This window comes from Gigantopelta aegis, chromosome 4 (assembly GCF_016097555.1).
Source record: "Gigantopelta aegis isolate Gae_Host chromosome 4, Gae_host_genome, whole genome shotgun sequence".
In the NCBI taxonomy this organism is placed as follows: Eukaryota; Metazoa; Mollusca; class Gastropoda; order Neomphalida; family Peltospiridae; genus Gigantopelta; species Gigantopelta aegis.
In genome coordinates this window covers 106,169,025-106,241,113 of record NC_054702.1, presented here as the reverse complement: position 1 = coordinate 106,241,113, position 72,089 = coordinate 106,169,025, and the positions used below count along the sequence as shown (strand labels likewise).

The following is a 72,089-nucleotide window of genomic DNA, read 5'->3' as shown; positions in this document are numbered from 1 at the left end:
TTGTGTTTTGACAGTTTCCCAAACGCCGTTGAAAATATTGTGAAATTCAAACACATTAACCCCGTCTATCTAAACCCATTTTAAAAGAATTTTCGAATAAATCTTTCAGAGGTATTGTCCACGCAACAATAACATTAAAAGTTTTCATTAAAACAGACATGTACCGGAGATGCAATACGTGATTGTATTGCACCCATCGACGTTGGAATGGGTCTACACGCGTTATTTTACCAATAGAAAGTGTCATATGGTGTGTATTTCGATTAAAAAATGACCCACTGCCATCTGCACACCACACATTGAATACAGCTGCACTTGGTGACGCGGGGAAGGTCATTAAAAGCGTTATTTTGCACACACAGGGTGTCATATTGTGCGCAACATCCAACAAGAGAAGCAACAAGAGCCGTCTTGCGTTACATACCGGTGACGTGACCTTCGTCTCGACGTCATCGAGGCCTTGGCGGCAGTTTGCACACAAACCGACCGACTGCCACAGCACTGAGGCTGCTGCTTGAAAACAGCGGCCCCACGTGTCGACCGCGGCCTGATGTGTCGACTTGTCGTCGTCAGTTACACTGGTTACAGCCCCGTTCGTTAGTGCGCTTCACGGGCTGTGAAACCTGTCCATCGATTGGCGATGCACTCTGTAATAAAACATGATTTATTTAGCACTTGCTTCAGTTTTACAACATAACCGGAGACGCATGTGTTCGCTTGATCTTAGTCATTTAAGAATAATTTTTGGTACAAAATTATGGATTTAAAAACAAATGATATCGTTGCCGTTAAAAATATTGTCATTAGATGTTGATTGTCAACCTGACGTTTCAATAAACCTTTTGTACAATGTAGTATATATTAATATTAATTAGGTAAAACCTAAATGCAAGTTCAAGAATAAAATAAATAACATATATATTTCATCAATAGAAAATTGTAGGAGTGTGGCACAGATGACGCTTGTTGTGGTTGACGAGACAAGTACTGGAATGTTAAGGTGGACAGAAATGAAATGGAACTCAAAAGGATTGAATGGAATACCAGTAATAATAAAACTTTAAAAAACTAAATTATGCTTTTTTGTTCTTTTTTATTGTAAAAAAAAACAACTATTAATACTTTCATTTGTTTATTTAAGAGGATCCGGTAGCTTTGGATCGTACCCAATAGCCGATGTGTAGTTTTGTGCTGGGCTGTCGTTAAACATTCATTGATTCATTGATTCATTGATTGATTCATTCATTGATTCATTCAATCATTAATTAATTAATTCATTCATTCATTCATTCATTCATTAACTCAGACCTAATTATAACATATTCAATAAAAGAAAAATACTTCACAAAATATAACCAATATTAGCTCAGAAATGTACAATTAAAAAATTAGAAAACAAAATTAAAAGGAAGAGGGAAACGTATGTGATTCGACTGATTATTAATTGTAATTTGCGACCTGGCAAGTAATCGTGATTTCACTTCATTCTTATTTCATAATGTAATATATCGTATGTATGTATTTATAAAACAAACCGCCACAGTAAGTGTTGTCTTAGGGCTGCTTCAGAGGAAGCAGAGAACTTATTATTTCACGTCTGGTCGGTTATATTACAATTTCATTATACGTCCCACTTCTCTCGTGCGATCAGTTCAAAACCAATCCTTGATAGACAAATAACTTCAAACTTAAATTAAATAATATTTGAATGGTACACGTGAATAACCTGTGATGTCACATTTTTAGTAGGGTGCTACTTTTTAATTTTAACGTTTACAATTTGTGGAATATTTACGCCTAAGAAAGCATAATTTACCATCTACTTTTAATGGCCTACCATAATTATTGGTTTTTAATTTAATGTGTCATTGTTACCTTGACATACCCGATGGTGATTATAATGACTATCTGTTTAGACGTCATAAGTTGGACCCTTCATTTTACCGAGTTATTTAATTTTTTAATTCTAGCATATTTTGATGGAAAGCATATTTTGTTGCATAGAGTATCTATACAAAGGGATTGGGCCCAAGTTAGCCAACATATGGATTCCTCTCGTAGTTACGACTTTCACCGATGTGGCAAGACCGGAAAGGAAAGTAAGGAACTGTTTAACAGTTTGTATTTTCTACTCTGATGACCGAACGTTGATTACTGATTATAAAACTAGTCCGCACCATCAGATATAATTTCAGTGACAGGCGTTTTGATAGTCAAATTGTTGTGATTGTGTGTTACGTGTGTGATCGTATTGGAATATTTTGTTTGTTAGTGACGCCATTTACCATGTACCGGCCTCGGTGGCGTCGTGGTTAAGCCATCGGATTACATGCTGGTAGGTACAGGGTTCGCAGCCCGATACCGGCTCTAAATCAGAGCGAGTTCTTAAGGGCTCAGTGGGTAGGTGTAAGCCCACTACACATCCTCTTCTCTCTCACTAACCACTAAACAACTAACCCACTGTCCTGGACAAACCGCCTAGATAGCTGAGGTATGTGCTCAGGACAGCGTGCTTGAACCTTAATTGGCTATAATCACGAACGTAAGTTGAAATGAAATAAATTTACCGTGTAATGCTGACTGAAGATTGATTGTTTCAAAACACGTACACACAGGAAATGCCATTGACGAGCATGATGAGAAAAATAATCCTCCCATTTTTTCTTAGAGGTCATTAATCAATAATCAAAATATATTTATAAAGAAAACAATAGGTTTATTCTGTTTGTTAACAATAAACAAAACTATTGATAATTCTTCGCATGTATTTTTTTTATTATTAAAATTAAAATTGACTGGACAAATATACTGAACTACAAAGAAACGCGAATAATACACGGGTCTAAAATGTTCAAGACAGTTAATAATTTAAATAGATCATATTTTAACTGACTAATATTAAAGCCGCACACCCTAGTTCCATCCAGCGAAAATAAATTATAATTTGGTTAATCTACAAACCTGTAACACACTTAGATCACGTTTTTATCAAATGGAGTGAAAAAGCAGGTTTTATATCGATAAATACCATGGGAATCCCCATGTCCCAATTGCTTGAAATAATTTTGAAAGTTAGTATTCTGATGTCACCGGTAGATGTCGCTCGAAGCACAACAATGCCTACGTCACGACAAATTTCACAGACTTGGGGTGCGTTCGTTTCACCTCTCCTGGACATGTTCCAACTGTTCTGTCCTGGTTGTATCCCCTCTCCAGATATCGTAAGACTTAGCAAAATTATTGGTTTTAAGGGTTTGTAACGTTTTGTATTGAGACACTTACTTGTCTGAACTTTATTGTTACTGAAAATGTTCACGAAGTGTGAAGAAAAATCTCACAAATGAACAACAACAAATCGGATGTTGATTGCGCGAACCGTGCACGAGAAAACAAACCGAACCAAAATGATAACGGTCACGTGATATACCAACGTCTGTGACATTGAAATGGAAATATCCCCTCTAAAAATAGATTGGACCTCGCTTGCTTAACGGTTTCTTCTCGACAACACGTCTTGTGAAAAAATGCAAAAAATGCATTTCGTGGTTTTACAAACACCAGGATTACCAAAAAGCACTTCAGGTGAATGGAAATGTGTATTCTAAATAATAAAATGTAAGTAAAGTGCAGTTTTATTTGTGAAAAATGGGGTTTAATAGCGAAAAACAACCCCGTAATGGTTAACAAATAGCCGTAACTAGGGTGTGTCCCTTTAAATACACTAAAAAACGTATTTGCGTATCGTTTGTCATTCAGTGTATTTTAAAATGAAATCAATTTTAAGTGCTTACGATATTATTACGAAAGTGAAAACAAATCAAAGTATGTACTGCTATTTTCAATACTAGTCATTCTCTGTCTCTCTCTCTCTCTCTCTCTCTCTCTCTCTCTCTCTCTCTCTCTCTCTCTCTCTCTGTGTGTGTGTGTGTGTGTGTGTGTGTGTGTGTGTTTAACACCATACTTAAACCACTACTTGAAACCCAGCAAACGACCAAACGTTCATCTCTTTCTGTGTTCTTGTTATAAATTAAAGGCTTTATTCTAGAATTATTCAAACCCCTGCTACTGTCACAATAAACGTGAAGTTACCATTGAGCTACGGACTGGCGTGGATAATGGTCCCGTGTTGGAGTGTTGAGTTTGGTTTGTGGTGGCCATTCAGTGAAACACGCCCTCCACGACGTCAAACAGGGCAGCCACTTAACAATATCGCCCCTGTCAGCTTTGTGCTCGCTACAAAAGATGGCTAAAGCTCATTTTGATTTCATGTCCCCCTGGTGATCCACCTCGGCGAGTCCGGCAGTAAACAGATTAATTACGGTAGCTATGTACACTGATGGTTGTACCCCGGCAGTAATGTGTCATGTTTCTCTTGATGACCCCGTGTTCAAAACAAGACAGGGCTGTCTAAAGATGTCCGCCATTGTACCTGGTGCCAGTGTTTAATAGTGGCGCGTGACAGATGTTTAAATATATGTTTATCCTTAATGTCACGTGGATCCAAATATTGTGATGACGTGAAAGTCAAATGTCGCAGTCACTGTTCGACATATCCATTACAAAAAAGAAAAGAAATATATTAACTTCAACTGACTCATATTGAACAAACCCGTAGGAACGATATCTTAAGTGGTGGGAGCACAGCATCTATAGTCTGTCCTAGCCTACACAAATGGTTTTTTGTTTTTGTTTTTTTTTAAATAATTTCAGTTTGGTTTGACGTAAGAAAAAAAGTAAAAGTGTTTTGAAAACCAACAAAACCCCCACTATTTTTGTGTGCAATTTAGAAAACAATCGGCTTAGAAATAATTAACTGGTGGTAAATTCTAAAGGTGTTCCTTGTGGGAAGGACTATAGTGGGTGAGACAATCTAGATTTGTTTGTTTTCAGTGGGGATGAGGTGGGGTCTGTATACCCCTGCTCCGGTTCCTACGAGCCTGTTTCATGTTTATGATCTTTCGCAATATTCGTTCAGGTGGCTATTCAACAAATACGTAACATACGAGGTGTGTGTGTGTGTGTGTGTGAGAGAGAGAGAGAGAGAGAGAGAGAGAGAGAGAGAGAGAGAGAGAGAGAGAGAGAGAGAGACAGAGAGAGAGACAGAGAGAGAGAGAGAGAGAGAGAGAGAGAGAGAGAGAGAGAGAGAGAGAGAGAGAGTTTAACGAGAACGACCCAAGGCCAGGCGATGATCCAGACTTGTATGCTACAAAACCAGATCGGTGAATGTCCATACAAGCGATGTCACCATTATCACAAGACGTTCAATGAACGCATCAAGAACCTGTGCAATGAACGGCAACACACATGCAAGACTGTTTCATAATGTCTAGGTGTTGGTGTCTGTCTAGTCCATAAGCTTACGAGACGGGGGCAGGTGAACAACTGCCCCGTCCCCTAGTGCTGAAGCAAAACCTCAAATTCGGACAAAATTTTAAAGATATTCGGGTAAAATATGCTAACCTGAGACTTTTTTACCATGTATTTCCATCATTCTACCCTAAACAAAATCGTTGTAATTCATGTAAAAATGCGTAGTGGTTCGTTTGCAACTCTATGTATGTAGCTGTTTGGTAGTAATGCTAATATGAACAGGCTACTCCCTCCTCCCCCCCCCCCCCCCCCCCTACAAACATGGGAGCCTATGGTCTAGCCCGAGTACTCTGGTCGTACGACAGCACGACGGACATGTGGACATTTATAGCGCTCTAATTACGGCCAGAGAACACTGTAGGTGCTGACGGGTTTCTTCCTGTAGTGTGTGTATTAGTGACTAATATCAGTGTAATAGTATTTAACGCCAAACATAGGATTGTTGTTGTATTAGAGCGGAAATCTTTGACTACCGTTTGGTCGGCACAGATTGAGCAGGTTTAATCTAGTTTTCTCTAGCCGTAATAAGAGCATCGTAACTGTCCATATGTCCGTCGTGCTCTCTTATGATCAGAGTACTGTGACTAGTGTCTGTCAGGTTTAAATGGATGCAATGTGTTAGCAACCTGTACAATCACAAATAGTTTCACTTACCAATAAATTCAATATAAACCTGCATGGGGATATAAATAAGAGATTGGTGTTTTGTCCGATGTGGTTTTGTCTGTTGGGGTTAGGCTACATCCGTTGGGTGTTTTCTCTGTTTGGGGATTTGTCCTCGCACCATTATTGTTATATTGCGTGAAAATAATGACACGTTAAGCTGTAAAAGAAGCAAACGTATTCACTGGATTTACAAATAATAAAACATATATCTATGTGTTGATAAATATTATGACCTTTGTTCACAAAGAGAACAGTGACAACAAAACCCACATCTGTAGGCCTACAGAACCCACTCACTAGCCACTGTGAGAACAGGAAGTTCCTGGTTACATGACAACTGAATTTAATCACTCTCGTTCTTTGTAGACGCCGTAATTTTTTCAAGCCGGTCGTTCTCAAAGTTAGGGAGGGTAAGCAGCGTTCTTCCGCCCCTCGAAAACTCTCCTATGTCAGCCTGTCAGCGGGAGTGTTTTCTAGGGCGACAGCGGGGGTTTCTCTCACCCTCGATAGGAACTGACTCCAAAACGTCGAGGACCTTTCCCGGACTCTTCATCGGGCCAGTGTTTAACGTCGAGATGCGGCCCGGCTGGCAATTAATGAACTTAGACGTCTTGGAAAGGGGTTGATTTATCAGTTTTATTCAAACTTGTTGAAAAGTTTACAAACCCGCGGCAGATGTGGAAGAGATTGTTTTTACGACCGCTTTCAAAAGTAGTTGGCAAAGGGGGGTTCTTCAGACGGACTTCGCAGCCGCGCTACAAAGGATATCCTCAAGTGATGTTTGTACACATTCTGTGTGGTAACTCGCGAGTTGATGCGGCTATTCACAGCCATAACAAAGGCATTTCAATTCCTATCCACACTCGGTACACAGGGAGGTAAACACTTTTCACTGATCCTGAAATTAACTTTGTAACTATGAGATGAGAACATTTGTCAACAGTTGGCATCTAACGCTGATGAAAAGATCACGACAGGGGTTTGTCAATGAAGGAAAATTGAAAGAATTTATTGTCAACGACAGTGTCAAAACATGCAGTGATTGATAAAAAGTATATATGGCCAGAGTATAAAGTGAGAATTAATAAGGTCATACAATACGCCGAGGTTGTCGTGTTTGGTTGGATTGTAGTGTTTGTGTATTGTGTACTTGTGAAAATATTTATAAACACAACATGGAAAATGGAGGTTGACGTACCGCGATGCTACATAAAATCTGATTGGTTCTTTGTGAAACTATGATGATATTTAATGCAGAACAGCTGCAATTCAACGGAGTTTTAATAAATGAATACCGCCGTCTATTTATGATAAGAAACCACACACACAACAACAACAACATAAAAGCAAACAAACAACCCTACAGAACAACAACAACAAACAAACAACTAATATTTCATTTATTATTCTACTATGTTTTTTATCTGCGTGAAAGAGGGATACTGATTACTTGTATTCTGTGGATTATGGGTTATTGGAACACATTGCATCTTACTGCGAGGCTACAGGGAGCGATGATGCAAATCAGACAGTAGCCTCAGACGATATTTAGCCTTGTTTGGTTTTTGTTTGTTTGTGTGTTGTTGTTTTTGGTATGGCTTGTTTGTGATGTTTTGGGTTTTTTTTATATACATACTGTATAGTTCTCAAATTAACCCTGCTTAAATATAATATTAGCAAACGGTGTCATCAAAATGTATGAATTTCTGCCTTAAAATGCCCCAGAATGCAGTAAAAGACATCGATTTTTGAAAAACAAATTCAGATTGGGAGCATTATCTCGCTTCATCCACATTCGGTGGATCCCTTGCTGCGACAGCGGGTTTCCTCTCTTAGTATCTGTGTGGTCCTTAACCAATGTCTGACGCCATATAACCATAAATAAATTGGGTTGAGTGCGTCGTTAAATAAAACACTTCCTTCCGGTGGAGTCAAAATGGACCTTGCCAGTAACTGCGTGCTTCCTACGAGCCTCCGATGTAATCATAATACTATTTAAAACGGCACTTATGATCAGACGTACATTGTGTTCACAATACTTACATGAGCTTGTCTAACAAATTAATACTTACAACGTTTATAACTTACTTTAACATACTTTAATGAATTTCCTTTATATGAAACTTTGTTTTTGAAATGAAGCTGCAAGTTTACAAACTAAACTAAAAAAACCCAGTATTAGCATAATCTAAGCAAGTGGAAATATAAATACCTAAACACGAAAATATTTGTTTTGGAAATGATTCCATTATTTTACAAATGTAAATTTATGTACCTGTAACTGTTATTTAAGTACTGTAAAGTTATTATATTAAAATATCAGCTAATTTACAAATGTATCTTTTATTTTAAAAATGTAACTGTTAATTGATTTGAAACATATTTTATGGCAGGCGATAAATACACACATGCGTATATACAAAAAGGATTCGACACAACTGTTATCCAGCTGTTTACAAACTCAACTATCATTTTACAAGTCTAACACTCATTTTACAAACGTAACCCTTATTTTATAAATAAAACTGAAATTACAATATCTGCATTATCTAAGCACCTCAAAAGTCAACGCCAGGGTGTATAAACATAAAACACCAAGTGTGCGTGTGTGCACACCCGCCGTACTTCTGTCAGTTAACACACCGCTGCCACCAACTCACACAGACTCCCAACAGACATTGATTGTAGCACAGTGTATATGATTAAAAATACCAGCACGTGTCGTTTAAATAAGTTTACAGTATTCGTTCAGTACGACCAACAGCGTTTTTGCGTGACTGAACAAACAAACACCATATGGATACAAACACTATCGCCACCGGAAGTAAGCGGTAACACGAAACTTGGGGATGGAATTACAGATTGGTACATTACTTTACATACGTTTAGAGGATTATGTTTGATATTTTCAATTACACGCCTTAGTCTGTAAGCTAAAACACGATTTGATTCTGTAATATTCTAGGTTAATCCCGTGTGGCTTCCTGGGGGTGTTCTCCAGATCCCCCACATTATCTTGTTACATGTTGTCAAAGTTCTGTAAAAACCCTGATCTCAGTGACGCCTTACTTTCTGCATCTAGTCACTGTGTGTATATGTTTATATTATTTGTAATTGCATTTGGCCTCTAGAAGGCGTAATATAGAATACATTCTTCTTCTCCTCCTCCTCGTTCTTCTCCTCCTCCTCGTTCTTCTCCTCGTCCTCTCCTTGTCCTCATTCTTCTCCTCGTCCTCTCCTCGTCCTCGTTCTTCTCCTCGTCCTCGTTCTTTTCCTCCTCCTTCTTCTCCTTCTCTTCCTTCTTCTCCTCCTCTTTCTCCTTCTTCTCCTTCTTCTGTATATTTCATACCGAGAGTGAAACAGAGCTGAGTTCAATGAGAAAATGTTCGCTAGACTGGTTTAGGTGAGTCTCGCTAACTAAATGGCCACATCTGAAACAATCAAATCTTTCACTAGCGTTAGCGTCGTTCGCTGTCGCTGAACGCAGACAAACAATATTCAAAGAAACAAGCAGTCAGTCAGGCAGGCAGGCAGGTAGGTTACCGCTGTTTGGTGTCAAACGTACGGTTATTTCACCACTTTCACCACTAGAGTTACAAGAGGGTAAGGTCGCTGCCACATCACAAGCGACTCTGTTTGAGTCGACAAGGAATCCCACAGTCAGGAAAGCACACTTGGTATATTTGATATGTCAGTGGTGGAGCATTGGTTAGAGTGGCCTCCGCGAGTGCTGTTCCTCATCGTGGTGGAGGGATGGCAACATTCTTATGGGTTTCCTTGAATACAGCACATGATCAGTATCTCTTAGATATTTTAAACACAAGTTATATAAGCATCTGCGATAATGCTTTCAAATATGTGTTTCTTTTTGTTTTTGGCTTTTCGAAGATGTTATTTTTTGGTATGTTGTGTTAATAGTTTGCAGCTGTTTACTTTAACATATGTTTTTTGTTTTGTTTTGATAATTCAGTTCAATATTGATTTGTTTACCACATTTGTATACAGTGTTTTCATGATATGACCATAGCGTTTATTGTTGCCTTTTTGCAGATTTAATTTGTGTGTGTTAAATGTTAATATGCTTGATTGTGTCTGTGTTCTCCCTACAAAACATCACACCTCATCCTTTAGTGCGCTATACCTGCCCCATTAGTATACAGCGAAATGCTTCATAAACACAATTATAATATGTACAAAATAGTAGAATCTATGGTAATAAAACTGGTAATAAATGAACGAGTTCAAAATATATAAAGACTAGAATATTTGATACCCAACGAATGCTACCAGTTGTGGTATTCCTTGGACACTAAATACAAATGAGTGTGTGGCATTCATCGAATGTTTATTGAAAGTGAACTACATGCAGCTGATTATTGTCCATAGTAGAATGACCATCGGACAAAAGGAAGGGAACAATACCCTGTTTTTTCTATTCAAAATAAACCTGGACACATTATAGTATTTTTCTGTAATTACCACAACTTTAACCAGATCGTGCTCCTAAAATTAGGGATATACCTCGTATCCACCAGGATTAACATTATGTTCTTCTGCTCGTGCAGCGTTGCATATTTTGTCTGCTAATTTTTGCCTTGTTTGTGTAAATATATGAAATTAACTTCTATTTTCTAACTAATCAACCAATATGTGTAATTATTGTCACGATTCCTGCAAATGTGCCGCCCGCGAGGTATTCTAACAAGTAAATTACTTTGGTAATCAGTGAGTGAAAAGCATGCATGTAATTATAATTAAAGAACAAACACAGATGCTGCCCTGTTAACAAATTAAGCACAATAATACCAACAGACATCAACTACAGGTCAGCTTCTCTTGATTTTCTTAATTTAAACATTCTATTGACGTAGTCGGAAGTGGGAGATCACATATTTCCCCAATGATTAAAATTAGCTCTACTGGGTCTACCAGTAGATCTAACAGCATTGCGTGGACTCCTATGTCCAGGTGACATTTCATCTATAAATAACAATTTAAATATCGACCAATTACACTTCGCCTTTTATAGCGTTATTCGGGAGCATACAAATTCTAAATATATCGGGCGAGACTATTTATGCAATAGGCGAACTTGTTGGTCTATTTCAACATTGAAAAAACAGGGGGAAAAGTGCAGTGATAATCTCTGGATTGTATACTAGTATAAACAGATTTCATGGCTATACCATCACGGTTTTTTCTTCGTCTTTAAACGAATCGTATATACATTTTTATATTGCAATTAGTTTCCGGAATACTTCGTAATTCACCCGAATCATTTCGTATACCCTCGGCATAATCCCGAATGTTTTTAAATTCTTTTCAAATCACTGGCATGATTTTGCAAGTAAGGTTTTGATTGATCGAATGAAAGGTCAACTGGACATGAGCTCCAACGGGCTGCTGTTAGATCCACATGTAATAGTGAAGCTAATTTTAATTAGATTGATATTTCCCCCACCACCACTACAGTACGAGTATATATTAACTTGTTTTACATTCCTAACAGAACTTGCTAAGATGGGGTTTATTTTGGGTGTCCCCATGCCCCAATATAAGATCATGGCTACGCCAATAAACCATTACCGGGTAGCTTCATTTTCCACATTTGATGAATGTAGCCATGTTTTTCACATTCCAACCACTGCTCCACGACTAGTATATCAAAGTTGTTAATGAACTGATATACATGTGGAAAATAATTAAAGCAGCCCATGTGGCAGCAGATTTCTTCCCTGATTCTTCAAAAGAGTGGTATTAAGCCTATAACAGCCGTTAATTAACAATTGTGTTACACAATAACAAGACAGATGTAACTGAGCATTGCGTCGTAAAACGTTTCGGGACATGTCTAATATAAACTAAAGGAATTTGGGACAGGAAATTAAAAGTTTAGTATTTGACTGAATATTATTTTATTTCAATGCGAGTCTCATTATCATAGCCTAGCTTGGTGAGGTAGTAATATATGTACGATGTCCTAGTGATGTATGTGTATGTTTATTACTTTGAAAACAACGCTGAGCAATACCCGGGATGTTCACCAGAGTAGGATATCACCCAGAAACATGAATGTTGTTGGAGGTTCACACACAATTAGAAATATTCATTAAAGCTAAATATTTGGTAGCCACACAGTGTGTTACTGAATCGGAGTCATGGATCACATGTACAAACAATTAGTGTCTTCTTGAATCCCTGACATCAATACTTTTTATTTCACATGCACATTACCTATTATAGTTTATAGTTGCGAGGTGATACTTGATGGAAATCAACATTTGCCTGTGTTGTCAGAGATACACGCAGGAGTGAAGCAACCGCTGTTTCCAAGTCATGACAAATGTTTTCCTTGCCTTGCTTGGTATATTGTTGATGTCTTATTCCCAATACCCGATATATCTGATCACATTATGTCAGCACTGACACTGAATACCTTTATACACCTTCGGCCTCACGCCCTCTGTGCGTTTTACTCCTTGATGTTCTCCAACCTTGTTCCCGTTCAATCCACATCATTGTCTTTACAACTGCCACTGGTATTTCTTTTAGCTGTTTGTTTCATGTTTCATGTTTGTTTTTTCTTTTCTTTTTTGTTTGTTTTCTCTATTTGTTTCATGTTTTGTTTTTGTGATTGTTTCTTGTATTTGTTTGATGTGTTTATTTCTGGTGTTTGTTTGATGTGTTTGTTTTTGAGTTTGTTTATATGTCTTTCATGTGTTTGCCTCATGTATTTGTTTCATGTTTTTTATTTTGTGTTTGTGTTTATTTCTTGTATTTGTTTCATGTGTTTGTTTCTTGTCTTTATTTAATGTTTTTGTTTTTTAGTTTGTTTATAATATTTCTTTCATGTGTTTGCTTCGTGTGTTTGTTTCTTGTATTTGTTTTATATTTTTGATTTCGTGTTTGTGTTTGTTTCATATGTTTGTTTTTTGTATTTATTTCATGTTTGTTTTTGTGTTTGTTTATACCATTTGCACCATGTGTTTGCTTCTTGTTAATATGTTTCATCTTTTGTGCTTGTTTTTATTATCCATTCGTGTCATGCACCTGCCACGTAACCATTAACTCTTGCTAGGAGCACAGAATGGAATAGAATTGCAGTTTTAGAAAACCAAAAAAACCTAATATCGATCATATTCTAATGTAATTCTTCTGACTTTCTGTTTAAAAAACTCCACCTTGTACTAACTGAAGTAAACAGACTGTACGCTAGAGTAGGTGTTGTGCTAAATGACAAACGACGACATTGCTCTCAAAGTAACATTACCATCAATTTTGATCCATGTATGTGAACAAGCAACCCCAGAGAGACCATTTTGCAGCGGAAGGAAGGCCGTGGTTTGTGTGGCGTCGTCTTCATCAACACACGCAGGTAACCCATGTGTTCCATCCATACCCGCTGTTTTCCCAACATCATTAGTAGAACCGGAACACTCTTCTGTCTCTGGAGGCGGAAACAAACCGAACACGTCCGGCTGCGCTCGGGAACTGGACACGTGCGTTGTTGCTTTTGAACGATGTTTGTATTATTCAAAAGATCGATACCAATTATTTTTCGGTTCGTTGACACACAACAAATATAAGTCAAAGCTTTTGACATAAACTATAGAGACTTTAGATTAATATCGCTCTCTGACTTGCTCGGCTCGACCACGTATCGGTGGTCTGGTGCGTCGTGACAGCACCGAGGCTGTCCGCTGACATAAATCAGAACGACAGCACATTACTGGTATCTGCTGGAAGGAAACTCTGAGGTAGCCAGGCGAAAAACTGATTATATAAATATGCACTGTATATATAACACATTAAACTGTTAGCAGTGATTTTGTATATGAGCCAGTTTTAACTTTTAACATACAACTGGCTCATCTGGAATCACTGGTATTGATATGAAATGATTTTCTTTTGCATCCGTTTTATGGATTCCGCGCCTGCGCTGTGTCGAAGAACGCGCGTATGGAAAACGATCGTTAGGTTAGTCAGGCCGTGGTTAGTAGACTGGGTTTAAGGCTGGTAGGTTCGTGCTATAATACCAGCTTTAACCCACAGTGGACGCACGTGGTGAACGGATTGCTATACGCAATGAATACGTGTACCCACCTCTGGTACCATAAGCGTACGACACAGGGGGCCAGGGGCCAGTAGCCAGGGCTAGGGCAAATCCTCAAGTTAGGGCAGAAAGGATAGAGATATTCGGGCAAAATTAGCTGGCTTGAAACCTTTTCACCATGTATTTCCATCATTCTACACTCACTTTTAGTTGTAATCTATGTGAAAGTGCGTTGTGATTCGTATGCAACCCTATATAACTGTTTGGTAGAAATGCTAACAAAAATAAATGTTGTTACCAACATTCGGGCATTTTCGTTTAATTGGGGCAAAAATCGGCCTACCCCGTAAAACAAATGGGAGCCAGTAAGCCTATGTCTGGTACACGTTTCTCAGAGGGTGTGCGCTGTCCCTGTATGTGGGGAAAATGCATATAAAAGATGGCCTTGCTGTTAAACGGTATTTTAGAACAGCAGTGTAGCGGGTTTCCTCTCACACTAACCCGTAGGCAACTGCTTCAGACAAGCTTAGTTGCGTGACCACCCTGCGGATTAATCCCTCTAGTCACAACAGGAACATACTGAAAAACGTTTTTGGCGCTAACCTTTTTTAATCCACCTAGTATCAAAATGACAAAAGGTCTGCCAACAGTCCGTATAAAGGGGTTTTGGTGATGTACTGAAGAAGTGCAAGCATAATAAAACATGACAGGTTTTTACTTCTTATTCCTCTTTCCTTTGTTTTCTTCCAGTAACGTCATGACAAATATCTAACAGAGCGTCATGATTTGGCGGCAAAGACCTATGATCAGACATTATTAATACCAACTATAGTTTGAGGGGGAGGAGACAATCACATTGTTTTGGTTTCTATAATAGAACAAAAAAAGGTGGTGGTAAAACCTCGCAAAATTAATATGTCAAGAATGTTGAAAGTTTAATACATGTATTTTTAATGAATATGTCAAGAATGTTGAAAGTTTAATACATGTATTTTCAATGAATATGTCAAGAATGTGGAAGTTTAATACATGTGTTTTCAATGAATATGTCAAGAATGTGGAAGTTTAATACATGTATTTTTAATGAATATGTCAAGAATATGGAAGTTTAATACATGTATTTTTAATGAATATGTCAAGAATGTGGAAGTTTAATACATGTATTTTTAATGAATATGTCAAGAATGTTGAAATTTAATACATGTATTTTTAATTGATATTATGATGTTTAGTTTTTTTATGTCTGTAAATGGTGTACGGTTATTCTTTGCGACTACTGAGTTAGCACACTAATGATCACAAATAGTCAAAGAGAACACGTTTATTCAAGCTCGTATTTAAATCTTCAGTGAAGCGTCAATGTTTGGGGGGGGGGGGGGGGGGGGGGGTAATAAGACAGGTAAACGTATTTTTAATTTAAACCATCTTATATACTAGTATCACGCCTCATGTGCTTTTGTTTTTTATTAAAAAAAAAAAAAATTAGTTTGTTTAACAACACCACTGGAGCACATTGATTTATTAATCATCGGCTATTGGATGTCAAACATTTTGTAATTTTTACATGTACTCTTAGAGCAGAAACCCGCTACATTTTCCATTAGTAGCAATGGATCCTTTATATGCACCATCCCACAGACAGGATAGCACATACCTTTGATATACCAGTCGTGGTGCACTGGCTGGAACGAGAAATAACCCAATGGGCTACGTCCCGCCCCTTCATCTTCAAATAATACGACCAGTGCAATTCCCGAAACTATACATGGCTGCACTTATACTCTTGTCAGTTACCAGTAATGAAGTTTTCATGTACAGATTTGCTAACAGACAGGATAGCACATGCCACATATTAATATTTCAGTCGTGGGGAAAAAGTACCCGATGTTTACAGGCGAATTTTAATAAAATATTGTCCAAGCTTAATAAGCGTCGTTCTACACACACCAGGTATAAAATAATGATGGGCACGAAATAAAGACAAAGAGATATTAGATAAAAATATGCATTTTAGAATTAAATTAATTTTCTGTGTTCTTAATTATTTTTATATCAACCAAATTTTATATTTAATCTGAACGATAAATGACCGTAGAGTCGAATGGGCATTTGGTAAAATAGTGGATGAAAGAAAGAAAAGAAAGAAATGTTTTATTTAACGACGCACTCAGCACATTTTATTTACGGTTATATGGCGTCAAACATATACTAGTAGTTAAAGGGACATTCCTGAGTTTGCTGCATTGTAAGATGTTTCCGACTAATACAATATTTCTACAATTAAACTTACATATTAAATATATTTTCTTGTTTAGAATATCAGTGTCTGTATATTCAATGTATTTCTGGTCGTCTTAATATTTGTAAGAAGCCCAAATTGGATTTTGTCTTCAAATAATTTCGTACGTACGAAAAATAAATACTTTAGGAAATAAAATGAAATTTAACCTAGTACAAATATTAGAACGATCAGAAACACGTTTAATATACAGCCACTAATATTTTATGCAGAAAAATATATTTGTAATTACAATCGCTAAAAAGTCTGTTAGTCGATAACATCTTAAAAATTGTAGCAAACTCAGGAATGTCGCTTTAAGGACCACACTGATATTGAGAGAGGAAACCCATTGTCGCCACTTCATGGGCTTCTCTTTTTCGATTAGCAGCAAGGGATCTTTTATATGCACCATCCCACAGACAGGGTAGTACATACCACGGCCTTTGATATGCCAGTCGTGGTGCACTGGTTGGAACAAGAAATAGCCCAATGGGCCCACCGACGGAGATCGATTCTAGACCGATCGCGCATCGAGCGAGCGCTGTACCACTGGGCTACGTCCCGCCCCTAAATAGTGGTTGATGCCATGACTCTTTCTCTAGTGCCCTGTCAATAGGAGGACAGCCACTCTCGAGGAGATCCTTTACGCATACCTTGTTAATGCTTTTAAGAAACTGCCATGTTTTTTTTTAAAGTATATAACTTCAATTCATTTAATAAATATTGATAAAGACTACAATTTGATATTATTTTTATTCTGACATAACATACCTTCATGAATAAACTGCGTATTCCTTTTCAATAATATCACAAATACCATTCTTTACGTTTTTTCAAATCAAGCATTCTTGTCTCGCGTTCATGAAATAAACATTGGGCTATTTCTCGCTCCAGCCAGTGCGCCACGACTGGTATATCAAATGCAGTGGTATGTGCTATCCTGTCTATGGGATGGTGCATACAAAAGATCCCTTGCTACTGAAGCGGATTTCTTCTTAAGACTATATGTCCAAAATTAGCAAATGTTTGACATCCAATAGCCGATGATTAATAAATCAATGTGCTCTAGTGGTGTCCTTAAACAAAACAAACGTCTTTTTTCATGAAATAAAATACATTTATTTTTATGTTGGTGAATTTCAACATAAAGAGCCTGTGAGAAAAAAAATAGCAGTATTTATTACCCATATGGTTAAAAATATCAAAGAGGACGTAACACTTACAGGAACATCAACCAAACGAGCTGAGTGATATAAATTAATATCGATTATGGGTAATTAAACTCGCTAAATCTCGTAACAAGTAAAAAATATTTCACTCGGGATATAAACTTGAAACGAAATGGAAGCTCGTTTAATATCCTATAAATACTTTATATATTTACCTCACCGTGAATTAAAACCAATGAAGGGAGAGATGGTGAAACGAAGTGATAGCCCCCCCCCACCCCGCCCCCCGCCCCCGCCCTTAAACGACGAGGTCTGTAAGCATGTATTCAGGGGTTTCTTAAAACAGCACATGCCTAGCGTGTTTTCTGTTGTACAACGTCTACTGGTACTGAATAAACATGAATTAATTTCTTTATTCACACAGAACATATTTATTTGTGTTTTTGTGAGTCAGGTCAAGGGAATTCGACACCAGCTAGCGATCCAGTTACATTTAATAATACCTCAGTGGGCGATTTGTCGCCGCCGTGGGGGATCCTGGCATCATTATCTTTGTCACCGACATCGTCGCCGTCGTCTAAACCCAGCGAAGAACAATCACAGGATTTAAATCCCGGTGGTGTGTCACAGGAATATATGAATAACTGAAATAAATTAAGTGTGAAAACTTTGTTCTTAAATTTTAATTTTTAATTTTTTTTTTAAGATTTGGAAAAAAAACCCTCCTCAGTGTAACATTGTATGACGGGTGCCACGTGTGCGTGTTGGGTAATTACCTGGTAATAAACTCGTTACATCGCTGCCCGTATCACTTGAAAACTTGTTTCTCCGCCCCCCGACATCTCGGCGGCTAACAAGTTGTTGGCGGAACAATTGACACAGCATACACCAACACAGTCAGCCTGTTTACACCGCGGGTCGATACAGTCCGAGGAAGCTCCGCCCACACAGCTCGCTAAGCCACGCCCTGCTGTGACAGCTAACAAATGGTGTTATCCAATGGAAGAACATTGTCATATAGTACAATGAGGTCAGAATTATGGGAAGGAAGGCATATTTTACGCAAAGTTTGAACATTTGAAACTGCTAAGGGGTTAGATCTGTCGTTGGTAGTGACTTGCTACATGGTGGGTTATCGCCTGATGTTTGTAACTGACCAAAGACTCCATTTAATTTTTTTGTGTATTACAATAAATCGTTCTGTCAGGTGATCTGTCTAAAATACTTTATTACTTTAAAAATAGGTGCAAATACACAAATAGGTCAATTACAAAAATAAATGTATAATTTAATAAAGAATAGTCACGGTATATCTACGGGCAAGTTCTACGAAAGGAGGAAATCAACCACAATAGTTCAATCAATGTACATTACTGTTTGTTTGAAATACTCCAACTGAAAGGTAAGAATACTTTAAGAAATCGTTTGCTTCTTGCTCTGGGAACTTTAAATCTCCGACCAGAGGCTAAACGTATATATCCCTTGTTTAATATTTTCTTTACATATTTTAAGACTCGTAATTTGTAGACTTCCACGAGGGCATCATACATTTGTTCTACTTATGTTGACAATTGTATTTAATTTATTTCTGTTAAAAATTGACAGGAATCCGAACAAACATACACTCAGGAAAAGGTTAAAATTATTTTAATAAAACATTGATAAAGCAATGATCCTAGCTTACCCATACAATAGATTCTATGTTGTTATTTACTGTACATAGCACTAGTCCTGGCAGTCCAGCGTAACTTATTGTGAATAACAGTCTCACGATGGTTATACTCTGTTACGACTTCAAGGGCATTGTCATTGATATATACTGGTGGTAAGTCCGTTGTTTGATTCTAAAATCAATAATCATAATTCGTGTTCTATAGCAGCTAGTTTTCGCCTTTCGGTACACCAATTAATGAAGAGGCTAACATTATTTTTAACACCTTTTTTAGTTTTTACAAATTACTACCCCTTGTGCTGTTCGATAATAAGAAAGCAAATAAAACATTAAATAATATAACTTTAGTCCTGGACAGAAATTTGACTTAAATCTGTTTGCTGATGACAAGGCAATCATTACTCATATTCTTAATATAGCGTTCCAACAAATGCAGCTGTAATATTACAGAGATTTCTGATTTGTTTCCGAAAATCTTTTTGTTATCTTTAGATAACTAACAAGAAGATATATATTCGTATTCATTGTCGGTTATTAGAAACAATACGGTACGCTACTGTAATTAAACGTCAGGAATATTGTTTAATAATTAAAAGTAATAAAAATACAAAAGCCTAAAAACAATAAAAGGTACATCTGGTCAAAAACGCTCGGTTTTTTTTGCTTAGTATATTCACATCTATACATCCAGTGTATTATCGGTGTGATATGTGAAACTGTCTTGATACCATCGTTTGGAGAGTTTTGATGGTGACGGTTTCTTGTGAATATCTTTGAGAACACATCCTGTTGAACTGTCAGTATTTGTGACAATTCACAACACATCATCTGATCATGAACACAGATATTTAATCTTCACATAAGTTGTAAAACAAATATGAGTTGTGGAGTGCCTAGCCAATTTGTAGGTGATTATGTAAATTTTCCACGACTAGACGTGTAGAATTTTGGTTTTGAACAAAGAACTACGGTTTAGACAGAACTAACATACAATTTGATCACAGGACCATATTGGCGTAGCCAGGCTTTTATATTAGGTTCACCCAAACTGGTGGGCCACCCATTTGGGGATGGGTCATCTACACTGTCTATGAGTCCCGGGAAGGGAAAATATCAAAGGTGTGTGTGTGTGGGGGGGGGGGGGGGGATCAGGTTTTATTGTAGGGGGTTATGGCTACACCAGTAAACAGATCGAAGTGCATTTAAATCTACGTTTACTAACATTTTCGTGTACATTATAGTTATTAGTATCGATATTACTTTATTATTATTGCACTAATTATATTCTTGTTAAAAGGTTAAATTTATAACAATATCAATATTCGATTTCTTATAAATTTAACCTTTTAACAAGAATGTAATCAGTGTCTATTTAACTGTTAAATATCTTGTTTAATGAAATGAAATATTCCATACAAATGGGTCTGACTGTCAATACATTTTTTAAACTCTTGCCCATTGAAACGTCCGCTATAGTCGGCTTCAGGCTGCGTACAATTACAGAAAGATATAATAATCTAATAACTAGTGCTTTGTTATGGTTCTCAGCTCGCCCCTCCAGCCGTCACAGTGAAGCTGAACGTAGTCACCGTGGCAGCCAGTACAGACAATTGCTTCCATCCGGGTTCCACTTGTCACAATGGCTGTCTGTGTGCTTCTGCTCTAATGTGTCCATCATGTGTCCGCCCGCCCCAGGTATGGGGTGAGAAGTCAGCTTGGTAACGAAGCTCGATGCGGGCACAGTAAGCCGTAGGTAGCAGCTCGGCCCATGTACGACGGGTGCCAGTCTGACCGGGGAGTCAAGCTTTTCTATAAACGGCAACAGTCCTCAACAGCGTTTGCCGTTCTTATACGTGGGTATTGGGACCGCTGCCTGTATCCGCGGATGCTTAATGATGACGCTATGTTTTGAATACTGGACTCAAACCGTTACTCTATCTTGAATGTGATTTTTTAACAATAGTAAAACTGACAAAAGGGTTGTCGTAAATTTCCAGATACTCTATAATAAACACAAATATATAATTAAAACCCCAACGTTATCCAGTCTCAATATTCTAGAGCAATAAAATATCCAGTATCATTGCTGTATGGTAGAAGGAAAAGTGGGGGGTAGAGAGAGAGAGAGAGAGAGAGAGAGAGAGAGAGAGAGAGAGAGAGAGAGAGAGAGAGAGAGAGAGAGAGAGAGAGAGAGAGAGGGGGGGGGAGGGAGAGGGAAATAGAGAGAGAGAGAGAGAGGGGGGGGGGGGGGTCGAGAGACCGAGAGAGAAACAGAACGAGGCAGGGAGAGATAAAGAGTAAGAGAAAGAGAGAGGGTGTGTGTGAGAAAAGATAGACAATGAGAGGGAGAAGAATGAGAGGGAGACGGAGGGAAATATAGATATAGCAATGATAATAAATATAATATATGACGACCAGCCAGCTAGCCAGTGACACAAACACACAGATATGCTATGCTTATTGCTTTTATTCGCTTGTTACATTTTAATCTCAACCCCACCCGCATCCCCTATCAAACTGAAAATGTCATTAAAATACTCAAAACAATTTATTTAGGACACAGCGTACAGCATAAAATACAGCTGAATGAAGAATGGAAACAGAATTACACTGTAAAATGCATCATTAATACAACACAGTCGTGTGTAATTATTATAACGTGCGTGAAATAACAGGGTACAATTTCAAACGAACAGCTTACGTATGGGACCGAGAGTACGAAAACGACCAAATTTAAAGTATTCTTTTTTTAACAACACAACTATAAGTTGGGTGATTTTTAGAAAACTTTAGAACATTTCCATCAATTAGCAGTACTGACAGTAAAAAAGAAAAACAAAATACAGACAGTAAAAGTTTCACCTGTATTCAGCAGCCACTTGTCTTAAGTAGTCGCTTTTGACTACTCCTTATTGTTGTCGTTTAAGACAGGTTTGACTGTATTGTGTTAATATCATTCTTTTTGTGTATTTAATTGTTTTTAGATTACAAATTTTAAGTCTCCCTCCTGTTAAAAATTTCGCCCTATCAAACGTTTGAGAGAGAAGTGACTTCACTCTATGATTTTATTTATTTATAAAAACAATGGATATTGGATGTCCAACATAAAATAAATAATTTTAATAGTCTTCAGAGAAAACCAATAACGTGTTTCGATTAGTAACATGGGATTTTTTAATGCCATTTCACACAGACAGGACAGCATATACCACTGTATGGTTGGACATTTTCCCCGTGTGCGCCGGTGTTTAGAGAAATACCAAATGATTACAGACGGACGCTAAATGCGATGAAGAAACACAATCAAAGAATGGGATCACCGTCAAAACAACCAAGCTTGAAGCTCAATAACAATAAATATGATGACTTTAATATAATATTAATACTTTGAATCGGCATCAGTTTTTTATAAAAACATTTATTTTTATACTGTCATTAAATTTTGAAATTTGCTATATCTGACTTCTTTACATTTTAAATTTTTAAAAATTATAACCTTAATTAAAGCACTTTTATATTTTATGTTACACCGGCACTGACAATGTGCATGAGCACTTGTGAAATCAAACAGACGTAAAACATTAATCGGAAACCCAAATATAAATTAGCGGCGAGTGTTGATAGTTTGTACTGTCATTATTTTAGTAAGCTCTGAGGGCAATAAAACTTATAGTGACAAATTTTACGATACATTTATGAGATTTTTTTTTAAATGTCTGTGCCTTATTAACACAAAATGACGCTGGCTTTTGTCTTACAATCACAGCTTATGTTTAAAGTATTATTATTCGTGTGCCAGCTGTCTTGTTATTTACATCACGTGAGTGCGGTGCGGAACCGCTGTAATGTAGTACGCTGTACTCGTATTTTATAGGTATATTAACATAAATATGTCACATCAGTACACCTTCTACATTTCGCATTCTTACATTAATGTGGCTGTAAACTAGATTCGGCTGTAAAGTCTGCTGATGGCACCACGCCACCATTTGTTGTGTCGTCACTTGTTGTAGCGGCTTAATATAGTCCGGTTTAGGAAATAGTTCCTCAGTAAAGACAATACAAAATTCAGAAATGATTTTGAAAATATTTTTTTGATGATTACAAGTAGGTTAACCTCTGTAGTATTTCAATAGCCCATTGGTTTACTTAGTATACTTAGTACTAACTGATAATGATAACAACTGTGCAAGTGGAATACTACCACTTTTATAACAGCAATATGAGGCGGTGCTCTGGGTTGAGGGTGGATACCACATAGAATACAGAGACACTAATATTCTAACAATCAAATACATTTAATATGTAATTTTAGTGGCAAACATGTTAAATGGCAGCAAGCACAGGAAAGCTTCTTTAAGGACCGACCTCGAGGGTGTCATGGTTAAGCCATCGGACATAAGGCTGGTATGTACAGGGTTCGCAGCCCACCAAGAGCGAGTTTTGACGACTCAATGTAAGACCACTACACCTCTTCTCTCTCTCTAACTAACCACTAATAACTAACCAACTGTCCTGGACAGACAGCACAGATAGCTGAGGTGTATGCAGCGTGCTTGAACCTTATTTGGATATAAGCACGAAAATAAGTTAAAATGATATGAAATAAAGACAAAAATGTTATGGTTGTTAAAATGACTGGAAGGGCAAATAGTTCTACCACGTCTCTTATCCTCCTAACCTCATGGAAGCTATGGTCCTGAATACCAACATGGTCGTCATGGTAATAAGCAATAAAACCAGTGACAGTGATTACACCAGGGGGAGCTCGACTCTGCTGCTCAGCGGTTCCCACGGGCGGCGCGGCCGTATTGTGTTATAAACAGTGGCTGACACTGGCCGAACGACCCAAACTACTCGCAATTGGAGCAATTTCCGCAATTATACGTCATTACCGAATGGAAATATCACTATCCCCGTTTACTGGGGGTAATGAATATGATGAGAAACAAAAGAGATAACATTTACACTAATCTGAATATTTCCGAGCGGAATTGGACAATTTGGTCCAAGTGTGGTCGGTGAAATCGTAGTTTCAACAAAGCTGTATGATACACAACATCCGCTAACGCACACACACACACATGATAGCAGACCACACAAAAACACTTCTTAATTTATCACTGTAATAGTCACAAATTTGGATATATGCTAAAATGTGTATGTGAGAAAATTACCGTATATATGGTAAATTAACTTGCTAATGGTTGGCTGTATATCATAAATTAATTTGTTGTTTGTTTGTTTGTTTAATTTTATGTTTGCTTTGATCTATTGGGCTTATTTTTGTTTTTGATTTTATTGTTATCACTGTTGTTTATTTAGTTAGGATTTTAATACATGTTTATAATAGGAAATGTAGAAATACACGCATATAGTTTGTTAAGACACCTTTAAGTTTCTCTGAATAATTTCAAGAAAACCAATATAATAATAATAGGTAGTAGTAACCTAATAATAATTTGTGCTGTTGCTGCATTTGTTTTATGCTGTCAAGTACTACTTTTATTTTGTTGTTGGGTTTTATTTTGTTTGGTTGGGTTTGGGTTTTTTGGGGTGGTAGCGGTGTTTTTGTTTTGCTTTGTTTGTTGCTTTTGTATTTATTTTTGTTTATTTTGTTTTGTTTTGTTTTGTTTTGTTTTGTTTGCTTTGCTTTGCTTTGCTATGCTATGCTATGCTATGCTATGCTATGCTATGCTATGCTATGCTATGCTATGCTATGCTATGCTATGCTATGCTATGCTATGCTATGCTATGCTATGTTTTTGTTTTTGTGTTTTTGTTTTTATTTGTGTTTTTGTTTTTATTTGTGTTTTTGTTTTGTTTTAGTAGGTGTGATGGTGGTCAGAACCATTGATATCAAAAGTCCATGAGCCAATTTACAGGTCTATATAGATCAAAGAAATGGTTGGACATTTTCCCCGTGTGCGCCGGTGTTTAGAGAAATACCAAATGATTACAGACAAAACTTCAGAGACTAAAGCAAATAAATATATCAAGAGTAGACCGATAAACATATTAAATACGGAGACTGCCAATTAAGACAGAGCCAGTTTGTAATTAGCCGTTAGTTTACATAATTGCAGGCGTGTGTCAAATCGACTGCTACCGGTCGGTGTTGTTATCTGCGGCGTGTAAACAAGTGTTCAGTGGCTGGCACCTCTCGTTTGTTACCCATTACTTACCGGTAAGGTCTACAAATCGCCGACAGCTGGGGATAATTGTTGAACATCAGCCGCTGGTTTTGTGGGTTTATTCAAATGTGGACGTTTAAATGTCTATACGCTTCGGATAAAATCGGCCTGGATGTACATAATATTGATATATTCACATTCCGCAAATATCAAGTGAACATCAAAACAGGAAAAAAAGTGTTTAAATTGTTCAGCTTCCCGCTGTCACGTTGAATACTAGCAGATTTAACTATTAACAGCTATTTTCATTTCTACTGTAAATTAGTCTAAAGAGAGATAAAAGTCAGTGAAATATGTGCTTATGGATAATTTTAAAACACGTACTACATATTTCAACAACAACAAAACGTATATACTCAAATAATATACGGTAACTAGCAAGTTCCACCAGCTTCCACCGTAAATATTACAACTGTTCTATGCATAATTTACGGTTAGTAATATTTTCTTTAAGTATTTTATCAGTTCTAAATGTTATCAATAAACACATTCACAAAAATGTTCTTAAGAAAGAAATGTTCTATTGAACGACACATTCAAGATATTTTAATTACGGTTATATGGTGTTGGACGTATGGTTAAGGACCACAAAGATAGAGAGAAAACCCGCTTCCGGCACCCCATGGGCTACTCTTTTCGATTAGCAGCAAGGGATATTTTATATACACCATCCCACAGAGAGGACAGTGCATTCCACAGCCTTTGCTGCACCAGATGTGGAACACTGGCTGGAACTAGAACTGGAACTAGTCCAATGGACCCACCGATCGCGATCAATCCTAGATTGACCGTGCATAAGGCGAGCGCTTTACCATTGGGACATAAGGCTGGTAGTTATTGGGTTCACATCATTGTACCGACCTCCACTCAGTGTCCCGGACAGAGAGCCCAGTCGATATAAGCACAAAATAAGTATAAACGAAGAACAGTTCATAAGAAGCCATGTGCTTACTGTAATGAAAACGCTGTTAAAACAGTATGCCACGCCCTCAGTCAGGTGTTTCTACTGTTTCGTCTATCTTGTATGGTACAATACTGTGTCATTTGTGTATTTATTGTTAATAATTCTCTATTTGTATTAATAAGTATCTTCCCTAGTTCCTTTGTAGAGAAACATTGCAGGATGTGGTGTAAGAAGTACTCTTTCAACACATTTGAAATAAGTAAATAAGCAAATAAATAAATAATAACAAATCAAAATGAATAAATAAGTAAATAAGTAAATAAATAAATAAATAAATAGGCATAAATCAATAAATCAATAAATCAATAAATAATAACAAATAAAATACAGATGAATAAATAAATCAATAAATAATAACGAATATACATGTACAAGCAAAAAAAAAATTTATATAAAAAAAAAAAAATAAACAGAAAAAAGAAAAGAAAAAGAAAACCCTTCGTCAAACAGAATAAGACAACTGTGACAGTGGCTGCTCCTTCCGACTAGCAGCAATTAGGATTTTATATCACAGACAGGATAGCACATACCATAGCACATACCACAGCCGTTGATACACCTGTTGTAGAATAATAATTAGATCAGGAAATAACAATGAATCGACCGTGGGGCTTTGATCCACCGACCCACCTCACATCAGGTAAGCATTCCAGACGAGGAATCGAGGACCCCCCCACCCCCCACCCCCCACCCCCCACACACACACCACCACCACCACCACCACCACGTGGCACTACTGAAGTAAATCTTCACACTCGGCCAAAATCGCTTGAGACGTTCGGGCAAAATGAGCTGGCATGTTAACTGTTCATCATTCTTCTCACAATATTAGTTGTAATCCATGTTAAAATTCTACGCCATATAACCGTAATTAAAATATGTTGAGTGCGTCGTTACATAAAAGGGGCGGAACGTAGCCCAGTGGTACAACGCTCGCTCGATGCGCGGTCGGTGTGGGATCGATCCCCGTCAGTGGGCCCATTGGGCTATTTCTCGTTCCAGCCAGTGCACTACAACTGGTATATCAAAGGCCGTGGTATGTACTACCCTGCCTGTGGGATGGTGCATATAAAAGATCCCTTGCTGCTAATCGAAAAGAGTAGCCCATGAAATGGCGACAGCGGGTTTCCTCTTTCAATATCTGTGTGGTCCTTAACCATATGTCTGACGCCATATAACCGTAAATAAAATGTGTTGAGTACGTCGTTAAATAAAATATTTCTTTCGTTACATAAAACATTATTTCCATGTTAAAATAAGTAGCGGTTCGTTTGGAACCCTATATAGCTGTTTAGTATTAATGCAGGTATGAATAAACGTTGTTATCTCGCCTTCATGTAAAATTCTTTAATCTCATTGGTTGTTTGCCGTTGGACAAAGCCCTTATCCCCCTGTGGGCGGAGCCAAATTCCCTTATACCCCGTCTGTAATTTCCAACAGTTTCCAGCCGCCCCAGTTAATGCTAAAGCAATAATTAGATTATAAATAACATTGATAATCAATCAAGTATACATAATTAATTTTATTTTTACTATAAAATACACTATTACAATACTTTTAAAAGCTGCAATGTTGAACTCGGCCACCTAATTACGGTCGTGGTGTTATTGTATTAATGCGCGATTAACAACAGTTTTTTTTTTTTTTTTTTTTTTTTTATATTTTTTTTTTTTTTACAACATATATTTCTGGTAAAAAAAAGTTTTTTTTTTTTTTTTTTTTTATTATTATTATTATTATTTTTTTTTTATTATTAATATCTGTTTCAGAAAATTTCGTATTACAAACATTCGAAGTTAAAAACTCGTTTATCAATGGAACTATTTTTCGTCACTGGCCAGTGGTTTCGTTCGCGTCCGCGTGGTACGGCTCCGTTAATAAATTGTTAACAATTATTGTCTGGCGTTATTTTGATTATTTGGCTATATGGTTTAACATGTCGGCAAGATAAATTCGTTGTAGAAGCATCTCTCGGGGTATATGTCTTTTTATGTACCCTCTGTGTGCTCTTTTACCCCCTCGCCTTCGGCTCGGGGTAAAAGAACATACAGAGGGTACATAAAAAGCCATATACCCCTCGTGATGCTTCTACAACTTATATTATCCAGGTTCGGGCATTTTGTATTAATTCGGACAAGAAACAGCCGCTCTACCCCGACCCCTCTTCGCCACCAATCCCCCAAAACCCAACAACAACAACAACAACTCCCCCCCCCCTCCCAAAAACAAAAAAACAAAAAACCCACAAACAAACCCCAAAACAACAAAACAACAATCATAAAAGAAGAACAACAATAAACATAAAAACCATACGCCTATGTTGAGCAAGTAGAGCTGTCTCTTATGTAAACTGACAGACTGATAGAGACGGGATATAGCTCAGTGGTAGAGCGCTAGCGTGCAGCGTAATGGGGCGTAAGATCGATCGCCGTCCACATCAGGGGCTAGTAACTGGAAGAAATTTGAAGGGGCTATTTTACATACCAATATGTTAGATGTGTAACACGAACCATTCGTAATTTTAAACCTCGCCTAAGTTATTTAAACCTCGCCTAATGTAAACAACTTTGAAACTTTGAAACTTTATTTTGGTACACCCAGGCCGTCAAACGACAGCATACGAGGAATTATTGTACAATGGGTATTCAAACGTGGTAATCTGATAGTCTTCGTTTATAAATATGGCGCTGAAAACTCACGACCGATTTATAAGTGCAGGATCAACAACAATTGTTGCAAGTTAAAATATGTATTAAAATGTCATTCATTTTCCATTTCCCGTTTACAAAGGTTTGAAAACAACCTTGTGAACCGGGCACGCAACTGTGTCACGTTACTGTAGTGCTATTTTGTTTCGTCACATCCAAATTACGTGAACAAAATGCAGTGGCGACAACTTCATTGAATAATAGCACAAAATTGAGGATATTATTCATTAGCAGGTCACGGCGTCTGCGGGGCAGGTTACCGTGTAGGAATATACTCAGATCCGATCGTGAGAAAAATATGGTTTTGCTATGTTTGAGAATTATTTTTATAATATTTTATTTAAATACCGGTTTGGTATAATTGTTACTCCTATATAATATTTATATCATATACGTATAATGGCTGGACCTTGACTTGATAGGAGCATGTAAACCATGTCTGTCCTGTCCGTGTAATGGTATATTTAGTTCTTGCATTCATTTTATACATTATTAAATACATCGATTAATTCGTTCCTTAATTAATTTGAGCGTTAATTTTGCTAATTTATTGCTTCGTCTGTTTTTGTTATTGTTGGTTTAATTAATACATTTTTAATTGATTAATTCCTTGATTACTTGTCTGTTAAGAATCTTCTCTAACAGCTGAATTCAACCATAATACCTTACAGTCACTATACTTAAAGGGACAGACCCTAGTTTTTAAACACTATGACATATTTTCCACTATTAGAGCTATTTCTGATAACTGAAATCAGACATTACTTAGATTTTATTGTTTAGATTATACTTTTCCGTAAATTTGAATTGTTCTGGTCGTTACGGTTTGACTGAAAACATATTTTATTGCATATATATATATATATATATATATATATATATATATATATATATATATATATATATATATATATATATATATATATATATATGCACAGTGAACCCCCCTCAAAACCGGACACCCTCGGGACCAAATAAACTGTCAGGTATAAGAGATATCCGGTTTAGAGGGGTTAAGTTCTGTATGTCCGGTAGTGGGAGAATTCCGGTTTACAGACGGTCCGGTTTTAAGAGGTTTCACTGTATGTATATATATATACATACAGTCTAACCTGTATATAACGATCACTCAGGAACTGGCAAAAATATTAATTATGGACAGGTGACTGTTATATACAGGTAACGGAAAACTGATATTTACTATAAAAGAAACACTGCTAAATTGGAATGTATAAAGTATTAACAGTCGTCATAAAGATATAGAATCTGAGAGAGAAAAATATAATTTTTACTATATAAATTTAATACGTTTTGTTGAAACTCACTCCATTAGACACATCATACAGGTAAAAGATGCAAATACGATTAATGATGCAGTGGAGCATGTACCTGTTTTGTTTCAACTTAAGTAAAACAATAACTTTATTTTGTGACTGGAACAGGCCAATACATGTATATATCTTGCTGGTTATAAAATTGACATTGAAAGAAGTACTGATGAGTGCTTTCAGAGTAATGTCCACAATTACACGAGGGATCCATAGTAAGACCACAACGATATAGATCTGCATTTAAAGTACTACAGGCATGTCTTAATCTGGTATATAAAACATTTTCTTTTCTATTTCCCCATAAATGGAATGAGGGTACTTTGTAAACATCCGGTGCTACTGCTTTTTAAAAAGATGAAATTCGTTTACGATTTCGTATTTTCGCTTTCAGACTATTCCAAAGATCAATTGTTGAATGTATAAATGACATTTTAAAGACATTTGTTCTAGCAAAAGGAATAGATATATCGGTTTGGTTCCTTAGACTACAGTGGACACGTTGTTCAACCCTAGGTGGTACGCTGCTGACTAAGATGTCAGGAGCCATACCATTCATTATTTTGAACAAGTACATAATTTATTTGGCCTTTTAGCGTTCAGATAGTGTAGCCAACCCTGTTTCCAAATATAATCCTGGAGTTTGTAATATCACAAAATGCATATTTATATTTTTAAAAGCGCATGTGCGTCTAGGAAGTAACGGTTATAGAGTCCAGTTTTAATTCATTTTTAAGAGTATTTCACCTGTTCAATTTTTCTTTTATGTTTTTATTTAACGACGCACTCAACACATTTTATTTACAGTTATATGGCGTTAAGGATCACACAGCTATTGAGGGAGGAAATCCGCTGTCGCCACTTCATGGGCTACTCTTTTCGATTAGCAGCAAGGGATCTTTTATATGCAGCATCCCACAGACAGGATAACACATACCACGGCCCTTGATATACCAGTCGTGGTGCACTGGCTGGAACGAGAAATAGCCCAATGGGCCCACCGACGGGGATCGATCCCAGACCGACCGCGCATCAAGCTGAGCTACGTCTTGCCCCTTCACCGTTTCAACGTTACAGACTCTGTTTTCACTCTGTTGTAACTTTATTCAAATAAGTTATAGGTTTGTAGGTTAACTAACTTATAGTGTCCATTTTCACAGTTGAAACTTGGGTCTGCGACTTTATCTCCCTAAAGAATGGAATAATTAAAACGTCAGACAGACAGATAATTTATTAAAGTCTTACCGTATGTACATCACATATATACAAAATAAAACAAACATAAAAATGAATAAGATATTCCATATGGAATTACGAGAGACAGAATGAAATTAAAATAACATAGGTATGTACAATTAGAAATACAATAATAACACTATCATGTTTATACAATGTTTCTACGACTTTGCAAAAAAACTAATAAAAATAAAAATGTTTTTTGTAAAACCCAAACAAAACGAACCACTGTTAGCACATAACAATTTTGATATTTTTGAGTTAATTACATTTATGTTGAATTGATTAATTTGTAGTCATTTGTAATATAACAAATATACGCAAATATATCGCAAATATAACAAATATACACAAATATATCGCATTTGAAACTTCTTAGTTTAAGATAAATAAAATATAAAATTCAAAACCTATTTTCTTTGATACGATTTTTATTACCCCTATGATTAAAAGTTAATAGAGAAGACACATACTAGTAATTTATAGCACCACAACCCTGATAGGTCAGTTGTGACGTCACTGTACCGATAGACTGAATACCGTTGAGTGACAGACGACTGGTGCCAGTCTGCTAAATCCCAGACTTGATGTGCGTGACATCATTATTATAAAACTTAGTTATTAAAAAGCCATCAAGGCCCTGTTAATTCAACATGTCCCAACTATTGTTTAGAGTATCTGAGCAACGTGTTCTAGTAAAGAGTTGCGTAACGTGGCAGTGTATGACATCCTAGTTATTATACTGGCATAATTAAAATATCATTAAAATGCGTTTAAACCAGCGCTGACAACCCCTTTTGTCGTCATATAATATAATTACGATTTGATTTAGTTATTCTTTCCTTTAAAATGTGTATCCATTCATTTGTGTATCAATCTAGAAAATTTTATATCACAATCACGTATAATTCAACAGTATCAATATATTTAAACTTATAAATATCTGACATGTAGTGTTGAATTGCTCAAATGGTTGTAACGCCAATATTCGGGTACATCAGTCAACAAGAAATAACGTTCTGTATGTGTATAAACTCTGGAACGGTATTCCGCCACAATGAAGTTCTATACGTGTTTAAACTCTTGATCAGTACCCTGTCTCAGTGAAGTTCTATATATACATGTATAAACTCTTGAACTGTCTCAGTGAAGATGTGTAAGTATATAAACTACAGAACCGTACCCCGCCACAATGAAGTTCTATACGTGTATAAACTCTTGAACCGTACCCTGTCTTAGTCAAGTTTTGTACGTATATAAACTCTTGAACCGTACCCCATCCGAGTGAAGTTCTGTACGTGCATAAACAGTATCTTGAACCGTACTCTGTCTCAGTCTCAGTGAAGTTCTGTACGTGTATTAACTCTTGAACCGTACCCTGTCTCAGTGAAGTTCTGTGCGTGTATAAACTATTGAACCGTACCCTATCTCATTGAAGTTCTGTGCGTGTATAAACTCTTGAACCGTACCCTGTCTCAGTGAAGTTTTGTGGGTGTATTTACTCTTGAACTGTACCCTGTTTCAGTAGAGGTATGTGCGTGTATAAACTCCCGGAACAGTCCGATCACGTTATATAAACTTCGGAACCGAGCGCGATGTTTTATTATAACTACACTATTTAAAATAAAGACTAATAATAAAAACGCCTTTAATTTGATGAAATAATTATTAATGTCATATCCCAATATAGAAGTAACAATAACACAAATGATATTATTGTAAGTCCTATGCTCAGTGCATGCAGCCTATTAGGGCCTATCAATTAAATATATAAAACTTCTCTTTTTTTAAATAATAATAATAGTAGTAATAATTTTTAAAAATATTAATAAAAATCAAATAGAAACTGTTTTAAATGTTCCAATCATGTATCGGTCCGTTTCCTCTTTTAATTTGCGCAAGGACAGCTATTACTACTTTTGTTTGTAGTTTTGTACCTGGCGGCCATGTCTATGACGTCATGGGGTGACGGTTTAACACGCCCTCTGTGAGAGGTCACTCTGGCAGACCTGTACACGCGTGTTGCACGAGCGACATACTGCCAGCCCTCATCACCGCACGTGCGTACTGCCGCACTGACCACTGGCTCACGATGGCCGGAGGGGGGTCACAAGTCGTAATTATTGGTGTAATTGGGGGTCAGGTCACAAACATTTTCACTGCTTTTGTCTTTCGTTTATTGTCCGCAAAAGCTGGTGGGGATTTAATTGAAGTCGTTTGGCAACAAATTGAAATTATATTCATTGTTAAAGTTAACAAAGAAGACACACATTTAACTGTTTGGAAGACTGGTGGAAATAAAGCGAACGTTTCGCAACTCGGTGTTTTGTCATTAATTTGCCCCACTGTGTCATGTAATTAAGTCCCTGTCAGTAGTTGGGGAACGTGGCGGCCAGCAGTTATAATGGATAAAGATTTGTTTTACCACTGTCACGTATGCTATTTCAAATAGTATTTGTGTGCACACTGATTGCCGACCCGTTGCTGTAACCCTTAACATAAAAAAAGAAAATGATGTTAATAAGATGTGTAAAAAAATAACCCAAAAACCCCCCCAAAACACACCCACCTTTATAAAATTGTGTTACAGTGGGCTTTCAAAATATTGAATAAATATTTTCTTAACTTGCATAATTTATTTATATTTAAAACTAATTGTATCAATTGTATTGTACTGGTAAGTAAGCTATAGATGCTCGGTACTAGGGACTGTGGATCTGTGGTCATATAAGGATCCCACCTTTGTCCCTCGTATTTTAGCTACTGGGCTTACTTGCACTATTGTGCAAAAATAGTCGAAGAAAACATTGCTTAAAGGTGTTTTGTTTTTCATATGTTCTCATTTACTAGTTATTGTTTTGCTTCGGCTTTTTCTTTTTCTCTTTTTTTTTTAAAAATGTGTTGCTGTTATTGGTTTTTTTTGTTGTTGTTGTTGTTGTTGTTTTTTTGTTTTTGTTTTTTTAATTTGTATGCTATTGTAATATTAATACAACAAATTAGTCGCCGTTATCTTTCTAGCATAAATATACATTGCTACAATTTGGTAGTAGCAACCTGTGGGTTTTTTCTCTCAAACTTCAAACTAATTATCGCTATAATCACTTAATAGCCGTAGTTAAAAATATGCTGAGGTGTCTAAACATACCACCTCTAAGTTGTATAATGGCGTTTTCCGGCCAAAATTATTTATTAACTTTTGCCTTGAAATGTAATAGTATACTCTCAACTATATACCTATAAAAAATTAAAACAAAATAATTTAGTTTACTTGTAGAAAAAGGAAATTTCATTTGAAGAGAACACTTCGTAATGAAATGCCAAGCGGATGTTGCCATCAAATTTGCTGTCTTTGAACATCTCATCTATCTCCGACGGCCTTCAAATTTGTGAATTCGTCGATTTCATTGTTCATTGGATTTGTTAGATATCAGTGCCGGATCCAGAAAATGTATTGGGGGGGGGGGGGGGGGGGGGGGGGGGGGGGGGGGGGTATGACGTGAGAACTTTGTGGGAAGTTTGGAGGGGTGTGTGAAAATTAATATATAATAAAATTATAACTGTCGCAATCTAGTCGTACCGAACACGGGTATTTACGCAGCGCAACAAGATTATATAAACATTACAGTTTCGATATTCCTGAGTTATTTATGCAAAGATTATGCATGGGATCGATTAATAAATTTAAAAATATCGAAATATGGCACATAACAACTATGATATTGCACCTTTATATCAAGTGGTGTATTATATGTATTTTTAATATCATTAATTAACACAGGCAGATGATGATAAAATTTAGAACTTCGGGAAAGCCTTTTATTAAATATTATCAGTTTGTATTGGAAATTGTTTGTGTTTGTTTCGCGGTTACTTCTGTTTCATTTACATGTCACATGATATACTATTCACAAACAGGTGCCCGTTACAACAGCACTTTCATATTATGTGTAATACAAAATATTGCCTTCGATTCACACAGAAAATATCTCATAAATATTGTTGTGACCTTTACAATACGAGGGCTTTAATTTTTTTTGTTCAATTGCGTTTTATGGGCGGGTTCGTTGGGCGCCTGTATTGAAACTAAAACTGCAGAAATTGTTTGTAGACACCTGCAAGGGCCATAATTACCGATTAGAGTATTCCACTATCAGATAATTAACCGGCATTTAGAGTTCGCTTTGGGACGCTTAGCAGGGTCTCGTTTTACCCGGCGCAAGAATACAGGTCTAACAACGGCTACAGTCGGGGTTCTATTTCGCGGAGGAGAGGTGGCAATAACCTTTATTGTCTCCCGCATAACATAAACAGGCTGTTATTTATTGGAATATTCATTTGAAGGGATTTAATCGCATAATGCAGACTGAAAATCTACATGACAAACAAGTCGTTTCGTTTTATTGCTGTTAACTGATTACCGACTCCATTGTTAAACATCTGAATATCACCAAATAAAACTCATCAACTTTATAACGGTGAATGCTGGAACTAATATATTATAATAATGTACGTACATACGCATATGTATAGATACATATCTATAGTATCAATAACCATATGTACATGTATTTGGTGTAATTCAAAGGAAGGATAATACAAGTTTAGAATAGTATCATTTTGTTAATTATGTCAATGTGAAGAAAATGTTCAATATTTTCCAAGTGAAAATTACAAACCATTTATTCGTCTTTTATTTATTTTACATGAAAAATATCTTTTCATGCAATATGTCGGTCACGCTGATGTATTGAATAAGCTATCAGACTTACGGCTGGTAGGTACTAGGTTCGTATCCCGGTAACGGCTCCCACAAAAAAGGACACTCAGCCCAGGTGTACTTTGACCTTAATTGGACAGCGTAGTTTGAGACCTTAATTGGATGTAAAGAGAAAAATTAAATTAAAATAATAAATAAATAAATTCAACAATTAAATGGTATTTGGACTAGGTCTAAACTGAACAAAAAAGTTAATTATTCGTTTACTAACCATTGAAGGTTCAAGCACGCCCATCCTGAACAGACCATCCACGTTTCTCTGACGATCAGCCCAAGAGCAGGTATTTAACGAAGTTATTCTCTGGATGACTGACTAATAACACTAATAAACTGGTTGATGCAACTCGTTTTAGTGGCGGTGTAATGAGAGAGGACCTCAGTACAATACTTACATGTGTATACCAGTGAAAGGAGAAACGAAAGACGTGTTTAAAGAGAATGTCCAGATTTTACTGGAATTTATCCATTTAGCTGAGTGTGTTTTTCTCGTTCCAACCATAGGTACTTGATGACAGAATAATAAACCATTTCCCAATGACACTAGTACATGATACGGTGGTTACTGCATTGAGTTAGCCACTGTGATCGAAAGCCTGTTGTAATCCATAAATGTCTACTATTGTTTTTAAAATAAAATAGCAGACCCCCCCCCCCCCCCCCCCCCCCCCCCACCCCCCCCCCCCCCCCCCCCCCCCCCCCCCATCCCACCCCTTAATGTCCGACAAACATTCAGTACTATTTTTGTTTTGTTTTATTTTGTTTTAACAGCACCCTATCCTACCCGTTTTGGTTCGCGTTTTATTCCTGGCTAGGACGAAGTGAGGATTTTACCCCGCACATATTGCGAATTTTAAAACACGAAACTACATGAGAAAAATTTAAAAATAAGTACAAAATTAATTTTACACCTTAATTTGTATCAATGCTTTGTGAAAATTACCTTATGACGTTAATATAATCAGGTATTAAAAACACTTCATCAGGACCATAAAAAGACCATTATTATATACCCAAGTTTGACCAAGTAAGTTTTTTTTAATTACTTTGTATAATATCTACATTTGACATTTTATTGCAACTTTATCAATCAGGTTAGAGATTTAAAAAGTTTAATTAATTATTTTTGAATTATTTGAAGTCTGTTTTCAAATTTATATTTTTGCGTTCAGTGTTGGGAAAACGCTTGCAATAATATAGGCTACGTGTTAGTGGTTGGGACGCTAATTTATGGAAATAAAACAAGCTTTCTGATAATTATTGTAAATATTCATCATATTTTAAATTTCATGATACAATTATTATTATTATCTTTCTTCTTTTTTTTCTATCTCTTTGTATGTAGGCTAGTGCGTGCCTTAGAGGGTTCTTTTGGTATATTGTGATATACTGAGAATAATTAAATTACCCTGTCATCAAGTGTCTATGGTTACAACCAGTCAACCACAACTGGTCAAACCAGCCAGTGCACCTCGACTAGTATATCAAAGGCCGTGGTATATGCCATCTAGCCTGTGGGATGGTGCATATAAAAGATCCCTTGACCTACTGGAAAAAAATAGCGGGTTTCTTTTTTAAGACTATATGTCAAAATTACCAAATGTTTGACATCCAATAGCCAACGATTAATAAATCAATGTGTTCTAGTGGTGTCGTTAAACAAAACAAACTTTAATTGTTAGTCGGAAACATCTTACAATGGCGGCAGACTCAGAACAGTCCCTTTAACAACATAGCCCCAAGTCCAAACTAATTTTGCATGCTAATATCCAATTAAGATTCAAGACTGTCCACCCTGATGCCAAACTACACTATTTACAAAAATAATAAACATAACTTTTAATGGGTTGTCTGAAAAGTTTAAAGCGACTGTCCTCAGTTTGCTGTCATTGTAACATTAAGTTTTACTAGCATACAATTTTTATTAAACTAAAATTACATATTAAACACATTTTCTTGTTATCCTAATGTTTGAATTAGCCTAAAGTGTATTTTACCTACAAAAGGGCGGGACGTAGCTCAGTGGTAAAGCGCTCGCCTTATTCGCGGTTGGACTGGGATCGATTCCCATTGATAGGCTCATTCGGCTAGTTCTCGTTCCAGTTACTGCATCACGACTGGTATATCAAAGACCGTGGTATGTGCTATCCAGTCTGTGGGAAGGTGCATATAAAAGATGCCTTGCTACTAAAGAAAACAAATGTAGCTGGTTTGCTCTCTAAGACAATGTTTGACACCCAATAGCCGATTATTGATAAATCAATGTGATTTTGTAGTGCAGTTAAACAAAACAAACTTCAACTTCATTTTATCTGCAAATTTTGTTTTTATTTTAGAAGTGAAATGAAATTTGAACAATACAAACATTATGACCACCATATGTAGAAATTGATATGCTAAATACTAAACTATATTCAAGATTTAACTTTAGCTGTTAAAAAATTATTTATTATTTAAAAATATGTTACAATGGTTGCAAACTTAGGATAGTATCTTTAAAGTCCGATGGCCCTAAACCGAAGGAACGTTTTTCTGAGCTTGTCAGCGCCTATGGTGACGTGATACTAGGCTTGGTAGTGAGCTATTTGTGTAAGATGAGCACGGTATGGGCAAGTCAGTGAAACCATGGACACAGATCTCGGTAGGCCTTGCTCACTGGAGCCGTTATCTCTCACAGCGGAGTTCGGAGTTCCACCCTGTGTAGGTTTTCTAAATTAATCCAGGAGTGTCAGTCCTACAGGCGGTGCAGGAGGGATAAAACATCCTATTACGGGTCTCCTAGGGGAGTGGTGGTCCTCCCAAGGACGAGCACGTGATAGTGGATCATGAAAACAATCACAATTTTACCTAAAACATCCTTTCGGCTCTGCCTTGTGCATAGATACGATTTTGATAACGGAATACGGTTTCATCATTATAAGATTTAGGATGGACCAGACTCAGTTGTGTAGTGGTTAAGCCATCGGACATAAGGTTGGTAGGGACTGGTTTCGCACCCCGGTACCGATTCTCATTCAGAGTCAGTGTAAAAACTCAATGGGTAGGAAGGAAAGAAGGAAATGTTTTATTTAACGATGCACTCAACACATTTTATTTATGGTTATATGGCGTCGAATCACACAAATATTGAGAGAGGACACCCGCTATCGCCACTTCATGTGCTATTCTTTTCGATTAGCATCAAGGAATATTTTATATGGACCATCCCACAGACAGGATAATACATACCATGGCCTTTGTTACACCAGTTGTGGAGCACTGGCTGGAACAAGAAATAGCCCAATGGGCCCACCGACGGGAATCGATCCTTGATCGACCGCGAATCAGGCAAGTGTGTACCACTGAGCTACGTCCTGCCCCTCAGAAGGCTGGTAGGTACTGGCTTCGCCACCTCATGCAGGCTCCCACCCAGAGCGAGTTTTAACGACTCAATTAAAAGGGTAGGTGTAAGACCACTACACCTTCTTCTTTCTCACTAACAACTAACAACTAACCCACTGATAGCTGAAGCGTGTGCACAGGGCAGCGTGCTTGAACCTTAACTGGATACAAGCACGAAAATAAGTTGAAATGAAAATAATGTTCCCACGAAAAATATGTTTTAAAAAGAAGATTCATTTTGAACTGGGGGAGGGGGGTTTGTTGTGAAATTAGAAAATAATGCTTTGGTTCATCGAGAGAGTTTTATTCTACGTATATTTCAGTCGAGAAATCTGCCATTTCTATAACCCTCGTTAACTCAGTCTTTATACTTAATTTTTAGATATTCTTTTGGAGCAACACAATAACGCAAGGGGAATAACCGCTATATGTAAGATAACTCTTGTATCTTTCAAAATGCCCATGCGGGTATAATGTTTTGACTGATGGACAAAAGTAAAACAATGATTTGTTGAAATGGATGAACCAGGGTGTCCAAGGTGTAAAACTACAAAATACAGCAACCCATCACTGAAGTTACTAGTAAATATTTGTGGCCACCCTTTGTGAGTTTTTCCTTTTAAACTGTTTTTTTAATGTTGTTATTCCTGTTTTCGGACCTCACCTTTATTCAAAACGTTTGTTCAAATTGCTTAAATTCCCAAATTTTAAGTCTACATTTTAGAATGGATTCGTATTTAATTTGTCGTACATAAGCTACCATAAAATTAAACAAAATATGCACTTTAAATATAGTCGTACATACAGGGCCGGATTTAGACCTTTGGCCAAGTTGGGGGCCCAGGGCACTTAAGGTTCGGGAAATGATTTTCCTAATGTGTATAGACTTAGTTACCTAAATCTGGCCAAACATTAGCATACATGTACCATTACAACTGTATCTACCTAAAATATGCCGAAAAAGTTGTAGTGAACTTGCACACATTTAAAAACAAAGAAATGGTCAACCTCAGGATTAGTTTATCAAGATTAATCTCACGTGTAAGCACAAGGTGAGGTTTGTCCTGCCTAGCCATTAAGCCATTAGCACTTCTGAACGGTTCCGATGAATTTTGCTCGGAACGAATTGCGTTCAAAATAACGACTACCATCACATTTCCCAACACTAATCGTATATTGTGATCTATTTCGAGCTCATGGAGACCAAGAAATACTTACTTTGAAACAATCTTCACTTTGAATTAGAGGGGAAAAAGTCCCAACTGTGGGTTTTTTTTTTCACCGAGCGGATTCTAGCAGACAATTACGCTGGAAGACAATTTCAGCAGACACGCATGGCGACGTTCTAAACACCGGACTCATACGCCTTTCTGTTGTTATCTGTATTTCCCACACTTTTAAACACACACTGTTATGCTAATTATTAGTATTCACTTTAACTTAACAATTTTAGTCTTAAAGAGTATCTTCATATTACCGATAAGTATGGGTTTTTTTATTATATATATACCTGTCACACATTATAAAAGGGCCTGCAGATGGATGAAATAAATATTTATATAAAAAAAAAATATACTTATTGGTCAATCGGGTTGTGGTCTTTACGAAACTAGTTGAACACCCCCATCTTAACATAGTACAGAATAATTTTAAAGTGATACTTCAGATGTTAAAAAAGTGCTTAATAAAACTGTTATGTTGTATAAATTATACAGTTATTAGTAGCAATATAAGACTATGAAAATGAGTCTTGGTTGTTATTTTGTTTTTGTGTGGGTTTTTTATATGAAGATACTCTTTAAAACTCTAAAATTGTTAAGTTATAGTGAATACTAATAATTAGCATAACAGTGTGTTTAAAAGTGTGGGAAATACACATAACAATCGATTGGCGTATGAGTCCGGTGTTTAGAACGTTGCCATGCATGTCTGCTGAAATTGTCTGCCAGCATAATTGGCTGCTAGAATAGAATACGTAGTGTTAGGGTTGGGGCCCTAAATCACTACTACAATACATAGCATATATATATATTAGTAGTAACATATACAGGTAATTACATAGACATATCTAGTATGAAGAAATATTCTTTAAACTCCTCTAGGGCACTGACCTAAATTGAAAAGAAAGATAGAGAAGGAAAAAAGAAATAAGAAACGAAAGAAGGAACAGAGTTACTTCATGCATAATTGCGCATATATGACAGTATATTCATAGAGATACCCACATACATAAATGCATACACATATATATTATACATGTACATATATTCAAACATGTACCCACATCTACCAGAAGTATATACGGAAGAGATGAAATTAAAAGTATTATATTTGTTCTAAAATGTAGTCTGAATTTTGTTTTCAAACAAGCTGTTTCCATGTCTAGATTATCTTTAAGTCTCAATAAAATAGTGTTTGCCACGTTGCCCATTCATTATTAAATACATCGTATTTACAAGTTTTTAAAAGAATATACCTTTCAATTTCAAATTTATGTTGCATTATGCCATGCACAGTGTTAATACTTAAACATTTCTTTTGTATTTTCATACTGTATATATAATATTTTATATTAATTACTAACCAGTTTATAAAATTGCTTTTATTATTATTTATCAAACCAAACATTATAATAATTTTATTAAAATGAATTATAGTTCCTTTTCGAATAAATATCCAATCTGTTACTGCTTCCCATAAAGTGTGTACCTTATCGCAATCGAAAAATAAATGTTGTATTGTTTCAGGAAAATTATTACAGAAGTTACTTATATTAGAATCAGTGTAGTTAATCTTGTATAGAAAAGTATTAGTAGCTAATATGTTTTGCAGTAATCTATACTGAAACCATCGAAGGCTAGAATCTTTCACACATCGAAATGGTAAAGCATAATATTTTTCCAGTCAGTTTGTTCAAATAAAAAGCCTTCATTACTATATTTTATCTGTCCTTTTGGCTTTACATACTGAAAGTTTAAAATGTCATACATATCTCTGCACCCTTTTTTACTTTTTAATAATAGTTGCAGTTTTAAAGGGTATATATGATTTTTCACTGTGTTAAAATGATCGTCTTTTAACTGATCTAATTTATATATAAATGATTTGACAGCATTTATTAATGATGCATAGTTGATAAAATTTGTAGTTATAGTATTTTTCAACAAACTGCTCATATATTAAAAAAATTCCATTTTCATCTAATAAATCGTTTATAAAAACCAATATAGGTTTTATACAAAAATGGTTTATGATCTATTAATATTTTACTGTTAAGCCATATATTTGTTCCAAGTATGTCTTCTACATTATTCGGATTTTGTTTTTGTTGTATTTCTGCCCAACTTTCCAGAGTATCTTTCCAAAACATATTTTTTATGTGCAATGTTTTACTAACAATAAAATTATCCCCATATAAGATTAGATCCTTTGTGGATATACCTGTAACTGATTTAAATAGGGTTACCGGGTAAGGGTTATCCATTTTGAGTTTTCTTGAAACAATCTTCGAACCCGTACACATTTTAAAGCTATAAGAAAGTTATCTATATTTATAATTTTTATACCACCATTTTTGTAGTCTTGTGTTATTAATGTTCGTTTTATCTTTTCTGGTTTATTCTCCCAAATAAATTTTAAAAATAATGTATTCAGATGTTTTATTACTTTTTTGTTTGGGTTTGGTAATACCATTAAAAGGTGTGTTAACTTCGGTATTACTAAGGCTTTTAGAACCGTGAGTCGCCCTAAAACAGTTAATTTTCTCACTGACCATATTTTTATTAACTTTTGCATTTCCAATATTTTAGGGTCATAGTTGAGTTCACCGATATGTTCTAACGTGACTGGGAATTTAATTCCATGTAGTTTAAATTCAGTTGCCCCCCAGTCTAGTTTCCATCTAGTATGATGAAAAACATCTTTAGAAAACTTTACTGCCTATCCTGATAGCACTTGATTTTGAATAATTTATTTTTAAGCCTGAAAGTATGAGCATAGTTATCTAGAACTCTTAGTGTACTATGAAGGGACTCTGGTGATCCATCAAGAATGAAACTGGTATCATCCGCATATTGGGATATTAAATATTCTTCTCCATCTATAGTTATACCTTTAATTAATGTACAATTTCTAACAAGAATTGCTAGAATTTCAGCACATATAATAAACGTATGGCGACAATGGGTCCCCTTGTCTGCATCCCCTTTTTCATTTTTCATTTCCTTTAAAAAAGTTAATACTTCAGAATATTTTATTTCTCCTTCTAATTCTTCTGCTTCTTTATCACTTAATTTGTTAAATTTGTAATTACCAATTTTTTTCATTAGATTGTCATTATTTTGCCCAACAGGTGCAGAATAAAGCTTTTGGTAAAATGATTTAGTTTCTTTTAATATTTTTTGTTGGTCATCGATTACCTCTCCATTATCTAATCTTATAGTTGATATTAATTTACTAAAGTAATTTCTAGATTCTAAGTTACAAAAGAACTTTGATGGTTTTTCCCCTTCTATCCATTTTGCCCTTGATCTGATATAGCTACCCTTCAATTTTTCTTTTCTTAGTTCTGTTAGTTCATATTTCTTTTTTTCAACTGCTTCTACGTCAATATTTTTCACTTTCTTCTAATGTTTTAATTTCAGCACAAAGTAGTTTTTCTAATTCATAATTTTTTTTCTTTTTGAATGAGGAAAAAGCTATTGTCTTGCCTCTTATTTTCATCAGTGATGTTTCCAAAAACAGCTGGTCATTTACTATAAATTGTATTTCTTCTATTGGAATCAATTTTAAATTTAAAATTATTATATACAGGTACAGCATATTGATGTTTTGATATGTTCTATTAATTTTTTTATTGTTTTAACATACTCTTTATCTGTTAGAAGTTAATTGTTAAACTTCCACAGTCCAGTACCCATTTTTATTTGATTAAATTTTAAAATTAAAACTACTCCGGCATGATCTGAACGATAACTATTCTCGATTATTACTTTCTTTGCAGCAGGCATTAAATTATTTGCTATAAGAAAAAAATCTAGTCTAGCTTGTTTGAGCGGTGTTTTTTTTTTGCCATGTGTATCTTCGAAGATTTGGATATAATTCTCTAAATGGGTCTTTTAAATCAAACAGTTCCATAATTTCGATGATTTTTTGTTGAGCTTTTGGGTGATTAGCATGTAAATAATATTTTGTATCTAAATGTTGATTTAGTACTAAATTAAAATCTCCACATATAATATATTTATTATTGTCAAAATCTACAATGCATTACAATATAAACTGAAAGAAATCGGGATTGTCTGAATTCAGACCATATAAATTAATTAATGTTATTCTGTCTCCATCTATTGTAATATCTAAAATAAAGAAATTTCCGGAGCCATCTGATTTAGTTTTATGTATGCTATATTCAAAGTTATTATTAAACAAAATAGCTATTCCTCTAGTGTTTGTGGAATACGAGTTGAAAAGGCATTTGTACCCCACTGGGTTTGGATATATGGCTCTAATTCCATCGAAAAATGTGTATCTTGCAAACAATAAATATTAAAGTTCTTGCATTTTATATAATTTAATACGTCTCTTTGAAAGAAAAAAAACCACAGTTGGACTTTTTTCCTCTAATTCTAAGTGAAGATCGTTTCAAAGTAAGTATTTCTTGGTCTCCATGAGCTTGAAATAGATCACAATATACGATTAGTGTGGGAAAACGTGATGGTAGTCGTTATTTTGACCGTAATTTGTTCCGAGCAAAATTCCTCGGAACCGTTCAGAAGTGCTAATGGCTTACCGTATTTGACCGGAAATAAGCCCAGGGGCCCAAGACAATTCATTGTAAGCTTAGCATGGGGTGGGCTTATTCCCAGACAAGGGGCTAGTTTTGTTGAAAAAAACAACAAAACCCCCCAAATAATTAAAATAAATAATAATTAAATGAACTAGGAAGAAAACAAAAAACGTCCAGTAGCACATCTATTAATTAGTGTTCCATTTGTTATTAATAAATAATAATTGTTTATTAATTAAATTGGTTTTTTTACTAGTATCTAATTATCAGAAACACACCTTCTATGTTACAATTACTTACCAGTGCTGTTTATTTACATCCAAAATTTAATGCTGAGAAGACTTAAAACAACAAACTCAATAGCATATACACACGTTTCTGACAGGCAGCCAGCTTAAACTACAAAGAATTGTCAATCTAGGCCATTGTTCTTAGCCAATCAGAATAAGGTATTTGCCTAATTAGCATTAACTGCGGACCCAGTGTGGTGGTAAAAATAGACATTGGTTTTTAGTTCAGACTTGGGTTTGGGTACTTCAAAGAAATGCTGCAGGCATGAAATTGAAAACAATGTTACACACTGTTACTGTTAGACTACTAAATCTCACTGGTGGTAAAATATTGTTACATTTGTGTTTAATTATCTGCAGGAGGTATGACCTTTTAAATGAACTTTGAGCAAACTTGCAGTTTTGTGTTATTTATAAGGTGACAAAGTTGGGGGTGGGCTTATTTACGAATGAGGGCCTAATTTCTTAAATGCTATCAAAACGGAGGGGGGCTTATTCAAAGACATGGGCTAATTTCCGGTCAAATACGGTAATGGCTAGACAGGATAAACCTCGCCTTGTGCTTGCACACGAGGTTAATCTTGGTGAACTACCTCAGGATTAGCATGCTAAAACACATTCACACGCGATGAATCGTGTCGGCTTTTGCTTGACTATTGGACAATTAGTCTGTCTTGCCTACAATGAATTGTGCTTCAGTTGGTTTATAAATGTATTAGAATTTTAATCTTTGTTTGTTTTAATACCTGGACTATTGCTGAACAAAACATAGACATAAATGTGTCATATTATCAATGCGAATAACACAATCTTGCATTTTTCGCATTAATGTTATGTTCACATTTATTTCAGGATCTACAGTATTACCATAACATCCACATACTTGTAATGCGGGCTGGCTTCAAGCTGCCCAGCAAGTGACCATCTTTTACAATTTCATCACTAAAAAAATCAAAATCAGTCTTGCATTATGGCCTGCTCCTGCTATGGCTGCTACTGTTGCCACCACTTTTGCATGATAGCTAAGCTTACAGTTGTACACATTCAGTAGATATAGCTGCTTACTTTTAAAGATAATGAACATCCGGATTAGTGTATTCTGGGCAGAGCTTGAAATAGTGGACTGAACAGAATAGAACTTCACAGTCTGCTAAAAGCCACCAAAATATTGCATGTCATTTTTTAAAGAAAAGAGGTGTGTGTATAATTATCTCATCTATTAATTAGCTTTTATTCTATTAACTTTTAATTTCATATTACTCTAAAATATATGTTAGAGGTCCTAATTTTTCACACACTATTTCAAACCCACACCCAGTCCTGTCGTACGTCAAACAGGACATATTTTGTTCTTTTGGCCTATTGAAAAAAAAATCAACTGGTAATATTTTATTACCTATTTTGAGCCCTGCTGGGTTCCTTACACTCATGATACATATCATCTAGATGGAATTATATCCAACATATGGGATGGGAATGGGAACTGTATTTACGTGCCCATATCCAATGAAGGTTCAGGCACGCCCACCCTGGACTTAGCCTCTGACATTGCCAGTGACCAATTCCGGGGCAGGAGGGTATCCAACATACTTATTCATTTTGTTTCACCTGTTGAAACAGTTACCTAACACTGTTAACAGAAGATCCAGCCATTTTGTTGTGTTGACTTTGTACTTGTTTGTTGTTTTAGGTGTGAGAGTTGTGTTGACTTGCTGTTTGTCAAAGGGTCTGGGAACTGCCCAGAATGTGGCACGACTTTGCGACGTATCAACTTCAGACTTCAGATTTTTGAGGATCCTGTGATAGAAAAAGAGGTGGACATCAGAAAGAGAGTCTTGAGGGAGTAAGAATTAGTTTCAGTCCATTTATAATACGGACCTTAAAAATAACAGGGTTTTTTTCAGACTAATGATATGTCCTTTGTGTGGTTTTAGTGTTTGCACGAACGATTTTCTCCAGTAGTTCAGATACAAATGAAAAGGTTAACCGGCAACGGTAATCAAATGAGAATCTAACATGGGCGATTTTCGTAGCTTTTCTCTAAATTCTTATCATAAATACTAAATTATTATTATTATTTGGTATGCTGTGACTAACTTGAAAGCTGCCATTTACATTTCAGCACACTACCCCATTGATTCTGTTACAGGGGAGTACTTGTTGGTGCCAAACAATAGTCTGAACGAAACGGGGATTTCCCCGAAGCTTTGAGCTTTGAGCTTTGAGCTTCCGGGTCTAAACGGAAAGACCTGAACCTCTGCAAATCCTCAATCGATGCTGCAACTCAGTGTTTCAACATGTTCTAATTTCCACTTCGTTATTTTAAAGTCACTTATTAAACATACTATTTTCTTCGCTGTGTATGTCATATTTTAATAAATTGATTTAGCAAGGGTTGTACTTGTTTTCATTACAATACATGTTTCAGAATTAATGCATATATTTCAACGTAACCACACAGGTGTCAAAAAGTAAATAAATGTACTTCACATATGTTTTTTTTGCTTCCTATTTATTGCACGAGTTTATTGTGCGCAAGAATATTTACCACAAGACCGCGTAGCAGTCGAGTGGTATGTTCTTGCTCACAATAAACATGTGCAATAAATAACAAGTGAAAATAACGTATGTGAGGTTCTATATTTATTACATACCTTCAAAAAATATATATATATCAACAATGTATCTTAAACCGCTGTTCAATGCTCCTTTCATGAGCTCAGATTTAGCGTAATGTACAAAAGTGCCAGACATTATGAATACAGCTCTTAATAACTTGTGATGTCATTTGTAAATCAAAAGCCGATATGATGTAAAAAAAACCGAAAAGGGGATTCCCCAAATAAACATTCCGGTCCAGATTGCACATGTGCGATGCAGAATATTTTATTGCACTGTTTTGATGTCTGTATGTCTCTTATTATTTTATTCCAAAAATAGTTATATTAGCCAAAACACGCCAGTTTACATTTTCTGACGAGCAATTATAGTTTTTGCACGAACGATCCGTCGTTCGTGTCGATATTGGTTTTGCATAACCGACAGACGAACAACAAAATCGTTCATGCCAAATTTTATGCCCTGGCATAGCAAATGTTTTATAATATAGATGTTACATGTATCTTTGGTTTAACTCTTCTTTCTATGGAGTGGCATTAATCATACTGGCACATGTGCATTTAATTATTTATCAGTGTTAAATGATTTACTTTTATTTGCTGCATTTTCATTTTAAAATATCCAGTGTTCGAGATTAACGGTATCCCGATATCCCGGAGATACCTAAATTTAATTTTGGATACCAGACTTCAATAACCCAGTATCCCTCTGGGATACCATATAATGTTGTGGGTTTTTTTAATCCTGCGTTTTTATTTTAACAGTGTTGTCCAAAGTTTGTTACGATGTTATTTATGAATTTCATTTAAGTGGGATACTAAATTCTCAGGTGGGATACCAGATTTTGAAATATTAGTATCCAACTGGGATACTGCCCAAATTTTTTAATCTCGAACTCTGATATCAGTGTAAAAGTTGAACTTGCAATTTAATTTCCAGTCATGGCTAGTGATATTTTTTTAAGTACACGTTTCATGGCAAGTGAATTTAAAAAAAAGTATTTGATGGGTCTCTGACATTGCACATATCTCTTTATTGATTTTATTTGCAACATCATTGTATTAAAGAGGTAAGGTCCAAAAAATAATGTTTTGCTGTATAAAAGTTCATCATTGCAATTATCTTTCGTGGGTGTTAATACGTACACTGCCTTATAAAAGTGAAACTACATTTATCAGCTAGCAATGTTCATGCGATCGATTCAGTCGAAAAAGATAGAAATAAAAGAACAGAACAATGTTATCCCACGTTAGGGGATTTAAAAATATATATAGATAACAATATATATTCTCTTTTGACTATCTGGAAATCTGTATTAAAATAATTTTTATACATTGTACTTTGATAGGTTCACCAAAAGTTTAAGCAAATTCCTGCAATTGACTGACGTATCCATATTTTTGTCCATTTCAATTACATAACAGTTGAGTCAGCTTATTCATCACACCAACCTTTTTGTACCAGATATTGAGGGGCAAACAAAGGGTTTGGTTTATCCACAAAGTCGGCTAATACACAGTGATATACTGTACTTGCCTCACTTTATCATTTAGGCATGATTTTTATTCTCTTTTCTCACCCTTTCTTTGAACATAATAGCAAAAATAGTTGAAACAAAACAAATACCAACTGAAGCTATACACCAGACAGAAATGTGTTTACAGATGGCATGTCTTTTAAAAAGATGTGTTTAATTTTCAGCTTTAACAAGAAAGAAGAAGATTTTGAAGACTTGAGAGCGTACAATGATTACTTGGAGATGGTGGAGACAATTAGTAAGTTTATTTCTTTAACAGTGTTCTTAGAAAGCCTCAAATACAACTCTTTTAATCAATCAATCAATCAACAGGGCTTCTAGATTATGGTAGCCCCACTCCTGTGACTAGTGATATTCAATGTTGGGCTAGTAAATAACTACAATTGCCATGCCCGACGGCTAGTGAAAAAGAAATTGTCGAATGTTGCGGTTAAGTTTATTTTGTAAATGTGAATATGCTGACCCCACTCTAACCCCTTATGTTAGTGTTTTTAAGCTCTATCTCCCTCTTTAGGTGACATATCTGATTATTACTATTATTTAGTATAATTGTATTAACTTAAAATAAAGTAGGACTAGTGAATTTTTAATTGTGGCTATTAAAGTTTTAAAATTACTGATCCCATGGCTAGAGGATTTAAAAACAATTTTAGAAGCCCTGATCAATCATAACTAGTTTAACATGCTCGTATACCACTAGAGCTTCGAACACGCCTATCCCGAGTCCGGCTTCCAATAAGATTGAGGGTCTGACTTGGGACAGGACAACTCTTTTAAAAATAATTCATAGGAAGTAGGTGACTTTTCATGTGCAACTGTTTAAACATTATTCAAAGGGAGTAAATGGAACATAACTATTTATGTTTTACACACAGACAGAGACATATTTAACTGTGATAAATGGGTGGAGTATCGTTTGAAGAATTTATCCATATATTAAAAATGATTTTACGATAGAGTTGTGTCCTGTAGCTTACTGAAACATATTTGTATTTATTCACTTAGAATTTTACCAGTTAAGATATCTCTGCCTGTGTGATAATTGCCAATATTTTCAACACAAATGCTGCACAGTCCTCATTTTGGTGTCCAGCTGTAAGTCAATGTAAATGTAAATACATCGACCTTGACCTACTTTTTAGATATGTTTTTCTGATTGTTGACTCTTCTTTTCAGTAAACAACTTGGTGCATGGCGTGGAGATGGAGTCGACTCGTAAGATGATCGATCAATACAAGAAAGAAAACAAGGAGCAGATCAAGAAAAACTTGTCCAAACTGGTCCGTATCCATGGCCACAATTGTCAGTTTAAAATACAATTGTTGTCACCTTAAATGTTAAACTAGTCTGTATCCATGGCAACAATAGTCATCATACAATATTTATTACTGACACTTTAGATGTTAAACCGGTCTTGAAATATGTTTTTTTTTTAAATTGTCCCTTTTTCAATTGGCAGAGATCTGAGATTTGAATTTTTTTTTTAATTGTTATTTTTTAATTCACAATTTATGTACATTGAAAATGAGTGGTTTTGCCTAAGACCATTTTGAATGAAAAGTAGTTATCAGCATCCTTCTAGTCCAGCCCAAGCATAAGTGTTTTATTTAATAATTTAGCTTTTGGCAGTTGATTATCTTTTGTATTTTCCTACACAGTTTAAAGGAATATATTTGCAAATTCCATGAAATTACTTGTATTCTTTGCTGACTGTCAGAGAGTATGTACTTGTATGGTAGACACATTTTAAAATGTTTTATATTCAGATAAATATGTACTTCGAGTCCAGTCAGTGTTTACCATGAGCTAAATGAAGGCGAGCTGAAGATCACTCTCCTCGAATGGCTTTAGGCGAGCAATCACATGGAGTTTACAATAAAGTGTATTAAACTGTTATTGCAAGGTGACCACTATGCCACTATAAATCTTTTGAGAGGAGTTTGAAAGGGAGTGGGAGTGATCACTGACAGAAGAGTTTAATGTAGAACTGAGAGTTGCATGATTCTGTTGTTTATAAAGTAAGGATAAGGATCTAGAAATGCTCATAGAATAGGAGGAGGAGTTTTATGTAGAGCATACAGGGCACAATATTTCACACGAACCGCCGTTCTGTTCGCGTGTCGGTTACGCAAATTAAATTTACGCGAACTGCAAATTGGTTACGTCATGACCTGTAAATGTTCAGAAATTAAAACTTGCAAACTTTACAATTACAGGAAGTTTATTTACGCAGACATACACCTAGTATTACGACAAATGTTTTAGGCTGAATTTTAGATACTTGATGCGCAGCAAAACTATAAACAATGTTATATTGCAACAGTTGTAACTTGCGATCAGTCTAAACTTTTTAAAAAGTTTTAAAGAAATGTGCTCGGACCGCTGGGGACAGCTAAATTATCTGCTGCTATTTTATCTCTAAAGGAATATATGTAGACATAATATACTGGATTGTCTATAATTTTGCATATGTTAAAACAGTTTTAACGTAAACAGGAATCCAAAAGTGTCACAAAAAATGAAAACTACTAACATCGCATAATCAGCTTTAAAAAAAAAAAAAAAACCAAACATTTGGAATGTCACTGTAGTATAAAAGTGAAAGTAACATAGCCACTGCAAAACGAAAAAAAGAATCCCTCCAAATGATTATGTATCTATTTCAAAGGCAAAAAAAAAAAAAAAAAAAAAATCCGGGAATAGGTCAAGGCTGTCTGTGATTGTTCTATAAAATATCCTCTTGAAATTGACTCGACAAAAAAGATAGAAAAAAAATGCATCTACAGGCATCCTGAATTTCAAAATGTTTACAGGGGAGGTCCCCCGAATCCCCATTCCTCCCCCCCCCCGCCACTCGGGCACATCTTAGGCATGCGTAATGCTAAAAAAAACATTCTGGCTACGCTCCTGTATTTTGTTTCAGTACTGGGGCTGATATTCAGTTTTTTTTATAATATTGTTAACTTTAGCAAACATTAAAGGTAGGGTCAACTCAAACAAGAGCCTTATGTGTTGGAAAGATGCATACCCGGACCACCAACACATACTGACACTTTAGCAAATAAAAAATGCGTAATTTTAGAGTTAATAAAAAAAACAAGATTATTCCTGCTAAATGGGGCAGCCATTTTGTTTCGTTTTTGTGACGTCCGGTGGGATAGCTTGGGGCAAAGTGAGTCAGCTCCTGACCATCTCCTGTATGTACAGTGTAAACAAAAGCAGTAATTTTCGAAAAGGCGCTTCTCTTTGATCAACCTGACTTGTAAAACAGAATAAATGACGTAATAATGTAATAAACTATTTAACTAAATATATTTCAAGTTGCATTAACGGAACAAAATGGGGTTATAGTATTTTTCTCTGTTAAATAATCCAAAGGAAAAATGTACACTATTAGGCCTGTTGAGCAAAAACGACAACCCACGATACCCAAGTGATAATTTTCTTTTCTTTGGGACTACGTAATTTGTCAGTTCTGTGGTTTTAGATGGAAAAGTCTACTTAATCAATAGTTTTACAGAACTATTTACAGTAATAAACCATGTCCATTACCATTTTAGGGGCGACAGGTAATATTCCACAATACCGGTATGTATTTTTGTGTCTAGACAGCGTCAATAAATTGACTCGTCTGGTTACCAATCAAATACACACCTGCCAATCAGGAATCACAGGTAGAAGCAACTAACAGCATAGACCAATTAACTAAGAAAACACCCCATGTATCATTTCAGTACGTAGGTTAATGCATGGACAAAACATTGTTAATTATTTCGACTTGTTGTGTAGCCACTTTGACAATGGTATTTTATTTTGTATTGAAAAATAATATATATAGTGCTGGATATACTTATTGCTGGCTTACTGGGATGTGTATTATTACAGAACATTGCAATGTATGACTATTTATCATCCTGCAAAAACCAGGTAGATTGTGTTTCTCTAGTTCTAAGGCTCATTCCTGATGTTACGCGTTAAGTATTACGTAACCACCAGCTTGCCAGAGGGCGTACTCATTGAGATGGTACAAAATGGCTGCAGCCGTTATATATAATAGCTGTCACATTTAACCGTTTTATTAATTAACTATACGATTATACTTGTTGATATTAAGCAATAATTTGCATTATATATCGTCGACTATGCATACCAGGCCAAATGCCTTAATTGTCCCCTCCTTTAAGGGCTGACATGGGCAACAGGAGCCAAGAAAGCCCAAGACAGTGTAGTTTGGAGAAATCTTATGTGGGCCGCATGTGCCACAAGGCACTAAGAGGATAAGAAAGTAATTGACTAACCAACACCTACCCCACTGTCCTAGACAAACAGTCCAGATACCTGAGGTGTGTGCCCAGGACATCGTGATTGATCCTTAATTGAATATAAGCACGAAAATATAATATATATATACTACTCAAAAGAATTTAAGGGTCAGGCGATATTTTCGACATTATTTTCTGAATGTCAATTATATTAGCTAGACCATAATGTCACGCATGGTATTGTTCCATTTTGACGAAAGTGGGTCTAAGCAACCCATAAATGAATTAAAATCCACTGTCATTGACACTGTCGACTAGTTCTAATGGCGAAAACATGCTTACATTTGCACGTAAATTAGGGCGAAAGCGAAAGGTCTGCTAAGTGCCCATAACTTGCTTTTTCACAAAGGGCTTCATTTGCACGCTTTGCATGTGTATTCCATGTTCCCAATGCTGAATTTCCGTATAATTGGAGCTTGCGTTCGTGTATGGTGCACACTCCAAATTCGACAATGGTGCGACGTCAACTGACTATCGAAGATCGAGGAAGGGCTATTGCTTGGCTTCAGGATGGCAATACGCAAAGAAATGTTGCTCGAGACTTGGTGTCAGTCAGAGTGTCGTTGGCCGACTGTGGCAACGGTACCAAGCAACGAATTCTGTTCGAAATCGTCCACGTTCGGGAAGACCCCGAAGCACTACAAATAGAGAGGACCGCTACATCACCAATATGGCTCTACGTCAACGCACAACCACTGCACGCCGATTACGTGACAATCTGCGGACTGCGACTGGAACTCGAGTGTCTGATCAAACCATACAAAATCGTCTGAGAGCCAATAATGGCAACGTGTTCAGTGGGGTCGAGTGATGTTCACTGATGAGTCCAGGTTTAGTCTCCAGTTCAACGACGGTCGGGTTCGTGTCTACAGATGTCCTGGGGAGCACTTCGCTGACGTTAACGTTAGACAACGTCACCGGTTCGGTGGTGGCAGCGTCATGGTGTGGGGCGGCATCTCTATCCACCACAGGACCCCCCTCTATGTGGTGGATGGCAATCTGAATGGAATCCACTATCTGAATGAGATTATCCGGCCATTGGTTCTCCCAGGCCTTCAGCAGATTGGCAGCGGGGCAGTTCTGCAGGATGACAATGCCAGACCCCACCGCGCCAGGGTGGTAACGGACTTTCTCAGACAACAAGGTATCGCCAGGATGGATTGGCCAGCATATTCGCCTGACTTGGCCCCAATAGAGAACGCCTGGGACGAATTAGGCAGGAGAGTTCGGGATAACCATGCCCCTCCGGCCAACCTTCATGATCTGGGTCAACTTCTTATGGCAGAGTGGCAGGCCATTCCCCAAGAGTTCTTCAGACGTCTGATCAACAGCATGAGGCAACGATGTGTCGAGTGTATTCGTGCCAGGGGTGGATTCACACACTATTAAACGAATGTTCTAATGTGTAAAATCCATGTTTGACAACCTTCAACTTTGACAGCATGTCATGTGACTTTCTTGTATACAGTGACGTTTATTTGTGGTTTTTTGTAAATATGGAACAATAAATAAACATTTTGGTGTAGTTTACATCATCAATCTAATACACTCTGAAACTTATTTGGTTATAAATTTTTGACACTTAAATTCTTTTGAGTAGTATAATTCACTTAACCGAACAATTGGTTACCTAGGTAAAAGCCATGTGAACCGACTTCCGGTTACCTCAGATTTCGAAATATTGTCCCCTGGCATAGAGTTATATGATTCTGTTGTTTGTAGAGTAAGGATGAAGAGTATCTAGAAATGCTCATAGAACAGGAGAGGGACGAGTTGTATGTATAGCTGAGAGTTACATGATTCTGTTGTTTGTAGAGTAAGGATGAGAAATATCTAGAACTGCTCATAGAACAGGAGAGGGACGAGTTGTATGTATAGCTGAGAGTTACATGATTCTGTTGTTTGTAGAGTAAGGATGAGAAAGTATCTAGAACTGCTCATAGAACAGGAGAGGGACGAGTTGTATGTATAGCTGAGAGTTACATGATTCTGTTGTTTGTAGAGTAAGGATGAAGAGTATCTAGAACTGCTCATAGAACAGGAGAGGGACGAGTTGTATGTATAGCTGAGAGTTACATGATTCTGTTGTTTGTAGAGTAAGGATGAAGAGTATCTAGAACTGCTCATAGAACAGGAGAGGGACGAGTTGTATGTATAGCTGAGAGTTACATGATTCTGTTGTTTGTAGAGTAAGGATGAAGAGTATCTAGAACTGCTCATAGAACAGGAGAGGGACGAGTTGTATGTATAGCTGAGAGTTACATGATTCTGTTGTTTGTAGAGTAAGGATGAAGAGTATCTAGAAATGCTCATAGAACAGGAGAGGGACGAGTTGTATGTATAGCTGAGAGTTACATGATTCTGTTGTTTGTAGAGTAAGGATGAAGAGTATCTAGAACTGCTCATAGAACAGGAGAGGGACGAGTTGTATGTATAGCTGAGAGTTACATGATTCTGTTGTTTGTAGAGTAAGGATGAAGAGTATCTAGAACTGCTCATAGAACAGGAGAGGGACGAGTTGTATGTATAGCTGAGAGTTACATGATTCTGTTGTTTGTAGAGTAAGGATGAAGAGTATCTAGAACTGCTCATAGAACAGGAGAGGGACGAGTTGTATGTATAGCTGAGAGTTACATGATTCTGTTGTTTGTAGAGTAAGGATGAAGAGTATCTAGAACTGCTCATAGAACAGGAGAGGGACGAGTTGTATGTATAGCTGAGAGTTACATGATTCTGTTGTTTGTAGAGTAAGGATGAAGAGTATCTAGAAATGCTCATAGAACAGGAGAGGGACGAGTTGTATGTATAGCTGAGAGTTACATGATTCTGTTGTTTGTAGAGTAAGGATGAAGAGTATCTAGAACTGCTCATAGAACAGGAGAGGGACGAGTTGTATGTATAGCTGAGAGTTACATGATTCTGTTGTTTGTAGAGTAAGGATGAAGAGTATCTAGAACTGCTCATAGAACAGGAGAGGGACGAGTTGTATGTATAGCTGAGAGTTACATGATTCTTTTGTTTGTAGAGTAAGGATGAGAAATATCTAGAACTGCTCATAGAACAGGAGAGGGACGAGTTGTATGTATAGCTGAGAGTTACATGATTCTGTTGTTTGTAGAGTAAGGATGAAGAGTATCTAGAACTGCTCATAGAACAGGAGAGGGACGAGTTGTATGTATAGCTGAGAGTTACATGATTCTGTTGTTTGTAGAGTAAGGATGAAGAGTATCTAGAACTGCTCATAGAACAGGAGAGGGATGAGTTGTATGTATAGCTGAGAGTTACATGATTCTGTTGTTTGTAGAGTAAGGATGAAGAGTATCTAGAACTGCTCATAGAACAGGAGAGGGACGAGTTGTATGTATAGCTGAGAGTTACATGATTCTGTTGTTTGTAGAGTAAGGATGAAGAGTATCTAGAACTGCTCATAGAACAGGAGAGGGACGAGTTGTATGTATAGCTGAGAGTTACATGATTCTGTTGTTTGTAGAGTAAGGATGAAGAGTATCTAGAACTGCTCATAGAACAGGAGAGGGACGAGTTGTATGTATAGCTGAGAGTTACATGATTCTGTTGTTTGTAGAGTAAGGATGAAGAGTATCTAGAACTGCTCATAGAACAGGAGAGGGACGAGTTGTATGTATAGCTGAGAGTTACATGATTCTGTTGTTTGTAGAGTAAGGATGAAGAGTATCTAGAACTGCTCATAGAACAGGAGAGGGACGAGTTGTATGTATAGCTGAGAGTTACATGATTCTGTTGTTTGTAGAGTAAGGATGAAGAGTATCTAGAACTGCTCATAGAACAGGAGAGGGACGAGTTGTATGTATAGCTGAGAGTTACATGATTCTGTTGTTTGTAGAGTAAGGATGAAGAGTATCTAGAACTGCTCATAGAACAGGAGAGGGACGAGTTGTATGTATAGCTGAGAGTTACATGATTCTGTTGTTTGTAGAGTAAGGATGAAGAGTATCTAGAAATGCTCATAGAACAGGAGAGGGACGAGTTGTATGTATAGCTGAGAGTTAGTAAGGATGAAGAGTATCTGATTCATGTTGTTTGAACAGGAGAGGGACGAGTTGTATGTATAGCTGAGAGTTACATGATTCTGTTGTTTGTAGAGTAAGGATGAAGAGTATCTAGAAATGCTCATAGAACAGGAGAGGGACGAGTTGTATGTATAGCTGAGAGTTACATGATTCTGTTGTTTGTAGAGTAAGGATGAAGAGTATCTAGAACTGCTCATAGAACAGGAGAGGGACGAGTTGTATGTATAGCTGAGAGTTACATGATTCTGTTGTTTGTAGAGTAAGGATGAAGAGTATCTAGAAATGCTCATAGAACAGGAGAGGGAAGAATCGGTTCACCGGAAACAGATCGCGGTCACCGAGCAGAAACTCGAAGTGAGCGCCAAGAAACGCAACAAGAAAGCTCTCATTGATGAACTGGTAATCATGCAGTTGGTTTTTTCTTCAGTTATTCCATTAGTTTACGGTTTTTTTTATCTAATGTTATTATTAATTTTCTGAAATTCCTTGTCACTTAGTGAAAAAAGTGTTATTTTATTAAGGTGTATTTCTCGACACTATATGATACTGTATGATATGCAGAGATTATATTTTTTAAATTTGCAACAGAATTGTGAGACCTATTGTGTTGCATACATTTTATAATTAACTGTAGTAATGTTCCAATGATAGATTATAATTGAAAATCTCTACCGATCAGTTACAAAAATCCATAATTTATTGTTGTGGGAAATGTTCACAGTAATTGTTCCTCCAGTTTAGATGATGAAATTAAAATAGATATGTTGGGATTAATGTTTGTGTTCATGTGTACATAAAGAAGACCGCTTTACATATAGGTATTAATGGTGAAATTAGTGATTTGTAGGGTCTATCTCGTTGAACATGACAACATCTTATGTTGAAATAGTTTTAACTGATTGTGTAATCAAAAGTTGATTTATTGGTGGAAATCGATTATAACCAATGACATATGATGAAATCCCAACCGATTCCCATCACTCATTAAGTATCATCTTCGTATTTCAGATGTTTTCTGACTTGCCTGCAGATGCAATATTGGCCAGCCATCGTGACACAACCACAGCTATTGAGGTAGAATCAAGCATTCCCAAAGACAAGGCCATGCATTTCTCCACTGGAATCAAAATTGTAAGTCCATGACTGTTCACTGTTCAGATTACAAGTTTCAGTCCAAGCTGAGGCTGAAGCCAGATCAAACTACAAATCAGACAGTGCAGGGTGTCAGGACTCATTCACTGAGATAATGGTTTTCATTACACAAGCTAACTATTTGTTGTTTCACCTCATCAAAAGTCAAAAGGCGAGATATAGGTAGTACTTTTCTGAAGGTAACAGTGCTTGAGTTCCAATATTTCCATCTTTCAGTCCATTTATCACAAGCCTTACATACAAGATCAATCTGACTTGGTTTATAGTTGCATGTATGAATGCATGTTAAAAATTCATTAATTTGAATTTGTTTTTTTTGTGTAATATATTTGTTTTTAAAAAACTAGATTAATCACAGATTATTTATTCACCAAATCAGTTTATTGTATACAAGACATATAATTGTGTGAAGTTCTTGTTTCCTAAATCTAAGCGTTTGTTTCTAGGGTCACCAAGACAGATTTCTTCCCGTCCCGAAGGAGGAAGAGGTGTCTCAGTATACGTACACTCCATTTGAGCTTGAGAACTGTGGTCCACATTTACCGTCCCTGGAGGATATTATAGCTTGCGGGTAAGGGACATTGAAGAAATTTCAGCAGGGGTGGGAGACAGGATATGTTTCAGTGGTAGAGCACTCGGAGGGCCATAGGTTCAATTAGTCACAATAGACTTGCAAGTTTTACTATCCTAACCAATGCCCATGACCAGTAAATCAGTGTCCATGATTTGTTTTGTCCTGTTTATGGGAAAGTGCATACATAAAAGATCCCTTGCTGCTTTTTTGGTAGGAGTAATCAGTATGGAAGGAGTAGGGTTTTCCCTCTCAGCCAAGTGTCGAAATACCTCTATGTTAAGACACCAAATAGCCATAGTTTAGAATGTGCTGGGGTATCGTGAAGTTGCTGTGTAATGAATAGGTGAAGAATAACTTGCTGCAATTGCGTGTAACACTGGAATAAGAATGAACAATATCAAACTGACAGGATCACAGTGGATGCTAGAAGTTATTATGATATAGTTACCTCCCTTAGGTTTGGACTTTTCTGTGTCGATTGTGGTGATCGATAATACTAAAGACAGACATCTGTTTATGCAGCAACAAAAAAAAGGAAAAAATAGATTATTAAATTATTTCACTGAATTTTGATTCCTTTAAAAAAAAAAAAAAAAAAAAAAATTCCAGTGACCTGTCGTCCATTCCAAGCTTCAAAACCTTAACAATATGTTTTTTTAACCAGTATTGTCAGCAGCCTCTGTAAGATGCCTAACCTGTGTTCTTTTGTTTATTTCTTACATGTTATAAAACTTATACTGTATTTAACCAATCAAAACATTTTTTTTTAATGTTATAAAAACAGCTAGGGAATTACTTACAAAAAATCATTATTCTTTTCTATAGAGTTGAAATCTTTATTAAAATGGTATTTATACGTTGATTGGTTTAGTAAAACAAATCTCTGAAAGGCAGTACCAATTGGAGTTTTGTTGCAATTAATACAGAGTGCTAATGCATGTAATTAAACATTAGTTTTATCTTTGTGTTTTTATTTTCAGGTATTTATCAAATGTGCGGTCGTCAACGGATTCGGAGCGGGGTGGTGGGTTTGAAGCGAGTATTGCATGTCAGCGTGCACTGCAGGATGCGTTTAATGGACTCTTCTTCTGTTCAGATTTAGACAACTTACAAGAAGTACCAATGGTCACATAGCACAATTAGACTTCTCAGTGACTGCACATAGTGACTGATTCCAGAACATCACTGTCATTTAAATGACACAGACTGTGATGACGCACAGGATTTATTTTATGACAGGGATCGTCTGTTTAATTTTTGTTTTCAGGACATTATTTAAAGTAATAATAGTGTAAGGAGTAGATTGAACAGTAAATACCTCAGTGTTGCTTGGCAACTGTGATGTGTGATCTTCCCTTCCTGAAAGCAGAGATCTGAAAGATGTTAACAGCATCTTATTTCTTGATTACTGAATTGTTCTATAAGTTTTGACGATGTTAAGAGTTAAAACCTAAAAAAATGTTTTACTTTTTTTTCTTTTCTTTTCTTTTTTCTTTTCTTTTTTCTTTTTTCTTTTCTTTTTTCTTTTTTTTACCCCATGACTCCTGATAAAATGTTATCATATGTACTCTTTTAATTACTCTTTCCTTTTTTACACTTAGACCAAGCGTTAAAATAATAACGGACAACAAATGTCTATAGGTTAAAATGGGCTGTCATTAAGAACGGGTGGGGTTTTGTTTTGGTGGGTTTTTCGAACCACCCCCCCCCCACCCCCCCGAGTCACAGGTAAGGGAGCTAAGTGTGTTTTCTTGTACTTTACAATGGTTAAGCCCCCTGCTTCATGGTGCACTTCTGAAGATCTACAAAGTACAAGATATGGTTGGTTCAGTATGTTTATAATAGTGAATCAATCAAAAACATTGACTGTATATTGATGTATGAAAACTGAAATTACAAAACATTGACTGTATGTTGATGTATGATGTATGAGTAACTGAAATTACAAAACATTGACTGTTTATATTATTTCTTCTGCATTGTTGTTCTCATTTTTGACATTGATATATCATATGTCACTGCTTATGTTGTTTTCCATTTGCCGAAAGTGTACAGTAAATCTTTATATAACTGCACCTTTTGGTTTTTTAATCCTTTCACGTACTGAACCAGACTTCATTATCAGACTTTATTATCGCATTATACAACGTGATTTGTGTGTGTGGTACAAGTCGGTTACTGCATACTCTTATGAGTGTTATATAGAGGATATTTCATGTTTTTTGTCAAATATGATTTATATTTCATCGAGTGAAGTTTGCAATCATATCTCACGAGTCATGCTTGCGCGATGAGTGTGATATGATTGCAAACATCACGAGATGAGATATAAATCATATTTGACAAAAAACATGAAATTTTCTATTTATTATACAACTTTTGGCAATTTACAAAATGCCAGCAGCTAAATAGTTCCGGCTTTCTTACAGTGAAAATAACACTTTCTAAACTCATGAGATATGATTGCAAACTTCACTTGATGAGGTATAAATCATATTTGACAAAAAACATGAAATATCCCCTATATACCTTTAAGTTTTTGAGTTAACTTCAACTTCTGTTATCATCAAGTTTACCAAAGAATTGTATCTTCATACCTTTCATTTATGGAGCTATATATTACTATATACATATGTTAAAATGTATGTCGGAAGAAGGTGAACACTGGAGAATATGGGTAACCTTTCATCATGTAATACATTGTTTTTGGCCTGACCACAGGGATGTTCCCTGGAAACAAAGTACATACACTCCTTTTTCGGCTGATACATTGTACTGAATGGGAACTGTCGTTTTAGAGCCCACTTTCATCTCTGAATAAAGCACCACAGCTTCCTCTGTGTCATTGTACTGAATGGGAACTGTCGTTTTAGAGCCCACTTTCATCTCTGAATAAAGCACCACAGCTTCCTCTGTGTCATTGTACTGAATGGGAACTGTCGTTTTAGAGCCCACTTTCATCTCTGAATAAAGCACCACAGCTTCCTCTGTGTCATTGTACTGAATGGGAACTGTCGTTTTAGAGCCCACTTTCATCTCTGAATAAAGCACCACAGCTTCCTCTGTGTCATTTTACTGCTGGCCCTTATTGACATGAGTATGAAAGGTAAATATGTTCTTCCATACACATCTGTAGATCAGTGAGAATGGGTGTACATGTATTTATTTTGACTAACCTGTTTGGCATATAAACAGCCTACTGATGAATGAACTTATTGCGATACCAATGTTACCTTTATGTGATAGGTGAAATGTGGAATAAATCCCATATAGATTGTTCATGATTGTTTTCTTTGATTTCCCTGTATAAATCGAGACTGTGATCAGTATAACAGTATAATTTTGACATCTGTTTATAATTCGATATACGTGTAATATTATGATCGAATGTCAGCGAAAATCTGTGTCTGATCTAGGCGTATTGGCATGGTTGGTGATGATCTTAATTGCTTACGTGGTACGCATTGTTGCGTTATATTATGTGACCAGGTGTATGAAAAAGGTATAGATGAGGTGAATTATTATAAGTTTTTGTTTGGCATAGACTGTAGTAAAGAGTATGTCAAAATATTTTGGCTCAAAGATATATTATACTGAACCGCTTTAAAATGCAACACGCATTGCACCAAACATTAAGTTTTTTTTATTTAGTAAGCAGATTAAAATACTGCATATCACAACTGAATACAAATGAATTTCCGTTAAGTTGTCACATAACTCTTCAATGTTGACGCATGCGCGATAAGTGTTTTTTTTCTTTTCCATTTTAACCTATTTTCAAGTCACAATATTGAATGGGTATAATAACCATCTGACTCCATCGATATTCTTACCGGCCTCGGTGGCGTCGTGGCAGGCCATCGGTCTACAGGCTGGTAGGTACTGGGTTCGGATCCCAGTCGAGGCATGGGATTTTTAATCCAGATACCGACTCCAAACCCTGGGTGAGTGCTCCGCAAGGCTCAGTGGGTAGGTGTAAACCACTTGCACCGACCAGTGATCCATAACTGGTTCAACAAAGGCCATAGTTTGTGCTATCCTGCCTGTGGGAAGTGCAAATAAAAGATCCCTTGCTGCCAATCGGAAGAGTAGCCCATGTAGTGGCGACAGCGGGTTTCCATTCAAACTCTATGTGGTCCTTAACCATATATCGGACGCCATATAACCGTAAATAAAATATGTTGAGTGCGTCGTTAAATAAAACACTTCTTTCCATCGATATTCTTAACCCAGACAGAATCACACGTCGGGTGCGGGTGATGCCTTAAGGTATGCGCTGTCGTGCTTGGATCAGGAACAGTTCCAATTGTGCTTGCGCGTCAGCTAGTGGTGGTTCCTGCGTAGACGTCGCCTACACTTGAGTACTCTGACCGTAATAAAGTAGAAGAGCAAGACGGACATTTGGACTGTTATGACGCTCTCAATACGTAATGATAGCGTGATAACTGTCCAAATGTCCGTCTTGTTCTCTTACAGTCAAGAGTACTTGGGCTAGATTCACCCCCAAAAATCTTGAACAAGATCCGGAGAAAGTGAAGACCAGTCCATCAAGACGTTGATATTTCTCATCTGTTAAATCTTGGCACCGATAGTTTTGCTAGTCATGCACTCACATGCTTAACGGCGTTTCCCAGCCTAATAATTTCCCATACGGGGCGGGACAGCCCAGCGGTAAAGCGTTCGCTTGATGCGAGGTCGGTCTAGGATCGATCCCCATCGGTGGACCCATTGGGCTATTTGTCGTTCCAGTCAGTGCTCCACAAGTGGTGTAACAAAGGCCGTGGTATGTACTATCCTGTTTGTGGAATGGTGCATATAAAAGATCCCTTGCTGCTCATCGAAGAGTAGCCCATGAAGTGGCGACAGCGGGTTTCCCCTCTTGGTATCTGTGTGGTCTTTAACTATATGTCTGACACCATATAACCGTAAATAAAATGCGTTGAGTGCGTCGTTAAATAAAACCCTTCCTTCCATCCCCATACAGCTAGGCCGACAATTCAGACTGGTGGGGGTGTTTTAGGACCCCCCCCCCCCCCCCCCCCACCCCACCCCCATATCTTCAAGGCCTAATCGAGGTGTGTCTACAAAACGCATGCGGCCAGTCGCAATGAAATGACTGTATAGGCATATGGTGTATATGCCAAAACGAAAGCTGCAGGCGCAACAGTCACACCGCACGCATGCTCCGCGTCCAGTTTATAAGAGCTTTAAGATCCCCCTAGATCTGCGAACGTACATCATCACACAAACAACATTAATATAGAACATTTTATTATCACAGTAACATGACCACACAAACGAAAAATAAACAGCTTCCAATATTAAAATAATTTAGTTGGTTATTGTACACTTGTAACAGCACGCACCATTCGTAATAACAAACAAAAACAATATGTACAGTTGCATGCACCATTCAATGTCTTTTTTTAAATTTATTTTTTGTGTCTTTTTCTTTTAATGTCCTATATTGCATACCACTGTAATATTATATTACTACGAAATACAATGAACAACAACTATTTCTATGGAGTACACCTTGAATCAACGACCAAGAATTTAAAAATTTTAGGAAATAATACAAGAAATTAAAATGTCCGACAAGTATTATTACAACGTACAGTTACGGACAAATGACATTACGACGTGTAACTAAAGAAGATACAAAGAATTCTGTCTAAAAAGAATTCTGGGAAGTGCAATATTACGTAAATAATATTAAGAAGTAGCATATTCATGATGTTGAAAAAACCCACATTTCTACTAATTGCAGTAAAGTACGCTTTTGAACATGCTACTAGAAAAAAAATCTATCTAACAAATAGTACTTAAAAGCAGTGTTGGCTAAATATTAATATAAAAATACAATGTTTGACAAATATGTCATGCCTACGAAAATGGTGGATAAATATTTCTACGGAATACGACGTTCAAAAAATTATTAATAAGTACAAATTGGTGTAAATATTTTGACGAAGTAAAATGTGAAATTATTACTGCTAATATGTGAGATGGTGCATATAAAAGATCTCTTGCTACTAATAGAAAAATGTAGCGGGTTTCCACTATGACTAAATGTCAAAATCACCGAATGTTTGACATCCAATAGCCGATGATTAATACATCAATGTGCTCTTAATGGTATCGTTAACCCCCCTCCCCCCAAAAAAAACAAAAAAACAAACAAACATTATTACTGCTAACATAAGCGACGTTTTCACGTTGCGATTTTTGTAGTAACAATTTAGTCGCAGTTTTAAAAGGGAATAGAACAGGCCCATAGGAGCTGGGGGGGGGGGGGGGGGGGGGACGTGCCCCATCCCCTCACTCGACGTAAATGTACTTTTTTATATCCTACTCTATAAATAAAAATAAAACTATGGTTCGTCCCTCCACCCCACCCCGACAAGTTTATTAACTCACATTAGAGACTGTGCCCCCACCCCATATCCAGATGTTGTTCAAACGGGCCTGTAGAATTCCATTTAGGGGTTCACACGTCACGATTCGAGACTACTACAAGCTGTTACTACAAAAATCTTAAATTGAGCAAGCACCTTTACCTTAGGTTAAAACAATATTTTACGAAGTTCAAAGTCAAATCAATTCTGGAACAAAGTTAAATTTGGACCAATAATTCAGCAAAGCACACTGTCGGATAATTCCTGCAAAATGAAATATCGGGGTAAATTTTGACTAAAATGTAACATAACGAATAGCGATTCACCAAACTAGTCCATGACAGGACAACTTAGCAACCATGTTAGACTGCATATTACTGGTTTCCTGCTGGCTAAATGTGAACACGTACAAATGGCTATATTGTGCTATTGCATAACACCTGCGGCTGCATTCACAGATTTTACGTTGAGCTTAAAGGGACATTCCCGAGTTTGTTACATTGTAAGATGTTTCCGACTAATAAAATATTTCTACGATTAAACTTACATATTAAATATATTTTCTTGTTTAGAATAACAGTGTCTGTATATGCAATGTGTTTCTGGTCGTCTTAATATTTGTAAGAAGCCCAAACTGGATTTTGTCTTCAAATAATTTTTAGGAAATAAAATGAAAATTAACCTAGTACAAATATTAGAACGATCAGAAACACGTTTAATATGCAGCCACTAATATTCTAAACAAGAAAATATATTTAATATGTAAGTTTAATCGTAGAAATATTTTATTAGTCGATAACATCTTAAAACATTGCTGCAAACTCCGGAATGTCCCTTTAACGGTTTGAGGCGACATAGAAATACACAAATTAATATTTCTGTACCCCTAAATACATTTAAAGATTAAATAAAAATGGCGTTCTCATTTCCGTAAGTTATAAAACTCGTTTCAAAATGAAAAATGCAACTAGATTTAATAAGACTCATTTGTTTGCGCCATCAACTGCCCTGACACGACAAACATTACCGACAAGTTTATTGCTATTCTGTCTGAAATTGCAAAAAAAATAAAGAATTTTTTTTAGCCAAAAACCTAATCGATAAGTAGGTGACAGCAGGTTTTTGTTTGGATTCGCTGGACCAAATATCACAGTTACAATGCTAATAACAAACTAAATGTTCTACACTCACAATTATTTTTGATATATTCAACAGACGCCCGTTAAATACTAATAACATGCCTGGGGAGTATCTGTCTTAAACTTCGTGGCATATTCTAGTTCAAAATCCTAGTTCTGTGGTGTTCCTAGGTTAGCTGAAAATAAGCAAGCGTGATGAAATTCAATGGAATGTTATTATACTTTGTATCATATTCAGTGCTTCATTTACATTCCTCCTCTAGCCAATGTATCACGACTGATATATCAAAGGCCGTGGTATGTGCTATCCTGACTGTGGGATAGTGCATATAAAAAAGAGTCCTTGTTACTAATGGAAATAATGTTGCGGGTTCCATGTCTATGACTGTGTTAAAATTATCACATGTTTGACATCCAATAGCCGATGATTAATAAATCAATGTGCTCTAGTGGTGTCGTTAAAGAAAACAAACTTTTACATTCCTCCATATTACATGGTTGAAAATAATAATATCGACGATACTCACGCATTGATATAAAACGGCTGTAATCACCTGGTGATAAACACTTATTGCATTATACCTCGTATTAAAATTTTAAGTAAAATACACATAATCAAGTTTTAATAAACCAACGTCTTTCTATACGTGTTTAATGTGACTGCTTTCATAACTCTATACGTGTTTAATGTGACTGCTTTCATAACTCTATACGTGTTTAATGTGACTGCTTTCATAACTCTATACGTGTTTAATGTGACTGCTTTCATAACTCTATGTGTGTTTAATGTGACTGCTTTCATAACTCTATGTGTGTTTAATGTGACTGCTTTCATAACTCTATACGTGTTTAATGTGACTGCTTTCATAACTCTATACGTGTTTAATGTGACTGCTTTCATAACTCTATGTGTGTTTAATGTGACTGCTTTCATAACTCTATACGTGTTTAATGTGACTGCTTTCATAACTCTATACGTGTTTAATGTGACTGCTTTCATAACTCTATACGTGTTTAATGTGACTGCTTTCATAACTCTATACGTGTTTAATGTGACTGCTTTCATAACTCTATGTGTGTTTAATGTGACTGCTTTCATAACTCTATACGTGTTTAATGTGACTGCTTTCATAACTCTATACGTGTTTAATGTGACTGCTTTCATAACTCTATGTGTGTTTAATGTGACTGCTTTCATAACTCTATGTGACTGCTTTCATAACTCTATACGTGTTTAATGTGACTGCTTTCATAACTCTATGTGTGTTTAATGTGACTGCTTTCATAACTCTATACGTGTTTAATGTGACTGCTTTCATAACTCTATACGTGTTTAATGTGACTGCTTTCATAACTCTATGTGTGTTTAATGTGACTGCTTTCATAACTCTATACGTGTTTAATGTGACTGCTTTCATAACTCTATACGTGTTTAATGTGACTGCTTTCATAACTCTATACGTGTTTAATGTGACTGCTTTCATAACTCTATGTGTGTTTAATGTGACTGCTTTCATAACTCTATACGTGTTTAATGTGACTGCTTTCATAACTCTATACGTGTTTAATGTGACTGCTTTCATAACTCTATACGTGTTTAATGTGACTGCTTTCATAACTCTATACGTGTTTAATGTGACTGCTTTCATAACTCTATACGTGTTTAATGTGACTGCTTTCATAACTCTATACGTGTTTAATGTGACTGCTTTCATAACTCTATACGTGTTTAATGTGACTGCTTTCATAACTCTATACGTGTTTAATGTGACTGCTTTCATAACTCTATACGTGTTTAATGTGACTGCTTTCATAACTCTATGTGTGTTTAATGTGACTGCTTTCATAACTCTATACGTGTTTAATGTGACTGCTTTCATAACTCTATGTGTGTTTAATGTGACTGCTTTCATAACTCTATACGTGTTTAATGTGACTGCTTTCATAACTCTATACGTGTTTAATGTGACTGCTTTCATAACTCTATGTGTGTTTAATGTGACTGCTTTCATAACTCTATACGTGTTTAATGTGACTGCTTTCATAACTCTATACGTGTTTAATGTGACTGCTTTCATAACTCTATACGTGTTTAATGTGACTGCTTTCATAACTCTATGTGTGTTTAATGTGACTGCTTTCATAACTCTATACGTGTTTAATGTGACTGCTTTCATAACTCTATACGTGTTTAATGTGACTGCTTTCATAACTCTATACGTGTTTAATGTGACTGCTTTCATAACTCTATACGTGTTTAATGTGACTGCTTTCATAACTCTATACGTGTTTAATGTGACTGCTTTCATAACTCTATACGTGTTTAATGTGACTGCTTTCATAACTCTATACGTGTTTAATGTGACTGCTTTCATAACTCTATACGTGTTTAATGTGACTGCTTTCATAACTCTATACGTGTTTAATGTGACTGCTTTCATAACTCTATACGTGTTTAATGTGACTGCTTTCATAACTCTATACGTGTTTAATGTGACTGCTTTCATAACTCTATGTGTGTTTAATGTGACTGCTTTCATAACTCTATGTGTGTTTAATGTGACTGCTTTCATAACTCTATACGTGTTTAATGTGACTGCTTTCATAACTCTATACGTGTTTAATGTGACTGCTTTCATAACTCTATACGTGTTTAATGTGACTGCTTTCATAACTCTATACGTGTTTAATGTGACTGCTTTCATAACTCTATACGTGTTTAATGTGACTGCTTTCATAACTCTATGTGTGTTTAATGTGACTGCTTTCATAACTCTATGTGTGTTTAATGTGACTGCTTTCATAACTCGGTGGTAGGATGCTGGGCTGAGGTAGGATGGTTTATAGGATCTATCCCTCCTGGTAGATCCACCGGGACATTTCCTGTTCCAATCACGACGGTTAATCATATGTATTAAGCATATTCCTTTCTTTGATTCACAATACTAAACAAAGAGGCCCATGGGCCTAAACTGTCACCTGAGTAAATTGTCCACTCCCACCTACCACACTCAATGGAGTGCATGACACCTATTTTCCTGAAGATGGGTGGAGGGTGTCTGAATGAAAAATTCATCATTTTGTTTCTCCATGGGTAAAGAAAGCATCAAATTTAGTTGGAAATGGCCTAATTACAGTTTGCATTGCTTTATATAGATGTAGCACACGTCACACTCCACCCACTCAAGGGATAAACAGGGGCCCCGATATTAATGTCATTAACCAATTAGATAAACCATCTATTGACCTTTATATACATATGAAGACTATTCGATTATAAATGTTTTCGAAATAGAGAACATTTTTCTTAATTGGATTATTCCCCCCCCCCCCCCCCCCCCTTTGGGCCCTTCCTTCGGGCTCCTGGGGGAATCCCAACCAAATTCACATATTTGTTTTTCCACGTGTCATGGAAGCCATTAACAAAAGTAGCTTAAAACTGATCTAGTTATTTGTGATTTCTTAAAATGGGCTTAATTTCTCCCTCTTGTGCCCTGCGCCTCGGGTACCTTGGGGTCAAAATGACAACATTCACAGATGTGTTTCTCCACGTGCCAAGGTAGCTTCTTCTAGACCCGATATCAATGAAATTAGATAAAGCATCTATTCAGCAGTTTGTTTCTCCATGTGTCAAAGAAGCTTTCCACAAAATTGGTTTGGAATTGGCCGAGTAGTTTCGGAGAAGAAATCGATAGTGTGAAAAGTTTACACTCGACACATGACGGACAACCTACAATGCACGACGACGACGGACAAAACCGTAAACAGGTGTGAATACCACTGCGCAGTGATTTCTTAACAGTTGACTTCTGTATCGTTATTAGTAAAAAAAAAAGCAAGCAGGCTGTCGTTTCTATGCAAAACATTTCATTTGTACTTATTTTCGTGATGCTATTTAATTAAGTTGAAGCACACTGTCCTCGGCACACCTCAACAATCTGGGCTGTCTGTCCTGGGCCCCGTTCCACGAAGCGATCTTAGCACTAAGATCACCTTAGTGCATAAGGTAGCTATGCATTTATGGTGATCTTAGGGCGAAGATCGCTTCGTGGAACGGAGCCCAGGACAGTAGGTTAGTGCTTAGTGAGAGAGCAGTCGCCGAGATGGCCTTACACATATCAATTACGTCGTTATACTTTTTTTGGGTGGGAGCCGGTACCGAGATGCGATCTTATATATCCCTTCAATGGCTTCACCGCTGGTAACGTCGTTAAGTTCGATGGCTTAACAACTACACCACCAAATTCGATGCAAAACATTTTCAGTTATAACCTTTTATAAGAAATACGTCTGCCTTATTAAAAATGTTTCTCTTGTCAATGTGACAAGAATTCATGTTCATTTCTGATGTATGTGACTTGCGAAACACCACTGTTTTCATGATTAAATAATACTGGTCATGACATGGCAATTCAACAATTAAAT

General features: G+C 36.3%; 2 protein-coding genes across 2 annotated transcripts in view; one reads left to right on the top strand and one right to left on the bottom strand.

Moving 5' to 3' along the window:
• The first annotated feature begins 40,254 nt into the window (after positions 1–40,254).
• On the top strand, positions 40,255–62,198 carry LOC121371674 (CDK-activating kinase assembly factor MAT1-like). Its single transcript, XM_041497741.1, has 8 exons — positions 40,255–40,401; positions 47,565–47,717; positions 50,195–50,268; positions 51,207–51,310; positions 58,660–58,800; positions 59,410–59,532; positions 60,000–60,124; positions 61,108–62,198. Exons 1-8 carry the CDS (start codon positions 40,313–40,315, stop codon positions 61,259–61,261), a joined length of 963 nt encoding a protein of 320 aa, XP_041353675.1. The 5' UTR covers positions 40,255–40,312; the 3' UTR covers positions 61,262–62,198.
• A 7,786-nt stretch (positions 62,199–69,984) lies between these two features.
• LOC121371673 (potassium channel subfamily K member 1-like) overlaps positions 69,985–72,089 on the bottom strand; it is a 41,750-nt gene continuing 39,645 nt past the window's right edge. The window contains exon 4 of the mRNA XM_041497740.1: positions 69,985–72,089. This exon is cut by the window's right edge and continues 591 nt beyond it. The gene's annotated coding sequence lies outside the window, so the exon portion shown is untranslated.

Coding starts and splice junctions, on each gene's coding strand:
- LOC121371674 (XM_041497741.1), top strand. CDS start 40,313: ATGGATGAACCAGGGTGTCCAAGGTGTAAAACTACAAAATACAGCAAC. Junction 50,269..51,206: donor GGAGATGGTGGAGACAATTA/GTAAGTTTATTT, acceptor TCTTCTTTTCAG/TAAACAACTTGGTGCATGGC. Junction 59,533..59,999: donor TCTCCACTGGAATCAAAATT/GTAAGTCCATGA, acceptor GTTTGTTTCTAG/GGTCACCAAGACAGATTTCT.